Source organism: Chionomys nivalis, chromosome 7 (assembly GCF_950005125.1).
Source record: "Chionomys nivalis chromosome 7, mChiNiv1.1, whole genome shotgun sequence".
In the NCBI taxonomy this organism is placed as follows: Eukaryota; Metazoa; Chordata; class Mammalia; order Rodentia; family Cricetidae; genus Chionomys; species Chionomys nivalis.
Window position 1 is genome coordinate 82,321,974 of NC_080092.1, and position 68,996 is coordinate 82,390,969.

The 68,996-nt window shown below is 50.9% G+C and overlaps 3 protein-coding genes across 11 annotated transcripts; 1 reads left to right on the forward strand and 2 right to left on the reverse strand.

Moving 5' to 3' along the window:
* Positions 1-251: 251 nt before the first annotated feature.
* Slc4a1 (solute carrier family 4 member 1 (Diego blood group)) lies at positions 252-16,440 on the reverse strand. The gene is made up of 20 exons (XM_057774645.1): positions 16,350-16,440; positions 12,885-12,967; positions 12,647-12,767; positions 11,677-11,750; positions 10,098-10,278; positions 9,870-10,005; positions 9,294-9,417; positions 9,096-9,177; positions 8,817-8,998; positions 8,031-8,241; positions 7,645-7,857; positions 7,322-7,470; positions 7,012-7,206; positions 5,574-5,744; positions 5,094-5,183; positions 4,455-4,621; positions 3,786-4,039; positions 2,727-2,896; positions 2,472-2,645; positions 252-1,699 (listed from the first exon to the last, which is right to left on the reverse strand). The coding sequence occupies exons 2-20, from the start codon at positions 12,897-12,899 to the stop codon at positions 1,619-1,621; spliced, it is 2,790 nt and encodes a 929-aa protein (XP_057630628.1). The 5' UTR covers positions 12,900-12,967; positions 16,350-16,440; the 3' UTR covers positions 252-1,618.
* Positions 16,441-51,070: 34,630 nt separating this feature from the next.
* Positions 51,071-60,146, forward strand: Rundc3a (RUN domain containing 3A). Of its 6 annotated transcripts, none has more exons than XM_057774753.1 (11): positions 51,071-51,412; positions 55,436-55,551; positions 55,900-56,048; positions 56,191-56,276; positions 56,988-57,077; positions 57,177-57,257; positions 57,406-57,571; positions 57,678-57,835; positions 58,532-58,669; positions 58,768-58,874; positions 59,886-60,146. In XM_057774753.1, exons 1-11 carry the CDS (start codon positions 51,306-51,308, stop codon positions 60,026-60,028), a joined length of 1,341 nt encoding a protein of 446 aa, XP_057630736.1. In that variant the 5' UTR covers positions 51,071-51,305; the 3' UTR covers positions 60,029-60,146. The 6 variants fall into 6 exon arrangements, with proteins under 6 accessions (XP_057630736.1, XP_057630737.1, XP_057630738.1 ...); XM_057774754.1 differs by having other exon boundaries at positions 55,912-56,048; XM_057774755.1 differs by having other exon boundaries at positions 55,915-56,048.
* A 1,348-nt stretch (positions 60,147-61,494) lies between these two features.
* Slc25a39 (solute carrier family 25 member 39) lies at positions 61,495-65,851 on the reverse strand. Of its 4 annotated transcripts, none has more exons than XM_057774761.1 (11): positions 65,833-65,851; positions 64,602-64,701; positions 64,413-64,472; positions 64,256-64,300; positions 63,912-64,045; positions 63,488-63,555; positions 63,072-63,370; positions 62,478-62,587; positions 62,178-62,259; positions 62,021-62,101; positions 61,495-61,909 (listed from the first exon to the last, which is right to left on the reverse strand). In XM_057774761.1, exons 2-11 carry the CDS (start codon positions 64,684-64,686, stop codon positions 61,794-61,796), a joined length of 1,080 nt encoding a protein of 359 aa, XP_057630744.1. In that variant the 5' UTR covers positions 64,687-64,701; positions 65,833-65,851; the 3' UTR covers positions 61,495-61,793. The 4 variants fall into 4 exon arrangements, with proteins under 4 accessions (XP_057630744.1, XP_057630743.1, XP_057630742.1 ...); XM_057774760.1 differs by lacking the exon at positions 65,833-65,851 and adding an exon at positions 65,438-65,572; XM_057774759.1 differs by lacking the exon at positions 65,833-65,851 and adding an exon at positions 65,302-65,352.
* Between the last annotated feature and the right edge of the window lie 3,145 nt (positions 65,852-68,996).

The window sequence follows — 68,996 nt, forward strand, 5'->3', positions numbered from 1 at the left end:
ATCAGCTCCCCACAAGGCAGGGTCTGTGCTTTCTTTCCTTATACTGTGTCAGTCAATCCTGGCAACTCCCCTACAAAGTAGGTACCATTCTGATCCTTGGTTCTCGGATGAGGAAACAAGCCCAGTGTGGTGATGGGGGCTGGAGGCAGGAACGGTTTCCAGAGACCCCTGAGAATCTTCCATGGGGGCCACTTGCTGCCTGTTCTCTCAGATTTTTCTGTTTCACTTCTCACAACTTCTGGTTCTTTCAATTCTTTCTTTCTTTCTTTCTTTCTTTCTTTCTTTCTTTCTTTTTTTTTTTTTTAATATTTTCGTTTTGTAAAAAAATAGATCTTTATCCATGTCCGGAGCAAGCCACTGTCTCCTACTCCAATAAGTAAAACCTTGGGTTTCCCCCAAAATTCATTTTAGTTGGGGCTGGACACAGCATGTCTCTCACGGTGGCTGGGTACATGGACAAAACCAAAGCACAGAAGAAGCACTTAGAAAATACAGTTAGCCAGGCAGTGGTGGTGCACGCCTTTAATCCCAGCACTCAGGAGGCAGAGGCCAGCAGATCTCTGTGAGTTGGAAGCCAATCCAGTCTACAGAGTGAGTTCCAGGACAGCCAGGGCTGCACAGAGAAAGCCTGTCTCGAAGAAAACAAAGCAAAACAAAAAACAACCCACGTCCCTCCAAAAAAGGAAAAAACAAAAACAAAAAAAAAATACTAATAAAAGAAAATACAGTTAATAAATTATAATCCTCCCGTCCTCCCTCCATGCCCATCCAAGTCCAGAGCAGACTTGTGTATGACCCCACACCAAGGTAGGGGCTTGACCTAGTCCCCTCTGTGCCCTCTAGGTTCAGGGTCCTAAGTAGGTAGCTATGGAATGAATGAACGAATGAATGAATGAATGAATGAATGAATGAATGAATGAGTGTCTGGCGGGTGGGAACAAGCACTTAGGAGTCTGAGCCCCAGTCCCTCACCTGGTCCTTACCCTCACCAGGATGCCTCTCTGGGTGTAGAGGAGAGGGTCTTGGGGTGGGGCTGGGGCAGAGAAGGGAAGGGAGGAAGTTGTCAGGGGTATTTTTGAGCAGGGAAGGAGGATGCGTGGAAGATGGAGGACAGAGCCGTACCCTCCAGGTCAGGAGGCCGTGGCTCAAGTCCCACTGGTAGTCCAGAGGCTGTGTGACCTCAGGCAGGCTCAGAAAACGCGGACAACTGTTGAATGGTCCTTTCACATTTGCTACTGGTCCTCAGATACCATGTGGTTACGTGGGCATTATTAACATTTTATAGAGCAGGAAGCAGAGGCCAGAGAGGTCAAGGGGCTTACATAAGGCCACACAGCTAGCAGGGACTTGAAAACTGCCCTCTGTATCTCCCCTTTGCTATTTATAACTATGCCGTGAAGGGAGGAGGCTCAGACTTAACTTTTCCAGTATGGAACCCATACAGTCTTGAGAGACTGTGACCCCAATTCCCTGATATGGCTTCTGGTCATCTTCAGTCAGAAAGTCCAGTGTGCCTTAGGTAGAGTGTTTCCTAGACAACCCTTCTTCCTTCCCCACCCACAAATGCTCTTCCTGGGAGGGTGGGAAAGTGGAAGGGTTGGGGGCCTGGGCCTGCCCCTCACACAGGCATGGGCACTTCGTCATACTCATCCAGACCTTCCTCCTCGTCAAAGTTCGCTTTGGCATCGTCACCATCCAGCTAGAGAGGTGGGAGGGAGAAGGTGTGAGAGACTGGACAGGATGAGACCTTTCTGGGACTTCAGAGGCATGTCTGGAGTTAGGAACCAGACCGGACAAGTCTGTGCCGTCCCTACAGTGTAGGGTTGGTCTGAAGGAGTGACTTACATAGGACAGGTGGCCACTGCGGGGTCTGGTGAAAAGGACCCGCAGAAAGGTGGGCAGGGGATCCCCTCACCATGGCAGCTCCAGCCCCGCTCTGAACGTCCCTAATGCCTTGAGGGATGGCAGGACTGCGTGCCCACTAGTGCATGTGGAACACACCCTGTGCGCCTCATAATGCTTTGCACCTGTCATTATTCCTCCCTGCGCTCGTGAGGCACAGAGAAATGAGGTCACTCGCTCACATACGAGGACACAGCAGACCAAGACTGAGACAAAGGCTCTGGACACAGACTTTTTTTTTTTTCTCTTTAAGATGGGGTCTTATGTAACTCAGGCTGGCTTTGAACTGTGTGGCCAAGGATGACCCAGAATTTCTGATTCCCTTGTCTCTACCTCCCTAGTGCTGCGATTATAGGCGTGTGCCTTCATATACAGTTTCTGTAGTGCTGGGAATCGAACCCAGGATTCTGAGCATGGGAGGTAAGTCTTCTACCAGCTGAACTACATCTCTATGCCAAAACCCACAGCTCTCTACTGTCTCCCAGTCCAAGACGTGCCCTCCACACTATCGGACTTTCTGCTGTGCCCCTCCATCCCCTGTCCTCCCATCCAGGGCCCCCACGACTCACACACTGGAGTTCCAGCCCACTGAAGATGAGGGGCAGCAGGAAGCGACGCAGAGGCACAGTGAGAATGAGGACAAAGGGCAGGGCCAGCGAGGCAGGGGTGGACTTCACCACCCACAGCGCTGCCAGGCAGATGATCTGGATGACCGTGAAGAGGTGCATGCGCCAGGTCTTCACCTGTGGGGAAGCCGAGGTCAATGGCTGCCCTCTTCTGACACTCCTGCCCCACCCTGGCTGGACGACTTCAAAGCCACGTACCCTCCTGACAAAGGGGACATCGGGGTGGTACTTGGGTGGCTTGAACAGAAGTAAGATGCGGTCAAAGAGCTGGATGCCACTGAGGGATGTGACTCCCATATACAGGAAGATGCCGAACAACACTGCCAGGGGGATGCGGGACAGGATAGGTTCCATTAGGATGGACAGTCCTGTGGAGAGACACTCTCTTAGTTCAGGTCACCCAAGGACCAGCACCAACAGGGTTTAGCTCATATTTGGGACTGACCATGAAACCACAGTGCCATGACCCTTTTCTGCAATAGCTGTTTATAGGCTCAGCGGTGAACAGCTTCTAACACTATGCTTCCAAAGGGTCATACTCCTGCCTCCTGCCTTCCACCCACTCCCTGAGCCTAGTGGGGGCAGTCACACTGGTCAGAGGAACCTGTCTTTCTCCTCAGTACAGAGTGCCTCTATCATCCTCTACAGAAAAGAGAAGGGGAAGGAATCTTTGGATGTCCCCATCAGTGACTATAGCGCTGCTCACCCTACTGGGCTCGGCTGCTCTAGAACCCTCTGGAGCCCAGAGACTCTCTGCTTTCCCTTGGACTGAGCCATGAGGTCAGTCCTAGAGCAACTGATCTGTGCAGATAGGAAAACTGAGGCCCAAGAGGCCAGGGAAGTTACCCAGCCAACAGCAGGGCAGGGGAAAACCCCACAGTCTATTACATTTCTATTGGTTACCCTTGTGGAGGCAGGGGTGGAGGCAGGCTCTGATCTGGAAAGCCCAGCAGTGCAGTCCTGCCCTACACAAACACCCATCACAGTGTCCCAGGGCCCTTGAGCCTCCTCACTTCTGCTAGAGCCCCTCCTGTGAGTAATGGGGGCTGGGGAGGCATGAGCAACTGGTGTGTAGGGACCTGGATGCGGAGTAGATGGGATGGAAGTTCTGTCCCCAGTCCCAAGAGAGGGAGTCAGGATTGGACGGGGAAAGATGGTAGAGGTGGGACCCCTAAGTGGGAGGAGCTCCCCAACCCTAAGACCAGGGGCTAGGAGGGAGTGGAGCAGGGAGGCAGGGGCATGGCCAGTCTCACTTACCCACAAGCACAGAGACCAGGAGCCCACTGATCCGCTGCTCCTTGACCTCTTGGACCTGAGCTGCAGCCCCTGGACCGCTGGCTTTCCCCATGACTGTGAGGGCATTAGCGTGGGTAACGGAACGCACAGTGGTGGCACTGAGCCAGGGCATCCCAAAGAGGGCAGCCACCCCACCCATGCCAACGACCAGCAGCAGGTCCAGGTGAAAGCCGGATCCCTTGATCATCTTGCGCTCTGGTTTGCTGACAATCAGCCTAGGGTGGAAGGAAGTCTGGTCAGCTAGGACCGCCTTAGGCCCCTCTTACTGTCTCCACACTGGTGTTCATCTGAGACTTTTGGATTTCTGTTCCCATTTCCCTTTGATTTCCTGGCTCCCTCCCTCTGGTTATTTGAGAATTCAGACTCTTGAGGGCTAGAAGTCTTCGGAACACCCTTAGGCATTCTTGCCCAAGTTGAGAACCTTGCCTGTTTAGGCTCCTCCCAACATCCAGCAGCTCAACTCATAGCTTACATGGTCTTCAAATGATGCCATCCCAGAGGCCACAAAACTCAGACTTGCCTCTGCTGGTCCATCCCTCTCATCAGCTAGCAGAGGGTTACCAACCAGTTTCCTATTGGCCCCTCCCTGCCTCCAGTCCTCCCTGGCCAAGTCTCTATCTTTGTTCTTACGTGGTGATCTGAGACTCAAGGAATATGAGGATGAAGACGAGCAGGGCAGGCAGGGCAGAAGCAAACATCATCCACAAGGGAAAATGGCCGTACAGACCCAGAGGGTGGATGACCCAGCCCCGGGCAGAGGCATTGGACACTTTGAGACCATCAGGGACCGAGAGTTTCTGTGAGAGGAGACAGTTGGTGAGAATGTGGGGCCATGTAGATAGGGAGAGGTGGGGCTTGGGAAGCCAAGGGCCTGGGGCAGAGTTGGGTTGAAGTGCTCAAGGACTTGCTTATATTGAACATTTACTCTGCTCCGAGCTACTTCTCTAAGCCCTTGTGTGTATCTTTTCATCTCAGTATTACAGATGAGGAAACAAGAGCAGAAAGGTTGTTGTAGCTTGCCCCTAGCTGCACAAAGACCTGCCTGGCCTGAAGGCACTCTATCCTACTGCCCTGGGCAAAGGCATAAGAAGGGCAATGTGGCCTGGGCTCTTGCTTGGGCTAGCGTGGTCCTGAGGGGCTAGTGGAAGAACAAGGATGGGGAAAGAGGTCTACCTGGTTTTAGGTTAGGAAAAGCCATTCTGGCAGGGCATGGGGAGGTAAAGGAAGTGAAGGTTTAGGGCGGCATGGCAGAGGATGAGGAGGAGTCACCTGGGTGTAGGTGTCCTTGATGAAGGAATCCACCACGACCATTATCAGGATGGAAATGGGGACCCCGAAGTCCCCGATGACTCTCCGCAGCTGTGGGCAGAGGAAGCAACCAGTTGTGTCCATATCCAACCCCTACCCATTTTCCTTCCCTTCCCACCTCTACCAGGGATTATACTCAACCCAAGGGGTCCATCAAGAACTAATGACAGTCCTTACTCCAACTATCCCCTGCCTTCACTTTTCCTCTGCCCACTCCCTGCCCTGACCCCACTCTTCATCCCTCTCCCAAGAACTCTCTGTCTCTTGTTCCCTGCTGGCTCTTGGTGCTGAGCAGAGATGGCGTTGCCTGCAACATGAACCCTGATTCAGCAGAGGGTCGCTGAGCCCTGGTATTGGGGATGGAGAGTTGGGGTAGGAAGCGGAGCCAAGGGTACTAGAGAAGCTAGGGGTTGGAGAAGGTGAGGATAGGGGTGCGCTGACCTTGCCAGGGAAGTAGGTGCTGTTCTTGAACTTTCGCAGCATCATGGCAAGTAAGAAGGTACCAGCCATGAGCACAAGGGAGAAGAGAGCTGTGTTGGGCACGGGACCCAGAGGTTTGGGCTTCATCACAACAGGGGCATAAGTCTGTTGTAGCGGGTAGTCCTGGAAAATCTGTAACAGAAAAACAAAGCATTGGGTTCCCTCCCAAGACCTGGCTTGAACTAGATAGTATCAGATAAGTTGACTGGACACAATCATCCGTCTATCTTTACATCCAGACATCCGTCTACCCATCTACTGCCCACAAAACCATCATCCACCCATCATCCATTCACCCATCTGTCCACCTTCTTCCTCATCTGACATATTAACCAGCTTGGTTTTCTTCTTTTTTTTTTTTTTTTTTTTTTTTTTTTCGAGACAGGGTTTCTCTGTGGCTTTGGAGCCTGTCCTGGAACTAGCTCTGTATAGAACAGGCTGGTCTCAAACTCACAGAGATCCGCCTGCCTCTGCCTCCCGAGTGCTGGGATTGAAGGCGTGTGCCACCATCGCCCGGCCGAACCAGCTTGGTTTTCATGGATGAAGAACAAGTTAGCATGTGTGGGAAGGGTAGAAGGAGCAATAAGCATGCGTGTATGGGTACATATGTCCAGCTTTGTTTGGAATGTGAGAAGGCTGAGAGGCAGCAATAAGTCACAAAAAGGGCTTAGGGAGTTGATAACAGCAACAGCATTTGTCTAGCATGCAAGAGGTTTGATCCCCAGCACAACAAACAAGCAAATAAATAGGTCACCTTTTTGTTTGCTTGTTTGTTTTGTTTTTTCGAGACAGGGTAGCTTTGGTTGTCCTGTGCAGCTTTGGTGGTCCTGGAACTCACTCTGTAGACCAGGCTGGCCATGAACTCACAGAGGTCCATCTACCTCTGCCTTTGAGTGCTGGGATTAAAGGCATGCGCCAGCACCAGCACCAGCTGAGGTGACCCTTTTTTCATAGATAGTGCAGATGTGGAGGCAGGTGAAGCTTTTGGAGGAGGGGGCAAACGAAGGAGGCAGAGGCCCTGTGGGGTTATGGAGGTCAAGTGCAAGAGAGGAAAGCCTAGAGCATCCACTGTCTCACTACGCATGATTTCCAAGGCCGTCGCACACATAGTGACCACTGTCACATATGCTGTGTGGTCATGAATATGGACAAGTTTATATACAGGTGTCTTCCCTTATACAATCCCTCTGCCAAATCATAGCATGAACACTGAGTCACTAGCCTTTACAGGGTCATAAGCAACCCAACTGCACAGTCCTAAGTGAACCCAGAAACATACATGTGCCTGTGTTCGTGGTTTTGCATACAGGTGGAAACATGGCTACAGTCATGCTGAACAGACACATACGAGGCAACCCACATGCTGTGTGTGAGTGTGAGCATTCCCCCTGGGCCCCACCTTGATCAGCTTGGAGAAAGTCTCATAGATGAAGATGAGGGAGATGAGGAAGGAGAAGATCTCCTGGGTGTAGCGGGAGATGAATCGGACCAGAAAGCTGCCTTCGAAGGCCACCACCAACAACACCAACAGAATGAGCCAGAATCCGATCCACGCACGGCCCACGATATACTCTAGGTTGTTGTTTTCACAGAACTGCAGGCAGTCAGACAGAGGAATTCTGGTCAGACAGATCTAGGCTTAGCCACCTTGTGAGCATCAGACAGGTGAGCTAGGGTCAGCTACAGGGTTGGGGTCAGTGTGGGGCTACCGTGAAGAAGGCTTCCTCAAACACCAGCAGGGGTCCCGAGAAGCCAAGCACCAGCAGGGGCTGTGCCGCCAGGAGAGCAAAGAGAATGCCTTGTACCGCTGTGGAGATGAGCAGTTCCGAAACCCCCATCAGGTTCCGGGTCTTTTCTCCTGTGGGAAAAAGCCACACAAGGGTCCAGATGGGAGAAATTATTTCCAAGGAGCGAGAGTAAAGTCACGGGGCATGATGTGAGCATACAGAGCATCAGATTGGGTCAGAGGTGGGGAGGCAAAGGTCAGAGGGTTAGAGGTGAATATTAGGGGGGAACCATCATTGTCACTGACCCAGGAGGCCACCAAAGGTGACCGCAGGTGACAGGGCAGCAAAGTAGATGAAGATGACGGCAGCCAGGACCTGGGGGCTGAGCGCATCTGTGATGTCACTCAGATAGTAAGGATAACGGCGCCGGATGTCACGTATCAGGCCTCCAAAGATCCGGCCTGTTCGCTGTAGAGGGTCATCCACACCACCGGGGCCTCCTGGGCCCCCATTCAAGTCTGTTGTAGAGAACAGAAACATGGTCAGAGGGACCAATAGGAATGGCTGGGGTGACAGGGAAACTCGGCCACAGGGACAGATGCTGGGGGTGTCTGATAGGAAAGGGGCACTGCGCTGGGAGTCCAGGGGCTCATGGGGCATCGGGAAGCCCTGTTGAGGACAGAACAGGTACCTAGGGTCTTGTATAAGGCAGGGTCTGGCTTGGTGGCACTGGGCAGGTAACGCCTTCTAAGCAATTCCTTCTGCACGGGTACCAGGTTGAGCAGAGCTTGTTCTGAAGGGGCGTCAGTCGGGGGCAGTACCAGGCTACAGTCCAGGAAACCCTCCAGGGAGCTCACCAGCTCCCCTCGGCTCTGTGCCAGGTAGGCAGTTGTGCGGAACACCTACAGGCAGGAAAAAGGGTCTGGACACTGGGACGGTAGACAAGAGGCCCTAGGGGAGCAGTCAACCAAGTGATGATGCCTGCCTGTGGTCTAAGCACTCAGGAGGGGGAGATAGGAGGCCTGCCTTAAGTTTGAGGCCATCCTGGACAGCATAGCAAGCTCCAGGCTAGCAAGAGCTACATGGTGAGATCTTGTCTCAAAGACTTGAAGGCTGGGCATGTCAGGGACCAGTCACCAAAATCCTGGCTGTCATTGTAGGGTCTGGTTCTTTCTGTTCCCTCAGACCTCTAAGGACCAGCTTTAGGGAGACAGGCACTCTGGGTGGGGAAGGAGAAGCTAAAGTATACCCAGTGGGCTAGGCACACCACACAGCAGGTTGGGCCAACACTGATCACACTGGACCGGAGTAGACTAGCCAGCCCAATGCAAACCAGGATAAGACTGGACCAGCCAGGCCAGGAATAGGTGGAATTCAACCCAATGGCTTCAAATAGTGAATTTAAAGTCAGCTAGGCCAGGTCAAGGGGGAGAGGTGTCGTCTTCTGCCCTCCCGCCAGTTCTCTGGCAAAGCTCACTCTTTCTGTCATCAGGGTGGCTGCAGCCCGGCCCAGCTGGGTGTAGTCGATGTGGGGAGACTCAGGTCCCAGCAGAATGAAAAGGAAGCGCACAGGCTCTGGCAGCTCCAGGTCCTCCAGTTGCACAGCCTCCTTCAGTCTCACGAGACCCAGGACAGACTTCTCCAGAAAGTTAGCACAGCCTGTGGGAGGCACCAGGTGGTAAAGCCAGGCCTCTAGGACTCAGGAGGGGGCTGCCCAGGGCCTGAAGCAGGGTCTGTAGAGGGGAAGGGCTCTTACCCACTAGGACCAGTGTGGTTTCCGAATCTGGGGGAATCTTCAGAATCCCAGATGGTGAGGATCCTTCTGGGTGCCCCTCTGCCTGTGGGAAGAAAGGTATGTAAGGGGGTCCTGAGGTCACAGGGAACCTAGGAGGCCTGAGCATCTGGCCTTTGCCTCTCCCAGCTCCTCTCAGTCCCAACCTCATTCTGGCCTCACCTGTCCACAGTACAGCTTGGTCTCCAGCGATGGCTCCTGGGGAAGAAGGGGCTCAGAAGGGCCCCCAGAGCGGTTCAGGACGGCAGGCTTCACGCCCTCCAGAGCCTTTAGGTCCTCAGCACGGCTGCGGAACACACAGGTGACATGAGCTGAGTGAGCTATGCAGGCTGAATTTCCCATAAAGGGAGACTAGGCTGGGCAGGACAAAGGTGAACACCCAGTGGAATTTCCCAGGGACCACGCTAGAGAGACCCTAGAGAAGGAAAATCAGAGCCTCCTCTTACAGGACAGTGCAGACGGAAGTAGGTGGCCCTGTCTAGGATGTCTAGGTGGGAGCAGGAACGGGCAGAAGGGTCTCAAGACCATGCTCTCTCTGTAAGTATGAACTTGAAGTCATGGTCTCCATTTGGGGGTGTCAGACGGATATAGAAGCTATGGTAGAGGAAGAGTCCCTTCTTTCTGCCTGGGTGGGGTTCATCTGGAGTTGAGGAAGGGTAGGAAGACTTTGGGGTAGAGGGTGTGGAGGAGACCCTGGGATAGGAAGGCCAGGCAGGTCCGGGCAGGCAGGCAGAGCACCTGCGTTTGAGCAGCAGAGCCCGGAGCAGCTCGTCTCGGTCCTGAGGCCGGATCTGGTCATCAAAGATGAAGCTGTCTAGAAGCTTATTGGCCACCCCGGCCAGGGATGTCTCTGCCAGGTCCAGGAGGACGGTGCCTACAGGCAGCAGAGGGTGAGCTGAGTGACTGCGCAGTATGGCCCCAGCAAGCCTCCTGTGCAGCAGCAGCAGAGGGCCCGGCAGGACTTACCTTTGGAGAAGACTTTCTGCAGTTCGAGAAGGCTCCAGAAGGTGAGGTAAGACAGATGTGGGCGGCCCCACACACCATCCTCTCGTAGGTTTTCCTCCAGCCCTATCCAGTGTGCTGCCTCCACCCACTGTAGCTCCTGGTTCCTCTGGTCCATCATCAGTTCCTGCAGCTCCACATAGACCTGAGGCCCAAGGCCTGAGTTAGTCCATCAAGCCCCCAGGCAAGTCCATGGGGAAACTGGAAGCTTGGATCCTAAGGGCACTTAGCTCTAAGCTAGGCTTAGAAAAGGCACTGGGCCCTGAAAGGATCAGGACAGATCTGCTCGGGGCATAGGGAAATGTGCAGGGGGCTTGGGGGTCTGGCCCACCCCGCTGGATCCATGTCTCATCCTCCTCAGTAAGCCATTACCACAGTTCAGAAGAGGCATGAACCTCTGGACCAAGAGATGCCTCAAGCAGCCACTTGGTCGGAAAACTGTGGCCTGGTGACTGAGGCAGAAGGGGCTTGGGAAGTCATTGGGATCAGTCTCCTGACTCGACCATCCTGAGTCAGACACAGTTTAGGGACCCAATTTCTTTCTTTCTTTCTTTCTTTCTTTCTTTCTTTCTTTCTTTCTTTCTTTCTTTCTTTCTTTCCTTCCTTCCTTCCTTCCTTCCTTCCTTCCTTCTCTTTCTTTCTTTCTTTCTTTCTTTCTTTCTTTCTTTCTTTCTTTCTTTCTTTCTTTCTTTCTTTCTTTCTTTCTTTCTTTCTTTTTTCCAAGACAGGGTTTCTCTGTGTTGCTTTGGAGCCTGTCCTGGAACTAGCTCTTGCAGGCCAGGCTGGCTTTGAACTGACAGAGATCTGCCTGCCTCTGCCTCCCGAGTGCTGGGTTGGGATCCAATTTCTTTTTTTTTTTTTTAAATTATTTATTTATTACGTATACAGTGTTTTGCCTGGGTGTATACTTGTAACCAGAAGAGGTTGTGAGCCACCATGTGGTTGCTGGGAATTGAACTCAGGACCTCTGGAAGAATAGTCAGTGTTCTTAACCTCTGAGCCATTTCTCCAGGCACCTTTTTTTTTTTTTTAAAGATTTATTTATTTATACAGTATCCTGCCTGTAGGCCAGAAGAGGACACCAGATCTCATTATAGGTGGTTGTGAACCACCATGTGGTTGCTGGGAATTGAACTCAGGACCTCTGGAAGAGCAGTCAGTACTCTTAACCACTGAGCCATCTCTCCAGCTCGGGATCCAATTTCTTAACCAGCTAGGCCGTCTGGTACTCAGTGGGGACTTGGATGCTGGGGCAGAGGAGAATGTGCCCTTGATTCTATAAATCCCCGGTGAGTATCTAGCCCCACTAGGCCTTGAAGCCCTGCTTAGTCCTCAGCAGTAAGCAGTCTGTCCAGGGAATTCAGAAAAGCCATTTCCCCCGTTAGCGAGCATGCCCCTTTCCCATCCGCTGATGTCCAAGGATGATCCCTCCATCCTGCTTGTTGGGGGAGGGTCTCCTCCAGCCCGTTCTCCTCCTATCCCTTTTCATGGGATGTAACAGATCTCAAGGCAACTTGAGAAAGGCTGGAGTTTGGGTCCTCACCTGACTGGAGCTTCGGCGTGATGTGGAGGTGGTGGTTGGGATGTAGTCTGTGGCTGCCGGCTCTGTGGGAAGAGCTAAAAAACCCAGGGTTAGTTAGCGCTGCCTGTGGCACGGCCTCTCACTCAGGCCCTGCTGTACTACTTCCAGGGAGCCAAAGGAACCCAGACACATCCTTCCACTGCCCTGGGCTAGGATCCCTGCCCAACCCCACATCTACGCCTGTTCTGGGCCAGCTTGGATCTGCCACTCTCCATCTGAGCCTTCCTGAGGAACCCTGAGTTCATTGTCCGAGCCCCTAGCCTGACCCCTCCTCAGTGAGGATCAGGAGAGTCCCAAGTCACAATATTCAAAACCATCCTAGTATCCCCGCCAACCCCACATCTGGGACCAGATTTCCTTGCCTGTGCCCACCCGCTCAGCTAACCTGCCAGCTGGTAGCCATTTACCCCACAGCACCCAGATGCCGTGAGCCCCTTATATTGTCCTCATTTCCCAAGGGGGCCTCTTAACTTCAAATCTAATCACTTGCACTTAAACCCTGTTGACAGTAAACAGGTCCCCGCCTCAGGCTCCCCACCTAAGACCTTGGTTAGGCCAAGGAAGGTGGTATGAACTCCTGGGGTCTCTGCTCATGGGATCCCCACAGTTCTCTCCCATTTCTCAGGGTCTCTAGCTATCTAGACAGAATGAAGCTTCAGTAACAGACATGCGGCTCGGCCTCCATGCTGATGTGGGACAGACAGGGTAGCCACTGGGTTTGTGCCCTTGTCCCAGACATACCTGGCTGCCCTGTCACATGTGAAGGGAGCCCAACCACCCCAGTCACCTCCTGTGATCATTTCAAACAAAACATTGTTTATCCTTCAATCAGCCAGGATTGTGGGGAGAACTGGTACCAGGGTTGGGGCTGTGGAGCCGGGAAGGACTGGGTCCCTACTGTACCTAGAGGAAGGCAAGGGACGGCTCTCACCTTCTGGCTCCTGCATCTGGGCCACAGGGATGTCGAGGTCTCTGTATGCTATCTGTTCTATGACCTCCTCCAATTCATCTTCGCTGTCCTGATCTGGGATCTCCAGTACTTCCTCATGGTCCTGTGGGAAAGGGCCATCAAGATTGGGTTAAGTGGCTACCCAAGTCCCCTGAGGAACAGCTCAGGTTGGCTTCCGGAGCTGAAGGAAGGAACCCTGCACGGATCAACAGACACTTACCTGTACGTCCCCCATGATGCTGTCCTCAGTGTCCAGTCGTCCTCGGCTATCTGAGCCCCCAGCATAACCCGCACCTCAGGTCCCTGAAAGAGGGGTGCAAGCTAAATGACACAGTCATGTCACCCTCAATTGGCCCTTGCTGCTTCTGGGTCCCCCTAAGGGAGCTGACTTTTAGTATTAGGAGAGCCCTGGGGATATGAGATGGATCAGATGGAGGCAGAGGACACTGAGGAAGACACTGAGTTTGTAGGTGTATGGGTATGTGGGCTGAAAGACAGGCGGCATCAGCAAGGCTGCCTTCTTCTTTGTGCATTTGAGGCAAGTCAAGTGGCGTGATGTCTAGCTCCAACCCGTGTCTGCCAGGCCTTACCGAACTTCTCTTTCTGAGTCCCAAGGACTCAGCTAACTCCCAGGGCATGGCCTGTTTCTTCCTCAGGGGGCTTGTCTCCCCTGAGAGTCTCCACAATATAGTCTCTTCTAGAATTGACTGCTTCTGCCTGTACAACAGGTTGCAGTGTTCTTGGGAGGGACCCACAGATCCTGAAGGACATGAGCCTACTTTCTCCTCTCCATTTGGGCCTGGAAAGATGGCTCAGATGTTAGGAGCACTGACTGTTCTTCCAGAGGTTCTGAGTTCAATTCCTAGCAACCACATGGTGCCGCCTCTCCATTTAAATTCTACCTCCCTGGCTTGTTTAATTACCTGTCTATTGTTTACACATTCATCACCCACTCTGAGACACACTTTTGGTCTTTCTCTTATCTCAGTTCCAGTATCACCCTTTCCCAGGCCTTCCTTCACCACCCTGCCAGTCCCTGACCCAGTCGGGCATGGTTTCTTCATTGATTTGTGTACAATTAATTTTCTGACATGTCCTTTGGAAAGGAGGACACTTGCAGGTAAAGTCCCTGCACGTCTCAGTCCTCAAGGAGTCCGACACCTAACTGGCATCCTATGTCACAGACCAAGCCACAGAACCTTGGCCTCCATTTTCTCAAGACAAAGGTGTATCCACACAGGATGTGGGGATGGTCATCTAATGTGTCAATTTGTGTGTGGAGGGACTTTTGTTCTCCTCTCACTCACTGTCACCTAGAACATTGGGGTGACCAGCATTTGGGTGGGGTCATCAGGTGTTGCCGCTCGGCTGAGCACAAGAGGCTCAGTTAAGCATGTCCTTGCTCTTAAGATGACTTAAGTGGTTTCTACATGGATGGAGCTTAAGAAGCCCCTTGTGCTGGGCGCTGCAGAGAGTGTTATAGGAGGAAGAGGAGGACTCAGGAGCAGGGCACGGGGACCTCAGGAAGGGTCCCAAGAGCTGGACAAAGATGGTCAGTCTGGGCGTGAGGAGTAGGCTAGGACAGAGAGATGGGGTGGGGGTGGGGACAGAGTGGGGTAGAGTGCAGCAAGCAGAGGTGCGGCAAGTGGAGGGCAGGGGACAGGGCACAGGAAACAGAAGACGGAAGGGCAGAGGATGGGATCCAAGGGTCAGAGGCAGAGGGGTGAAGCGGGGAGAGCAGGAGGGTGGAAGTAGAGCCATGCAGTCATGCAAGGGGCCATGCAAAGGTCTAGGGCAGGGCATACATTTAGAAAGAATCATACAGAGAACTTTCTGGGTCTTGTACAGTCCTGAGGTTCTGAGGGGGAGAGGCACTGTCAAGTCCTTGGGAGTGGCAAGTGACAGGCACGAAAGAGTTCTCAAGTCCAAGAATGGGACATCCTCTGCTAGGACTTTGTCCTTGGCAGCCCTAGCTATCCACCGTTCCCCTTTCTCCTCGCTGTCTTTTCCATCTTTTCCAAAGTCCCCTACCCTGTTCCTCTATTCTGTCTTCATTTTTCTCTTTTCCTTCTCTGGACCCACCCACACTGCATTCTGGTTGGGCCTCAGATCCTGAGGTACCAAAAATCCCACTATGGGGCTGGCACTGAGGCCTTGCTTCTCCTGAGGGACAAGATGGCATAGCCAGGGATCCAGAGTTCCAGGCTGCCTCCCTGACCGTGACCGAACCAAACGCCTTGGGCAGCTCTCAGGTGTCTGTGGTCACCCATCTGTTAGATGCCAACTTCTGGGAAATCAGTCAGAGAGAAGAGAAGGATCAGGAGGGGCCTGGAGCTCAGCTGAGCCTTGAAAGGTGCCCCAGGACCCGGGTTGTCGCCTGTTGTCCCTGCCCTGTTAGCGCTGCCCCATTCTGCCTGCAACTGATAAGAGCCTGGCCCCCAGCCAGCAGTGTCTAGGTCTGGAAGCACCCCAAACACCTGGAGGGCCAGCCATCAGCTGGGTCAGATAAGGGAAGAGTGGGGACATCTGGAGCCCAGGAGGTAGAGCCCACCAGCTGAGAAGGCACAGGCGGGAGGGGGACGGATGACAGAGACAGTTCCCTGGTGGCACAAAACTACACCTCTCAAGCAGCTGTGATGCCCCCTCTCTCCCAGACCCCAGAACACTCTGCTAAGCTGAACCCAGTAACGGCAGGCAGCGGCAGCGTTTGACAAAGCCAAGGTTCAGAGGAGTTCGTCTACTTCAGTGGCACGGGACGTTGGTATCAGAGGCAGGATGAAACCTGGCCTGCAGCTCCACGAATTTCTCCCTCTGAGAACCTCTGAGCTGCCTCCCAGAGTTAGAACTTAAGACACAGACTCTGTAGTCAGACCGCCTGTGTTCATTGTTTAATCTCAGCCATGCAATTTACTAACTCTGTGGGCTCAGGAAGGTAACTGAGCCTCAGGCTTCTGTTTTTGTTTTTTCATCTGTAAAATAAAACTGGTAAGAGTGATTCCTATGTGATGGGCCCTCTGTGCAGACTAAGTCCATGCAGAGAATGCATGGCCTGTGCCTGACACACAGCCTGCCATTACACCTGCCACAGCCATCCGGGTCAGGCTGGTGATCGTCACCCTCCCTGACTGCCTCCAGCTCCTATAGAATTAGCTTGAGCTAAGAGGCTGCCAACCCTCAGAGGAGAGGGGCTTTTCCTTTCCCTTTCAATACTCTCTGAGATGGGGGCAGTGCCAAGCTCCCAAGTAGACCCCTAGAAGTGTCCCATACGGAAATCAATGTTGGCTGGTATATGGTCTCCCAGGTGAGAGATGGGGTGGCCTGAGAATGCCCCACATTTGAAGGAAAGAAGGGCCTGGGAGGAGTGAGTCCTTGGGCCTGAGTCCATGGGGGCTTGTGGGGCTGGGAGATAGAAAGCAGGTAGAACCTATGGCGGAATGTCTCAGCTCTGCTCCCAACATGCTCTCCGACCACACACACCTCTCTGTATGGAAACTGCCCCTTCATCCTGCCACTGGTTCACTGAGGGACTACATGCACATGGTCGCATTGCCATCCCACCCACCTGCACCCCCTTGGAGGTTAAGGGTCATACCCCTTGGACACAGATTTAAGCTGACCACCTGCACAAACCCTCAGGACAGATGCCTAAGGACCACCCAGCCACTCCCTGCCCTGCCCTGCCCACCTGCTCAGGAGCCTTGGGGGTCCTTCGTGAGGTCCTGCTGCCGCTGGTGCCCTGTGCGACTGGCTGAGCTCCCAACCGCTCTAACAGCACCGGCAGGTGCCCTGGGGGAGGCTCCCAAACCCCTGACTCATGCCCTTGCCTCCTAATCTGCCCGCCCCACAGCCGGGAGCCCCTTCCCACCCCACCCCCTTGCCCCGCTCCAACTGGGTGCCCCATAAACAGAGTTATCTCTCACCCACATCTGGGCAGCTGTGCATCAGGCCTACCCCACCCAGCCTGGCCAGCTCCTAAGGCCTTTGGACCCTTCTGGCCCCTGGGGATCCCTCTGCATCTGCCTTCATGGACTGAGGCTTGAGAGCTGAGTTCTCAGGACTTCCGGGGCTCTGGCTGGTAGTCACTGGCCCCTGGACGCATGTCTGCCCAGCCTCTGTCCACTCTTCACTCTGGCCAGGTGTTCTCTGGCCCCAAGTCTCAGGGCATCTCTTCTACCCATGTCTTCCCTCAAGACTGGCTTTTCCTTGGCAGCCTCCCAAGGCACCTGTCATGGGACCCCATTGACTCTCTTCTGGTCTCTAACTAGAGTACCTTAGCTAGGTACTTCCTCAGACCCCACTGGCTCCTGAGAGCTGGCCTCTAGGAGTCATGGCCCTAACCGTCAACCTGAAACAATGTCCGGTCGAGAAAACAACTGTCCCCACACGAGCCTTAGCTCACAAAGCTTCAATGTCTGGGCACACTGGCTCCTCTGTGGCAGCCCAGCCCAGGCCCCTAGGCAGAGCAACTGCATTCTTGGCCCCCGCGCTCTCCTCCCATCCCATCGCCAACAGGGCTGTTCTCTCCCTCGTTGGGGCACCTATCTCTGACTGACAGGTGGGTCCCCCTGGGGGTGGGGGAATGAAGAGGTCTAGAGCAGACCAAGTCAGCTACTGTGGACCTGGGGGACGGGAATGCTCTGCCCGGCTCCTTCACTGACTGGCTTCCTGGTCTCTTGGAGCCTTGGTTTCCTCTTCTTCTACTAAGAGACATTCCCAGGAGCCGGGCTGGAGCTCAGTTGGTAGAGTGCTTGTGTAGTCTGCAGCAAACCCTGCTTTAGATCTCAACAATGCATAGAACTGGGTGGGGCGGGCTCGCTGTACTCCCAACACTCAGGAGGTGTTCTCCCAGAACTCTGTGGCGGAGGCAGGTGGATCAGAAGTTCAAGGTCATCTTCAGCTACAACTTACAAGTTCAAAACCAGCCTGGGACACTTGAGGAGAGAAAGAGCCTGTGAATGAGAGTGAGCACTCAAGTCTCCCCTGCCCCCCCCGCCACACACAGACCAAGTTCAGGCTCCAACAATAGAAAATTTTAGAGCCCGCCAAATTTAGCTTATCAACTTGTCTCGATCACAAACTTGTGCTGGCGGAATCCCTGCAGACCTAAAGGGACAGAGTCCTCTAGAGAAGAAGGCCTCTGTTATAGGGGCTGTGCTGGGGGTTTAGCTGGAGTCATGCTCAGTTTTCTCAAGTGCCCTGTGCCGAGGAAGTACCTAAATTGACAGAGAGGGGATGTGACTTCCTGTAAGCAAAATGACCAGGGGACAGTACTTCTCCTCCATGCTGGGCACCAAGTCTCTTTGAGCTCATGAAGCCCTCAGGGTGAGGAGCTTTTTATGCAGCTTTTATTTATTTGCTCTCTCTCTCTCTCTCTCTCTCTCTCTCTCTCTCTCTCTCTCCTTTATTCTTATTTTTTTTCCTGGGTGTGGTGGCACATGCCTTTAAACCCAGCACCTAAGAAGCAGAGGCAGGTGGATTTCTGTGAGTTCTGTGGCCTGGTCTACGTACTGTTTCAGGAGAGCCAGAGATTTGTAGAGAGACCCAGTCTCAAATTTTTTTGTTTGATTTTTAAATACAGGACTTCCCATAGTTCAGGCTTGTTTACACTTGCTACGAAGCTGAGGATAACCTTGAACTTCTGCTTCTCAGTTCTGAACTACGGATCTGCAGTACCGTGCCCGTGCCCACTTTATTCCGTGCTGGGGATCAACTCAAGGCTTTGTGTGTGTTGGGCAACACTACCAACTACGCCACATTCCTCAGCCCACTGTTAGCCTTTCACAGGAAGCCTCCCAGCTCAGACCTCGCTGTCTGCCTCGCCAGGCAGGAGAGGGGCTTCTTGGCATTAGGTGACCTGTACTTGTAGAGGGGTGAAGAGGAGGAGTAGGGTATTTGCCTGGGGCTGTGATTATTGAGGATGGTGTCCCTTAATAACCTCATGGCCCCTCTTCCACACCCTGCTGTCTCAGGAAGGCCACTGATTTTCTGTGGAAGAAATTACTTCCCCATAGACAAGGGACCCAGACCCATTATCCCTCCATTCAAGGGGAGTCTCCTACAGTCCAGCTTTTAGAAACTGTTGGGACAGGAAGTTCTGCCACTTTGCTGTGCGGCTGCATCCTTTCTCTGGTCATTCCTTTCTTCTATGGACTGTTGGGACCAAATGGGAGTGACGGGTGGCTGGGAGTTTGATAGTACAGTCCCCTTTGGATGCAGGGTGGGGCTGAGTTGAGGAGGAGGGTTACTGAGCCTGGACCATGTCTCCTGGGTAGGTGGTTGCTTGAGCTGGGTCCTCAGAACATCTATCCTTGGGAACTCGCATCTAGTGGGGTAGATGATAGCAACCCACAATAACCACAAAGTCTGAAGGCGAGAGTGTGGTAAAGAGCAGGGGAACCAGCGCGCCTTTAATCCCAGCACTCAGGATACAGAGGCAGGCCAGTGTGAGGCCAGCCTGGTCTACAAAACAAGTTCCAGTACAGCCAGAGCTGTTACACAGAGAAATCTTGTTAAAAAAAAAAAAAAAAAAAAGTAAGTAAGCCGGGTGGTGGTGGCGCACGCCTTTAATCCCAGCACTCGGGAGGCAGAGGCAGGCGGATCTCTGTGAGTTCGAGGCCAGCCTGGTCTACAAGAGCTAGTTCCAGAACAGGAACCAAAAGCTACGGAGAAACCCTGTCTCGAAAAAAAAAAAAAAAAAAAAAGTGGGGACTGAGGGGGTTGGAGAGATGCTCGGTGGGCGAGAGCAGTGACTGATTTTCCAGACGACCCTGGTCCAGTTCAGTTCCCAGCACTCACATGGCAGCTCACAACTGTCTGTGATTCCAGTTCCAGAGAACCAGACACCCATGGCAAAACACCAATGCTCATAAAATAAAAATAAATAAATTCAATTTAAAAAAGAGTGGGGACCGAGGAGACAACACCTGGGAAGTCCTAGTTGTCCCCAGTGAGTAATCTGAGCTGAACCTTGACGTTTTTTAGGGGAACAGAGCTAGGAATGGCTTGGGGTGGGGCAGAGGAGAAGAAGGGCAGTCACGGGGAGCACACAGAGGAAGATGGAGGATTCACATACAGTCCTGGCTCCAACACTCCTGAGGGAGCATGGTAAGGAGTGGGATGTGGCACAGGGACTAGAAAGGCCCTCTGGGTGCCCTCATCCGCCTGGCCAGCACCCTTAGCTGGGCCTTGGGACTGAGGGGAGAGGACTCTCCTACGTGGGGTAGCAGGGCCAGGTCTGTGAGGACAGCTGGCGCTAGGCCTCCTTTTAGAATACACACACGTGGGGTTGCTCTTCAGGTCCAGAGAGGTGGGGCGTGATGCTACTGCTTACCCCAGGTGACAGGTAAGGGCTTGGCTGGCTCGGGAAGGGCTCTCCCAAAACACAGGATCTGCTTGAAGAGCCCTCGGATGTTGGGCTCTTCATCAGATATGTGCTCTCCTGAGAATATTCTCTGCTCTCTTGACTTCTGGGCCTTTCATGTCCCTTTCTTTACTTGTCCTGAGACACCCTTCATCCCCAGTCCCAAACCCACTGAGCTGAAACTGTGACCTTCAAGGATCAATGCTTATACTCCTGACTCTGTCCTGAGATTGGGGTGGGGGGAGGGGATCAGCTCAGAGGTACTAGGTGTCCTCATACCTCACCACTCCCTGCTGTGGCCGGTCTTCCTGCCTGATTCCTCTCAGAAGACCCAAGGACAGAAACCACTGCTCTCGGGATCTTCACTGTGTCCCAAAGCGGCATGGTTTATTTTTTAATGATTTATTTTTATTTTATGTGCATTGGTATTTTGCCTACATGTATGTCTGTGTGTGAGCGTCAGATGTTGGAATTACAGACAGTTGTGAGCTGCCATGTGAGTGCTGGGAATTGAACCCAGGTCCTCTAGAAGAGCAGTCAGTGCCCTTAACCACTGAGCCATCTCTCCAACCCCTGTTATTGTTTTTTGAGACAAGGTCTCCACAGCTTCGTGCTCTTGGTCCTCCTGCTTCGGCCTCCTAGGCACTGGGACCCCAGATGTACACCTGGCTTCATAGTCCGTGTGTTTGTGGATTTGAATGGGATCTGGGCAAAGCTGGGTCTCTAATCACACCGCCAAAGCGTAGTAGAGACATCAGTGCTTGGGAAAGGTCATAGGAATGACATAGTGACAGTCTTTTTATTTCTAATCATTTCTTTTGGTTTGTTGGTTGGTTAGTTTATTTGTTTTTCAAGACAGGGTTTCTCTGTGTAGCCCTGGCTGTCCTGGAACTCCCTATAGACCAGGCTGGCCTTGGTCTACAGAGAGATCTGCCTGCCTCTGACTCAGTTCTGAGACAGTCAAGGCTACACAGAGACATCCTGCTTTGTACAAATAAAGAGGAAGAAAAAAAGAAAAAGAAGAAAAAGAAAAACAACATGTCAATCATGTACTACTCCTGTGTGTCCCATTCACCACTCGGGCCTTAGTTCCCTGTCAGCCTCCTTTAGCCTCTCAACTGGATGCAATCCCACCTCTGTAGCCATGACAAGGAAAAGAAAGATGGATTGTATATGAGCAAAACCCCAAACTCTTTGTGGCTTAAACAAGACAGAAGTTTATCTCTCTCTGCTGACACAGAAGCCTGGAAGTAGGAGGTCCCAGGATGCAATGGAGCTCCTCAGGTCTTTCTGTCCATCATCCATCATCTTTAGCAAGTAGCTTTTCCCTTTTGGTCCAGCATGGCTGCTTGAGCTTCAGCTGTCCCCTCTGCGTGCAGTGAAATCTCTTCTGAAGACATGTCCGGAGACCAAGACTTAGTTACATGGCTGCAGTCAGCTGGAAGGCAGTCTGGGTAGTGTAGTCTCCGTTCTTGGAAGTATTGTGTCCAGGGTTCTGCCACACAGGAAGAAGGGGGGAATAGACTTGAGAGGGTATCAAGTCACTCAGCCTGAGTCCTGTCACCATCACCCTCTACCCCTGCTAACACATCTTACCCAGGGGATCCTCTCTTGTTGAATAGCTTGTTTAAGATTATCTTTGCCAAGCCGGGCGATGGTGGCGCATGCCTTTAATCCCAGCACTCGGGAGGCAGAGGCAGGAGGATCTCTGTGAGTTCGAGACCAGCCTGGTCTACAAGAGCTAGTTCCAGGACAGGCTCCAAAACCACAGAGAAACCTTGTCTCGAAAAACCAAAAAAAAAAAAAAAAAAAAAAAAGATTATCTTTGCCAGTAAAACAGAAGCCAGGCTTGGGGAGTTGGCTCAGGCACTAAGGTGCCTTCTGTGTACACATGAGGACCCGAGTTCAGGTCCTCAGCAGGAAGAGACAGGGAAACCCCTGAACTTGCTGGCCCGCAAGTCTAGCCAACTGGCAAGTACTGGTTCAATGTCTCGGCAAACCTAAGGTGGAGGTGCTGGCAAGATGGCCCAATGGGTAATCCCAGCATTTGGGAAGCAGAATTGGGGGAACTTTTGAGTTCAAGGTCAGCCTAGTCCACGTAGCAAGTTCTGGACCCACAGAGCTACTTAGTGACCCTGTGTCAAAAAACAAACTTAAAAATCAATAAGCCGGGTGGTGGTGGTGTGTACCTTTAATCCCAGCACTCGGGAGGCAGAGGCAGGTGGATCTTTGTGAGTCTGAGGCCAGCCTGGTCTATAAGAGCTAGTTCCAGGACTGCTAGGGCTGTTACACAGAGAAAATCCTGTCTTGAAAAAACAAAAATAGGGTTTTTGATCCTACTGCACGTACTGGCTTTGTGGGAGCCTAGGCAGTTTGGATGCCCACCTTACTAGACCGGGATGGAGGTGGGTGGTCCTTGGACTTCCCACAGGGCAGGGAACCCGGATTGCTCTTCGGGCTGACGAGGGAGGGGGACTTGATTGGGGGAGGGAAACGGGAGGTGGTGGTGGGAAGGAGGCAGGAATCTTTAATAAATAAATAAATTTAAAATAAAAGAAACTTGTTCACCAATTAAAAAAAGAGAAAAAGCAAAAATAAATAAATAGATGAATAGATAAATAAATACATGAATAAATAAATAAGGTGGAGAACAATTGCGAAGACACATATCATTGTCTGGCCTATGCACACTACATATACACGCTGCACACACCTACACACTCAGCACATGCACTCACTACTACATACTACACATATACACAGAAAACAAATAATAAGCCCCGTGAGTGCAGGGCTTTTGGAGACTTCTCTCTATCATTGGGTCTCGAGTGTCAGCAAAAGCTAGTCCCAGCTATTTGCGAGGCCTGGGTAGGAGCGTGATCAGCAGTCTAGGGTACACAGTGAGACTCTCTCAAAAAAGAAAAGTCCCGAATTTTTATCGAATAATGATTGACTGCCGGAAATTATGACCTAGAGAAGTGGTTCTCAACCTTCCTAATGTTGTGACCCTTTAATACAGTTCCTCATGGTGTGCAGGCCCCCAAGCATAAATTTATTTTCATTGCTACTTCATAACTATGCTATGGTTATGAATCGTAATGTAAATGTCTGTGTTTTCTAATGGTCTTTGGTGACCATGTGAAAAGGTCATTTGACCCCAAGGGGGTCAGGACCCACAGGCTGAGGACCTCTGGTCTAGAGCCGTTCTAATTCCTACACAGCTAATGGGGACAGGGGATTCAGAGGCTAATTTGTAACCTCGGTCACCAGAGGAACTTGCCGAAGGCCATACAGTTGGCAATGGGAGTCTAAATTCAAAGGGTCCCTTGAGCGTCTCCACTTCACAGGCGGGCTCTGCTCTCCCAGCTCTACCCAGGGAAAGTTCAAGCCAGGGAAAGATTGCCAGCGAGCCTGTTGGTGCCATGGCTGGGAAATTCCATTAAGTTCCCATTTCTGCCAAGCCTCTAACAGGATCAACATGAGCCCTGGTTGTTCTGGAACAATTCGGTAGCCTTCAGACAGACAGATCAGTGGGTGAGAGAGGTCAGAAGGAATCCACCCATGAACTACATCCTTCCTGGATTTAAGCCTTGGGCAAGGTGTGACCTTCAGATTGTGTTTTCCCTTCCGGACAAAGAGAACTGTCTAACTCGTCAGGTTTCCCTCATTACCTTGGCTTCTAGGAAACCTAGTTTGAAGGAAATACAGGCGGCTCCAGCCTCAGATTAGAGCTATTCCCAGGGCTTTGAGCAGATCAGGGGCAGGTCAAGAAGCAGTTTCTGTCCTTTAATTTAACCGTTAGGCAGCACCTACTGTGTGCAGGGCCTTGTGGAAACACGGGGCGAGTTAGTCGCTGTTGTTCATTCCCAATGCTAGAAGAACCCTGGGCGCAGAAAGGCGCAGTAACTTCCTCAGGTCCAGTGATTTACCTACCGTGTACATTGGTCCACAGGAAGCAGAGGGCTAAAGCTTGGGCTGTGGACCTGGAAAGTCCTCCAGGAAGTCGCTCTTACTTGGCGGGGCACACAAGGGGATGGGCGCCTGAGACAGGCTGCAGCGGGGCTGCAGCGGGGCTGCAGCGGAGCAGAAACCGCTGCGGACTGCACTGAATGTGGCCTGGAACACCGGCGGGGCGGGGCGCGGCGGGGCGGGGCAGGAACGGTGTCTGGGCTGCTGGCACCTGCTCCGAGTGCTTGAAAGAGTTCCGCTAGACCCTACCTCTTTTGCCCACTTCTTCACAGGGTCTGGGCACAAGAACTGCCGTAAGGTAGCCCACGTCTGCTAGAACCCGCAGGTCGGGACGCCTACGAGGGCGGGGCGAGGATGAAGTGGGTGAAATGCTGTAACCTGGTCACCAGCTGGTGAGCATCGCTGCCGGGAAGCCGGTCCCCGTCCTTCCCCGTCCGAGGTCCACTGACTCTCCACTCCCCACCTCTCCGCCCTGCCAGCAACTCCCTTCAGCCTCCACCTCAGCATTAACTTCAGTTCCTCCTCCCAGTCTAGCCTCCTAACTCTGAACTTGCCCCTGACCTAGCCCTGTCCTAAGTATTCTCCTTCCTCTGGCTTCGCTTTCAGCTAAGCTCTCTTCTGCAACCTTGCGACTTGGTGCCAGTGTTCTTCATCCTTTTCTAGATCCTCAGGCCTGTTGGTGTCCACCTCTCCTCCCAGGACGCAGTGGGAGTGACACGGGGTGTGGCAGGAGCCGTTGCTGATTTCCCCCGGCCCCTGCTCCCTGGAAATCCTGGCTGCCCACTCTTCATTAGAGAGGTTGCTGTCAGGGGAGGGAGGGCTATCAAAGGGGTCATTCTGGCCTCCAGACAATCCTTCCTGTGTGACGGGGTGCTCATGGTGAAGAGGGGTCTCATTACTGCCTGCTGAGCTGTTTATTTAAAACCAAAAAGCTGGCTAGAGGGAACTGAAGAGATGGCTCCGAGAAACACCCCTGCTGCCAAGCCTATGACCTGAGTTTCATCACGGAAAGCTGGGACTCACATGGTAGAAGGAGGAACCCCTCTCCACGGGTGTTCCTTTGGCCTCCTCATGGGAGCATACACACATAGAGTAAAATAATATATATATATTTGTAAAAGGGTTGCTGGAGGTGTAGCTCAGTGCTTGTAAACATGTATGGTAACCTGGGATTCACGCCCTGGGATCCACCCCCTGCACAGCATAAACTTGGTGCAGTGGCCCCCACAGGAGGATCAGAACTTTATCTTCTTTCTTGGCTGTGTAGAGAATTGGAAGCCAACCTACAATACAAAAGAATTTGTCTTGGGGCTGGAGAGATGGCTCAGCGGTTAAGAGCATTGATTGCTCTTCCAGGGGACCCGGGTTCAATTCCCAGCACCCACATGGCAGCTCACAACTGTCTGAAAGGGATCTGACACCAATGCACATAAAATAAAGTTAAATAAACCATAAGAAATAAAAAAAAAAGAATTTGTCTTGAAAAACAAACAAACAAACAGAAAACCTGGTATGGTAGTGCTCACTTTTCATCCCAGCACTCAGTGGGCAGAGGCAGGCAGATCTCTGAGAGTTTGAGGCCAGCCTTCTCTACAAAGCAAGTTCCAGAACAGTTAGGTCTACATAGTAAGACCCTGTCTCAAAGCAACAAAACTTAAACTCCCTTGCTGTTGAAAGTTAGTCGTACACACAGAAAGACAATTATCCCATGTACTCACTCATATGTGGTTTTTAAACATAAAGCAAAGAAAACCAGGCTACAAACCACAATCCCAGAGAACTTAGACAACAATGAGGACACTGAGAGAGACTTACATAGATCTAATCTACATGGGAAGTAGAAAGTAGAAAAAGACAAGATCTCCTGAGTAAATTGGGAGCATGGGGATTTGGGGGGAGGATTGAAGGGGCAGGGGAGAGGCAGGGAGGGGAGCAGAGAAAAATGTAGAGCTCAATAAATATCAATAAAAAGTCAACAAAAAAAGAAAGTTAGTCTTACACACACTGACTATATATATATATATATATATATATATGAGAAAAAGAAAAAATTTAAACCAAAATAGCAGTTGGTATTGACATCACTGTGATGCCAGCAAAAGGGTATGTATCTGATACATCCCACTTCCTAGTGAACATCCCTGGAAGAGACAGCCGCTGGACACCTGAGGGCAGAGGGAAGGCTTGTGTGACCGGCCTCCTCTATCTGCTCCCTGCCCTTCCTGGGATCCCCTAGGTTCCCTGTCTGTGACTGATCCCACCTCTGTCTGTCCTGGTCTCCTCCTCCCACCCCACAGGGACCCCTTCCTTGCTGAGAAAATTCTCTCCCTGCCTCTGTTGGTGAGGAAAACAGAGTTTCTCCTAGAAAAGGGCCACACCCTGACACAAGGGGCAGTCCCTCCCTTCAGACCAGCTGCAGCCTCTTGGTCCCTCCTATCTGCTGAGCCAGATGTTTGGGGCCCTCCATCTGACAGCTGATGGCAGAGTCTGTCACAGGACCCAGGCCTATGGGTGTGTCCCATGCCATGCGTATGTCTAGGGGAATGTGGCTTTGATCCACCTTGTCTTCCCCCTAGTTGTGTGGCCTTAACTGAGTTTCCAGAGGTCTCGAAGGTTCAAGTTCAGGAGGTAGAAGGACAAAGCCTAGGAGGCCCTTGGCACGTAGGAGCTTGGTGGAAGGCAGGAGCGTCATTTCAGGAGAAAACCTCCTGTTGGCCCTGAGACCAGTGGCCCTGGCTGCCTTCATGACAGTCGCACCACAGGGAGGTGAAGACATCCTCAGGCCTGGTTGGTGGGGCGGGAAGTGGGGGATGGGGGTTCAGCTCCTCCTTTGTGGAGTGTCTCAAACAGGAGCCTTGAGCTGTGCCCATCTCAATCGGACTGCTGGGTCCAAGTTCTCACAGAGGAAACCTCAGAACCTTCTTCCTTCATGAACAAGAGACCAAGCCAACTGGGCTTAGTGACTCAGCTGTCCCTCGAAGGGCGGAAAGAAAAGGAGGCCTCCAGGTCCAAACTCCCCTCCTTTCAAGCTCTTGGTTTGTTTTTGAACAGACCATAGGGCAGACAATCAGAACTGAGAATTTAGGCTTCTGAATTCCCTGGTTGACTGCAGCTGCTGGTTCCGGACCAGGCATTGGGGGAAGCGTGGGAGGTTGCGGGGCGGGGGCGCTCCTCTTTAAGACCCCAGGCTCTCAGCGACCAGACTTGAGGTGTTGTTTCAGGCTGATAACAGCCTGACAGAAGTGGGGGAAAGGCATCCCGTCTGGCCTCAGGTTATGCTCTGGAAATAGGCTTGCCTAGCTCCCGCTCTGTGAAGCCGGGGAGTCTTTATTCGCCCAGGTGTCAGTTTGCAGACACTGACTCCACTCCTGCTGGTCTGAGCTAGGAGTGGCAAAAAACTAAGACAAAAGCACAAATCCCAAGCTAGGGTCCGGAATCTTGGGGGTTAGGAGAGCAGGAAAAACACACAGAAAGCCCTGAGCCCCTGGGAAACTCCTAGACCCAGAGCCCTGCAACGCTTTGATGATAATCCCCAAGGGTGAACGGGATTCCCCCTTGTGATTCGGCAGAGAAGTAAACACCTAGCGAAGCACCACAGCGCACGCGCCACTGAGGACGGCTGAAAAGCCGGGTGACTCCACAGTGCCTTTGCCATCGCAGATGGGAGGGCTCAGAGAACAGCTGTGGAGAAGGACTACCAGCACCTGGCATGGACAGACACCTTCACCTTCCTCCTCCTCTGCCCAGCAGAGCCTGGCCTTTGCAGGACCCACATGGATGCCCACCCACTCAAGGCTCTTCTCTGCTGGAGGTCATGGACCCCCAACAACTATGGCAGCACCCAGAGATGTTCTCCAACCTGTTCCCACCCAGAGGAAATGAAAGTGCCAGGAGTTAGTGCATTCGCTAACCCCAGACAGGAAGACAGAGTCAGGAGGGGACTCATTATCTGGTTAATCCCAGAAGTAAGAAAACTATCTCTGGGTGTGATGGCGCACACCTTTAATCCCAGCATTTGGGAGGCAGAGGCAGGTGGATATCTGTGAGTTTCAGGCCAGCCTGGTCGTTGTAGTGAATTTCAGGACAGTTAGGGCCACATAAAGAGACCTTGTTTCCAAAAAAAAACACAATGTTTTTTTTTAATTCGTAAGGTTAATAAACTGGAGATGAGAAATCAAGTTCAAGGATGTCAAATTGAAAGGCTCTCTCAATATTGTATTCCAGGGATACTGGTGTAATAAATTCTTTCCCCTCCCCCAACCTAGAAAACTCCTCTGTAATTACATCACCTGACCTCCAGGGGGCTCAGGCTGTTTACTGCCCCTCTTTTCCCATCTTCCATAGAGAATGTCCAATCTATCCCAGGCAAACAAAGGTCTGCCCTCCAATCGACACCGCTCAGCACCTCAGAGAGGAACGGTGAGCTTGCTCACTCGGGTCGCTGGCCGGTCTTCTGATGAAGCCACCGGCTCCACTCCTTTCTCCTCACACCATGAAGGTTATAGATAATCTGTTTACCACCGGCTCCTGCACACACACTCTCCAGCTCCCCGTTCCTTGTAGTATTTGACGCCGGCGGCACTCGCGTCTTGGGAAAGTCTGCTCTGCGCTCTCCGTGTTTTCCTCTCCATCTTCTTAGCTGTCTCCTCTTCCTCTTATCACCTCCTGTTACAATTTAAAAACGGCGGGAGAGAGAGTCATGCCATGTAACAGAGCTCACGTGGAGGAGTTTTTATTGGGGGAAAGGGAATGGTAAAATGGAGTGGGGGAGGGGGAGACTGGCCCTGGGGACAGGAGTGGCAGAAGGGAGGTGGGGGGGCGCATCCTGCCAGGATCCTAAGGGCTGGCCAGTACAGATGCCTGACCACTTACACGTCCCCCATGACCCTCCCCCAAGTTCATCTTTGCTGAGTTATCTTCTACCTTCACTCTGCGTGTTCATAACCTGACCTTCTGCCGTGTCCTTTCTCAGATGACTGGTCCACCCAAGTGGCTCAAGCTAGCACCGGCAGGTGTATGACTGCCATCCTCTCTGGCTGATCACTGCCAACACCCATTGACTTCCATGCACCCGGAGGACCTGGCCAGAACTTGCGCTTGTCACTTCCTGTCGATGTGCATAGGTCAATGTTTACCCCCCCCACACACTCTCTAACGTGGTTTGACTCTTCTTCATTGTTCCCTCCTTCCTTTATTAAGTTCCTGTGATTGGCACAGGCCACCACACAAGGGAGTGCTCAATTAGTGTTTGTAGAATGTGCAGCAAAGTAAAGGTGACACAGAATAATGGCTCAGTTGGTAATGCGTTTGTCTTGCAAGCACGAAGCCATGAGTTCAAGTCCCGGAACCCATGTTTTAACAAAAGCTGGGAATGGTGGTGTGTGTCTGTAATCCTATTGCAGTGAGACAGAGACAGGCAGATGGATTCCTGGGGCTAGCTGACCAGTCAACTTCTTAGCAAGTTCGAGGTCAATGAAACTGCCCCCCCAAGGTGATGGTGCATGAAGAACCAAACTCAGGGTTGTCCTCTAGAAGACAGGGAAATAGACACCGGCAGTTCTCAGTGGCTGAGATGAGGGCAATCTGAGCATCAAAACTGAAGATGAAATTACAATAATATAATAGATCGATCTCAATTGAATGGTCGCAACTGGCGTTATTTTCTATTCCAGCATCAAGCAACACCTCATCCCATAAAAGAGAATCAATCATGTGGCAGGCAGCACAAAGGAAGTCGGTTTTATAGATGAGGGACTGAAGAAAGTTGAAGCAAAAGGGCAGGAAAGCGCTTTGGCTATTTGAATGTGGTTTTCTTTGTACAGTGGGGACATATAACCCAGGACTGAATGAGAATGGCCCCCATAGGCTCCTGTGTTTGAGTACTTGATCCCCAGGTGGCGGCATCTTTGGGGAGAATTAGGGGTGAGGTCTTGATGGAGGGTATCACTGCGGTAAGCTGTGAGGCTTCAGAAGACTGGTGCCATTCCCAATCTCTCTCTCTAAATTGTGGTTGTGCTTCTTCATCTGTGAGTGCTCAGCCGTTCCTGCGCTCCTGCTCCATGCCTTTCTTCTGTCATCATGGACTCTGACCTCTGAAACTGTGAGCCCAGTTAAATGCTTTCTTTTGTAAGTTGCCTCTGTCATGGCCTTTGTCACAGCAATAGAAAAGTTACCAATACATGTCTCAAAACAATCTGCTGGGTGGTGGTGGCACATGCCTTTAATCCCAGTGCTCAGGAGGCAGAGGCAGGCAGATCTCTGAGTGTGAGGCCAGCCTGGTCTACAGGGTGATGATGGAGGTGGTTCTTGTATTTTATCTGTTGCTTTCATTGGTTAACTAATAAAGAAAACTGCCTTGGCCCATTTATAGGCCAGCCCTTAGGTGGGTGGAGTAAACAGAACAGAATGCTGGGAGAAGGAGGCCGAGTCAAGGAGTCGCCGTGATTCGCCCACCAGACACAGGCGCAGGTTGGGATCTTTCTTGGTGGGCCAGCTCGTGGTACTACACGGAGTGTTGAAAATGGGTTGGATCAATGTGTAGGAGCTAGCCAATGGGAGGATGGAGCTAGTGGGCCAGGCGGTGATTGGAGGAGTGCAGTTTCCGTGTAATTATTTTGGGGCATGAGCCATGCGGGCGGCCGGGTGCCTGGGGACGCAGCCCCGCCGCTCATGTTGCAACAGGGTGAGTTCAGGACAGCCAGAAAAACCTCCCTTGAAAAACCAGAAAACAAGCAAGGAAACGAACAAAACCAAACAAGCAAATTATACAAAAACCGTGCATGATAGTCGTGCTGATTTGAAAGAAAATGATGCCCATAGGCTCATAGGGGTGGCACTATTAGGAGGTGTGGCCTTGGTGGAAGAAGTGTGTCACGGGGGCAGGTTTTGAGGTCTCAGATGCTCAAGCTAGGCCAGTTGCTCGGGGTCTCTTCCTACTGCCTGCCAATCCTGATGTAGAACTCTCAACTCCTTCTCCAGCACCATGTCTGCCTGTACGCCAACATGCTTTCTGCCACGGAGAAAATGCACTAAACCTCTGCAGCTGTAAGCCACCCCAATTAAATATTTTCCTTTGTAAGAGTTGCTGTGGTCATGGTGTCTTCACAGCAATAGAAACTCTAACTAAGAGAATGGTGCGCGTCTTTAATCTCAGCACTTGGGAGGCAGAGGTGGATGGATCTCCAGCCAAGGCTATATAGTGAGAATCACACCACACCCCCCACTCCCCACCCCACCCCACACCCATTGTCCCCCCAAAAATGAACACAAACATTTTAACCAAAAGTACACAATAAATATCCATAAGTCCATATCGATATATTTAAATGATTGAGTAAATAATAAGCAGAGAGAAGAGACCATCTTCCTTGCAGAAAATTTTCAGATAATACATAGTGTCCCTCCAGGGTGGAGATCTTTAGGGACCCACTGTGTATAAAGGGGAGGCTGGAAAGCTAGGAACATTGCTATAGTGGAACAAGCCTGAGCGAGCAAACTCACTCACCTTCAACAACCATAGACTGACTGGTCTGATTTCAGAGACTCACAACCAATCCGAGCACCAAGAATAAATGATGGTTGGATGCCCAGTTATATGTGGAGCATCTACATCATTCTCTCCAAAGCTCAGGGACCATCAAAGGCAGAAAGAATGTAAAAACCGGAGGTGGGTGGTTGACCGAGGTTTCTGTCCTGCCCGGTCCTTCATCCGTTTAGTCCCAAATAAACACACAGGCCTACATTCATTATAAACTGATTGGCCTAGTATCTCAGGCTTTTTATTAACTCTTACAACTTATATTAGCCCATAATTCTTGTCTGTGTTAGCCACGTGGCTTGGAACCTTTTCTGGCGAGGCGATCACATCTCGCTTGCTCTGTGTCTGGGTGACAACTGCGGACTGAAACCTCCCTCTTCCCAGAATTCTCACTGCCACCCTCTACTTCCTGTCTGGTCGTCCCGCCTATACTTCTTGCCTGGTTACTGGCCAATCAGCTTTTATTTAAAATACAAGTGACAGGATACAGACCATTGTCCCACAGCAGTGGGTGGGCAGTGTGGAGGCTGACTCCCAGGCGTGGCATGACGGTTACACTGATTTACAGCATCTGGGATGACCTGCACAAGCTCTGTCATGACTGAGGCTGCCAGCCTCCTGTCAGCGAGTGACTCCTGGGGCCCTGTACTCCTTGAGGGTTTATATACAAATGTGTACGCAGTCAGGTTGGTGGGGGAGGGAGAGACATATTTTCAGTGCTGTATCCACTGATAAGGTATCTAAACTCCTGTACTTAATACCCATGCCTCTGAAAGCAACCTTCGTGAAGCTCCTTGGCTTGTACGCTCTCTCTCTCTTTTTCTCTCTTCATGAAGCTCCTCGGCTTGTGCTCTCTCTCTCTTACACACACACACACACACACACACACACACACACAAACTGAAAGTTGATATAGATATGAATAATTTGCATTGGTATGGATTTTGCTTTATTGATATAAATTTAAGGTCAATCTTGTTATATGTATATTTATGCTCTTGATTAAGTATTGTGATTGTGTAGTTCCTTTTGAAATGTAATGTGTAAGCCGGGCGGTGGTGGCGCACGCCTTTAATCCCAGCACTTGGGAGGCAGAGGCAGGCGGATCTCTGTGAGTTCGAGACCAGCCTGGTCTACAAGAGCTAGTTCCAGGACAGGCTCCAAAACCACAGAGAAACCCTGTCTCGAAAAACCAAAAAAAAAAAAAAAAAAAAATTTAATGTGTAATTAGGAAATATAGGTTGTTAATCGATAATAGTCAAGCTTGTAGTCATGTTAGTTAGATAGATTTTCTAGATATATAGAGATATATTTCAGTTAGATAGGCATTCTTCATATCTTTCAAAAACTACAGAATATGGCATTTAAAATGTTTTAATAACTTAGGGCTTTTCATGACAATGAGACACATCTGCTCCTGGTAGCACCAAGCTACTTCAAGAGGAAGATGGGCATCGAAGAGGCTCCTCATGGAGTTTGCTAGCCATTTGGGCAAGAAACTGCTCTTGCCTGGACTGCTTCACTGGACATGCAGGACCCACGAAGAGATGACTGCTGAACTTGCCTAAAGGTGAGATGGTTCTTCGGGGTTCCTGCTTCATGAAAGAGTCTGCGAGATATTCTACAGGACACAGAAGAAAATGACTGAACTGTCTTTAAAATTTCCTGCTTCATGGAAATGTCTGCTGATTACTATGGGCCTGTAGGCTGAAGATGGATGCCCCAACAGTACAGAAAAACTTTGGGTGACTGTTCAGGAAGCAAGATGTCTCTGTCATTTCTAGAGTTTTGGAAGTTGCTTTCTTCTCGTTTACTTAGGTAATATTATATCCTTCTGGAGCCTTTGATGGAGTTGAAGAATTGATAGATAGTTATAGTTTTCCATTGTTATGATAAAAGATAAATTAGGCAGGTGGATCTCTGTGAGTTCGAGACCAGCCTGGTCTACAAGAGCTAGTTCCAGGATAGGCTACAAAACCACAGAGAAACCCTGTCTCAAAAAAAACAAAAAAAAAAAAAAAAAAAAAGATAAATTAGATCTAAGTATTATAACTATAATTCTTGCTTGATACTTGTTATATGTAATTTTACTATGTTAAAGTCTTTTTTGTTTAAACAGAAAAGGGAAAATGGTGTAGGAGGTCCTTCTGTATTTGTGTTGCTTTCATTGGTTAATAAAGAAACTGCTTTGGGCCTGGTGATAGGGCAGACTTAGGTAGGCGGGAAGACAGAACTGAATGCTGGGAAGAAGGGCAGACAGAGAGCTGCCATGGAGATGCCAGGTCAGACATGCTAAATCTTTCCAGGTAAACCACAACCTCATGGTGAAAACAGATTAATAGAAATAGGTTAAATCAAAGTGTGAGAGTTAGCCAATAGGAGGCTAGAGCTAATAGCCAAGCAGTGTTTTAATTAATACAGTTTTGTGTGATTATCTTGGGGGTTAAGCTAGCCAGGTGGCTGGGAAGAACAAGCAGCCCACTCCTCCTGTTACAGAAAGTAGTAGGGGCACCAGTGGAAAGAGGAAGGGGATCAGTCGGAGGGGGAGGGGTGCTAGGAGAAAACCAGTGGGAGAATATAATAGAAAGATATTTTGTGATCTGCTGGAGACAGGCTTAGGGTTCAGGTCCCAAAGAGGACGTGTGGAGTGGGGGTGGGGTACTGACATGACCTGAGGTGAATCCAGACGGCTGGCCGAGTGCTCATCGGAAAAAGAATACACGTTTTATACTCTATAGTTGTATATAGGATTAAATGAGAGAAAGGGCACAAGGGAGCTGGAGTGTGGTTTAAGATCAGGGGTTGAGGGATCTAGCATTGACCTTGACAAGTTAGTAGGTGTCAATTACGTGTCAATGAAGAGCCACAAGAGACTGGTTTTAGCAAGCAGGAACTTTCTTCAATCCTGTGAAGGAATGGGGACTTAGGAGTTTCCTGGGGGCACCAGAGACTTTACTATAGAATATAGCAGCTTTTTATATGACTTAGTTTATCTAATTAGCTAAAGCTTATGTGCGCACAGACAAAGCTAGACAAATATTATTGTGAACCTGAGTAGACCTTAGGAATTTATAAATCTTGATTATCAAATATACCTTGAATTTCAAGTGTATGTTGCTTATCTAAAATTTCTGGCAGCTTGATGTTAACTTGTATCTTGTATGGGAGTAGGCAGGGTTATTACACTATATGGTTCCACGATGGTGGGGACTTTTTTCCAAATAATTTTGTTTAGAGAGGTTGCCCTTTTGTTGTTGTTGTTGTTGTTGTTTGTTTGTTTTTGTTTTTAGAGACAGGGTTTTTCTGTGTAACAGTCCTGGCTGTCCTGGAATTTGCTCCTGTAGACCAGGTTGACCTCAAACTCACAGAGATCCGCCTGCCTCTGCCTCCCAAGAGCCAGGATTAAAGGCGTGCGCCACCACTGCCTGGCTCATGAGAGACTGCCATTTTATACATTTTCATTCTTCAAAGTCCAAACAAATTTAACAAAGGAAAAAGCTTTTGGGAACTCACATGACACATAGAGAGAACATTCAAAATGAAAGGGAAAAGGTGCTGAGGAATTGTGAACCGCCACGGCGAAATGCTGAAACATTGACAAACAGCAATAGTCCCCAGGCCATCCACACCAGTAGTCCATGGCCACACCACCCTGAATGCGCGGTGATGACCTCAGATGCTAAGCAGGCTTGGGTCTGGCCAATACTTGGATGGAAAATACATTAAGTGCGAAAATATCATGCTAAACCCCATTATTATCGTTAGTCTATGCTAATAAAACATTTAATGATTACATTGGTAGTATTTTATTAATACAGTCTCATGACAGGAGGGCTCTGGACTGCTTTCCACAGCACCAACCTCAGTCTACTCCTGAGAGAAGCTGTTAATTCCACCAATTGAGAATAAGATCACTAGCACAGTTTAAAGCCAAATTTGAAGCTAATTAATACTAGCCAGGTGGATGGGCTCTGGCCAGGTCCATACCCAGGTTCCCAGGAAATGGCCCAGAACTACAGCTTGCAGTGGTGTAAGAAGAAAAACCCATAATTCATTGCATTTCTCATCAGGTCCAATCAGGGGCAAGCTACATCCTGCCGTACCTCCAGCCTATATCCAATCATGGGCAAGCGTACATCCTGCTGTACCTCCAGCCTACATCCTGACATATTTTCTGCCACATGTGACCAAGTACATTTGGTGCAGATGGGTCAAACAAACTTGTTTAGGGGAGTGAAAAACACGTGTCTTTTTTCTCCCATAAGAAATAAATAGTCGGGCTGGAGAGATGGCTCAGAGGTTAAGAGCACTGGCTGCTCTTCCAGAGGTCCTGAGTTCAATTCCCAGCAACCACATGGTGGCTCACAACCATCTGTACTGAGATCTGGTGCCCTCCTCTGGCGTGTGGGCAAACATCGAGGCAGAATGTTGTATACATAATAAATAAATAAAAATCTTTAAAAAAAAAAAAAAGAAATAAATAGTCTCCAGCATTTTAGAAACTGTCTGTCCTTGAGTAAGGGGCTCGCCGATCAGAGACATGTTTGTTTCATGAATCTCTAAAGCATAGTAATTAAACTTAAAATGTAATTTCAGCCCTCACATTAAGCATCAGGCCGGTCCCACCCGAGTGCTGTCATCAGTTTGATGTGTCTGGAACCCAGTTACTCAGCCCAACACCACTCCAAGCATTGCTGGGAAGGTACCTTGACACATATGTGGTTAGCATCGACAGCCAGCTCACTTGAAGTAAAGAGAGCTAGCCCCAAAGCTCTGGATGTTCCTCGCCCATCAGTGAAAAGGCTTCCCTTGGAGAAGAAGAAATTCTGCCATGGACTGTGACATCAGCTCCTGCCCCAGAGAGCCCAGCTTGCCTGCTGTGCTTTGGATTTTGTGCATATTTAACGAGCTACCAGATTGAGTGAGGTGATTCATTACCCATGAATTAGTCAATCCTGGTAGACAGATGATATATATATATATATATATATATATATATATATATATATATATGATGAATAGATAGATACATAGACAGACAGACAGACAGACAGATAGACAGCAGCTCAGCGGTTAAGAGTACTGGCTGCTCTTCCAGAGAACCCAGAATCCATTTACATCACCTACTTGGTGGCTCACAACTGCCTGTAACTCCAGCTCCAGGAGATCTGATGACTTTTTCTGGCCTCTGTGGGCGCCAGACAGTGAGTTTGAGGCCAGCATGGCCTACAGAACTAGTTCCAGGACAGCCAGGGCTACACAGAGAAACCTTGTCTCAAAACAACAACAAAATAAAGTGAGATATTACTTCACAATTCCTAAAGTGACTATATGTATATGTGTATGTCTATGTGAACTTGGACATGAACGTGAGTGTGTGTTTGTGTGTGTGTGTGTGTGCGCGTGAGTGTGTGGTGAGGTGACTCAGCAGGAAGAGGTGTTTGTGAGTAAGCCTGATGCCTAAATTTGATTCCTGGATCCCACAAGGCAGCAGGAAAGAGCTGACTCACAACACAAGAGCTCCTCTGATCTTCACCCCTGCATCATGACAGTGTTTGTCTGTACTCGTGCCTTCACACAAATAAAACAAAGCAAATAAACAATGTTTAAAAAGAGCTGAGTGTGGTATATGTTTGTAAACCCAGCACTCGAGTATTGCGGAATATTTGTACACTGTGTGAAGATGTATTGGTTTAATAAAAAGCCGAGCAGCCAATAGCTAGACGGGAATGGCAAGGTGGGACTTCCGGGAGAGAGAGGAACTCAGGGGAAAGAATCTAGGCATAAAAGTGAGACACTAAGGAAGTTGGATGCACGCAAAAAGTCATGTGGCCAAACACAGATTGATAGAGACAGGTTAATTTAAGTTTTAAGAGCTAGTTGGGAACAAGCTTAGGCTAAGGCCAAGCTTTCGTAATTAATAAGAAGTCTCTGTGTCATTATTGGGGATCTTGCGAGACAAAAAAAAAAAAAAAAAAACAAGAAAGCTGACTACACTCAGGTCAGGAGTTCATAGTCATTTTCAGCTACACAGCAAGTTTGAGGCCAGTCTGGACTGCATCAAAAAACAAAGCAAGGAAGCCGGGCGATGGTGGCGCACGCCTTTAATCCCAGCACTCGGGAGGCAGAGGCAGGCGGATCTCTGTGAGTTCGAGACCAGCCTGGTCTACAGAGCTAGTTCCAGGACAGGCTCCAAAACCACAGAGAAACCCTGTCTCGAAAAAAACAAAAAAAAAAACAAAACAAAAAACAAACAAACAAAAAAAACAAAGCAAGGCCATGTGTCATGGTCACATCTCCTTTCTGATCGTGAGTCAGTTCAACATGACGCTATCCCAGCTACCTCAGGAAGAGCAGACTCTGACAGATATGACACTGACTGATTGAGCTCTCTTGTCCCTGTGGTTGCTCAATGTCCCTTAACGCTGTGAAATATGTGTGAAAATGTGATACTCTCATTGTTAATAAAAAGTTGATTGGCCGGTAACTAGGCAGGATTTTTGGAGCAGAGAGAGTGCTGGGAAGAAGGGCGGAGTGTGAGAAGTCTCAAGCCAGATGTGGAAGAAGCAACATGGAAGCTGAGCTAAATGAGCCTTGGGACAGCACATAGATTAATAGAAATGGCTTAATTTAACTTGTAGATCTGACTAGAAACAAACCTAAGCTATCTGACGAGCATTTATAATTAATATTAAGTCTCTTGTGGTTATTTGGGAGTGACTGCCAGGACTCGGAAAAGCTCTGCCTATTCTGTGTAGACTTCGATGTCTGACACACAGATCTTCAGACCCTGCGCTGATGCTAATCCACCCAACCATTTGCTTGCTCTCCCCACACCAAGTCCCATCTCCAGTCTCCTGTTCGTTACTCCCCAGGAGACCAGCCACTGGTTCCGCTTGTAGTCTGTGATCTGTCTGTCCTTGACTCACTGTGTCCTTCTGCTCTGTGCTGGTGACCAGGTACAATTGCTTGGAGTCCAGTTCCCCAGGGGATTTCTCCTCATCACTGCCTTTAGGGCAACCCTTGACTGAGATTGTAATGTGACTGGGGTCCTTTGTGGTCCACACCAAGTCTTCAAGCCTTTCTTTTTTTCTTTTTTCTTTTTTTTTGAGACAGGGTTTCTTTGTAGCTTCTTGTCCTTAACTCCCTCTGTAGACCAATACGGCCTGGAACTCACAGAGATTGGCCTGTCTCTGCCTCCCATGTGCGTGATTAAAGGTGTGTGCCACCACCACCTAGCATAGATTTAGTAATACATCAGGTATTTTCCTCTCTCCCTCCCTCCCTTCCTCCTTCCCTCTCTCCCTCCCTCCCTCTCTCCTTCCCTCCCTCCCTTCCTTCTTTTCTTTCTTTTGTTTGAAACAGGGTCTTGCTATGCAGCTCAGACTAGCCTAACTCGCGATGCTCCTGCCTTACCTCCCACCAACCCCTCCCCCACAGTGATGGACTTATAGACATGGCCAATCACATTTTATCCACACCAGATTTTTTTAAGTACTCTCCCACTGCTCCAGAGCCTTTAGGGATTGCCAGAAACTCCCCAAAGCATGGGTATGAGTCAAAGCTGGGTAGCATCTGCTGGGTTGTAAGGACTCATGAGGCAAGGAAATTATATCGTGGCTTAGAGCTGAAAATCCCTCTTATTTGGGGCTCCAGTGCAAACCAGCAGACTTGTGAGTCATCCAGTGACTAGCAGGACCTGTGTTGTCAAGTACAGCCCGTCCTAGCTCTGAGATCCGAAAGAGACGGCTAAACTTCCTTGGTGGTAGGAAGCCCATGGTGGTGCCAGGCCTTTGGAACCCTACAACTCGCAAAGATCCACGATTCTTTGCAGCAATACCTTCCCCTCTAGGGAGCAGAGTCCTTGTGAGAGCATCCAGAATGTCTCCTGCCAGCCAGGTTTAATTTATGCATCACTGTTGGGTCCTGGGGGGGGGGTGTGCAAAGATGGGGACAGGCCACCAAAGTCTAATAAACCAGAAGCAAACTTTATTCCAGAAACCAGATTCCAGGAAAAAATAAAAAAATAAAATAAAAAAATCTCCATGGGGCACAAAATGCTTATCAGCTAGCTGAGACCACAGCCAAGGATGGTCTTGTAAGGCTGTGGCAAAGGCCAGTTTTTTAACTCCTCCTTTTACAGCAAGCATTAGACAATAGCAAAAGAATTTTTACAATCTCAAGGTAAAACTCAGATACAAATTGTCCTTTTTTGCAATTTCCATTAACAGAGTTTTTCAGTTAAACCGGTGTTTGTTCTTATTCTGTTGTTTTCCCCTGGCATTCCTCAGTGTTTACCAAGACTCTGCACCTCCCCTGGCACTGCCAATTTCTCATAGCAGGGAAGGGTATGGGACACTATAAAACCAAAACGTCAAAAGTCACGTACATCCCATCATTTAGAAGTTAACTCAGCTCACATCAGTTTCTAGTCATGAGTGGCCCCGGGGTTGGGGGGGTGGTATCTAAAAGCTGACCCTCAGTTTGCAGAGCTGACCCTCAGTTTGCAGAGGACTGCTTCACTCTCGTAAACAGAGCAGCCAGTTGTAAAGCCCAGTGGTCCCTGTTAATAGTTCATCCTTAAGCCTCTGAGAAAGCTGCCGACAGCCTGCTCTCATTCTCCTGGGCTTACAACTTTGTATTTCTTTATTTCTACATTCTTATTTCTGGAATCTACATTTCTGTATTCTTCCTCTTGGACCCTTCAATCATCAATACAGTGGATGAGGAAGATGACCCACGGACGACCAGAGTGATCCGGATCCTCTTGGACTTTCTTGGGGCAGAAAGCAGGAAAGCCCCGCCTTGTCGTCCCCCCCCCCAAGTGACTGTGAAGTCCTCCTGGTGTCTGTCCCCAGGGAAAGAGAACTGCTCCTAATCTTCCATCACCAGAATAACAGCCCATTGCTAGTGAATCTGACTCAGTGGTTCAGCTGGTGCTTCTGAGGGGCTTGTGTTCACCTCATCTGCAGCCATTTATTTGGTTTTTTTAAAACCAAAAATGATGGATCAGTTCAACAGAGACCTTGTAGGCACCACCACTGCCGCGTCCCCAACAGCACAACAGCAACAGTCACTGCCGCGTCCCCAACAGCACAACAGCAACAGCCACTGCCGTGACCCTAACAGCAACAGCCACTGCCGTGACCCCAACAGCGACAGCCACTGCCCTCCACGGGATATGCGGGAGTTATTTCTGATGTACTGTTTTAGCAGGAGGGGCTGGTCTCAAGGTAACCTCTCCTACTATTTTTTTTTCCGTGATGGGGTTTCTCTGTGTAGTCCTGACTGTCCTGGAACTTTCTCTGTAGACCAATCTGACCTCAAACTCACAGAGATCCGCCTGCCTCTGCTATCTGAGCACTGGGATTAAAGGCATACACCACCACTGTCCAGCTTACTCTTTTCTTTTAATTTAAAATTATATTTATTGGTGTATGCGGGAGGGGGGAGGCATGAACATATCATCATATGTATGTGGAGGTTGGAAGATAATTTACACCATGTGGGTTCTTGGAATTGAACTCAGGTTGTCTCGTTTGGCAGCAAGCCCATTGAAGTATGTTGCTAGCCCCTTTTATACTCTTTTTTTTTTTTTTATTTTCGAAACAGGGTTTCTCTGTAGCTTTTGGTTCCTGTCCTGGACCAGGCTGGCCTCGAACTCACAGAGATCCGCCTGCCTCTGCCTCCCGAGTGCTGGGATTAAAGGCGTGCACCACCACTGCCCAGCCCCTTTTATACTCTTATTTCAAGAAGCAAATGAGAAGCGATTGGTAACTACTAAGTACATCAATTCCCATTATGTTCAAGAACCAAAGAGACACCCGTCAGGTGAGTTCCTTATCAGGTCCCCTCTGGTCACCTCCCTCTACAGTATATCTCCCTCCGCCAAGTGTCTGTGAAGGCATGCTGGTCCCTGTACCTCGGGTTCCATACTTGAAACCTTGTAAGATCTGGATATTACCCTTGCCCATTGTACAGCTGTTCAGATAATTGTGCCTTAGGAGAAGACTGGGGTGTGAGGAACTTAATATAGTGTTAGGAAAATTTTCCAGACGGGAACTAGCTTCCCCTTTAATCTAGGGCTATGCGTCTAGAACATGGTTTGGATCTGGCAACCATGTCGATTGTGGCTTCTTTGTGAGTGCCACCCTTTTGCTCTCTCCTGCTTGCCTACTTTGGATCATGTCAGGGAAAGGACCTCTTCCTTGGCTGTCCGTCTGTCCAAGAATGCCAGGTCCTCGTGGTCATTCTGGCAGATTCCTATGAATGACCACACGTGTGTTTGTGATGACCACAGGCAGTCATCTGGTCTCTGTTCTGAGTTTTCCTGTTGTATCCTCTAACTCTGGGAAGTTAGGTGTATATGGAAGTTTCTGTCCCACCTGGTCCCGCAGCCGTTCAGTCCCAAAGAAGCACACAGAGGCTTATATTAATTATAAACTGTTTGGACTATAAGCTCAGGCTTATTATTAACTAGCTCTTACAATTTAAATTAACCCATAATTCTTGTCTATGTTTAACCATGTGGCTTGGTATTCTCAGGAAGTCATTCTCAACTCGCTTCCTCTGTGTCTGGATGGTGACTGACTCTCTGACTTTCTTCTTCCCAGAATTCTCTTACTCTGGTCATCCCGCCTATACTTCCTGCCTGGCTACTGGCCAGTCAGCGCTTTATTAAAGCAATATGAGTGACAAGTCTTTACAGTGTACAAGAGCACTATCAGCCGTCAGGTCCCCAGAACTCCCACAGCCACCAACTGTGACTGCAGCGGACACAGCCACCACTGAGCCAAGGATGCCATTGCTGTGATGTCTCATGACTTTATTGAAGGGAGTATTTCTGGGCCCTTGTGAGGATCACAGTAGTGTCTCTGATCTTATGTGACACCATTTCTACGCTGCATGCCCACCTCTCTGTGTGTTCCCCTCCCCTGCAGAAGTTTCAATATTCCCAACTCATTAACTACCACTTTTTTTTTAATTGATTTTTACTGAGCTCTACATTTTTCTCTGCTCTCCTCCCTGCCTCTCCCCTCCCCCTTCAACCATCCCCCAAGGTTCCCATGCTCCCAATTTACTCAGGAGATCTTGTCTTTTTTTACTTCCCATGTAGATTAGATCTATGTAAGTCTCTCTTGGGGTCCTCATTGTTGTCTAAGTTCTCTGGGATTGTGATTTGTAGGCTGGTTTTCTTTGCTTTATGTTTAAAAACCACCTATGAGTGAGTTCATGTGATAATTGTCTTTCTGTGTCTGGGTTACTTCCCTCAGCTACCACTTTTTCCTCCCTAAACTTTGACCATGCTGCCTAGTAACATTCAGCAACTGGCTTCAGGTGTCCTTGCCAGACCTTTAAACATTATATCTAGACTTGGGTGTGGTCATGTGTTTCCACATCAACCACATCTCTCTTATTCAGCCTTGTGTTCCAGCCACCTCCTGACAGCAGTCCAGCACTTCCAAGGTTCTAACCGAGCATGCTCCCCTGATGTCTGCTGGGCTACTAGTCAGCTCCAGCAGCCCTTTCGAAGAATGATTTCTGAGTTCCCACATCTGGGAAAGTTCTTCCACACCTGGTCCATGATAAGATTTGACCATAGTAATTGGTCTAGCACCATGAAGCCAGGGTCAGACCTTAAAAAGGGCAAGTATCATCTTGTGAGGCTTCTTCTGCCGAGGAGGAGGGGTCACTCTTTGACTTCAAGGACTAGGAATAAGCTTTCCCAAGTACCAGAACATATAGTCCCATACCAGGTCTCAGAATAGAGTCCTCCTCCCCCTCCTCCTCCTCTTTCTCCTCCTCCTCCTCCTTCTTTGGTTTTTCAAAACAGGATTTCTCAGTAGCTAGGGAGCCAGTCCTGGAACTCACTCTGTAAATCAGGTTGGCTTCGAACTCACAGAGATTCTCCTGCCTCTGCCTCCCAAATTCTGGATTAAAGGTATGTGCCACCACCACCCAGCTGAGTCCTGCTCCTTCTATTAGTTGCTCTGAGTTACTGGGGTCTCATACTTTCAAAATTAGATTACAGGATTGACTTTCAGCACAGCCTACTTCCATAGGTATTGTTTCTGGTTGTTTTATTTATTCTTTACTCTTTTGGGGGCCCGCCACCCAGCTCCCATATAAATTCACACAGAGACTTATTACTTATAAACTCCCGGCCTTAGCTCAGCTTGTTTCCTGCCAGCTTTTCTTAAATTATCCCCGACTACCTTTTGCCTCTGGGCTTTTTCCTTTTCTTACTTCTGTATATCTTAATTTCACTCTTACTCCATGGGTAGCAGGCTGGGTGGCTGACCCTCAACGTCCTTCTTGTTCTTTGTTCTAGCTTGCTCCTCGGTTTTTTTTTTTTTTTTTTTTTTTGGTTTTTCGAAACAGGGTTTTGAGCCTGTCCTGGAACTAGCTCTGTAAACCAGGCTGGTCTCGAACTCACAGAGATCCGCCTGCCTCTGCCTCCCGAGTGCTGGGATTAAAGGCGGCGTGCGCCACCACCGCCCGGCTAAAAGTAACACACTTTATTTTTTTTATTTTTTTATTTTTTTGGTTTTTCGAGACAGGGTTTCTCTGTGGCTTTGGAACCTGTCCTGGAACTAGCTCTGTAGACCAGGCTGGTCTCGAACTCACAGAGATCCGCCTGCCTCTGCCTCCCGAGTGCTGGGATTAAAGGCGTGCGCCACCACGCCCGGCAGTAACACACTTTAAAATAATATTCTACAACACATAGGTTGCAGGAGGTGTTTTTCCTTCAATTTTTGCCATAGAGAATTCTAGCTTTTAGCTCTACCCCAAGTTTAAAATTACTTGGTGGGAAATCCGTCTTTTTCCCTTTTACATTTTGATGACATCTAGCACAACCAACTAATTCCATGATCTTTTTCCCCCTTCATTTTATTATTTATCTATTTATTTATTTTGGATTTTTCAAGATAGGGTTTCTCTGTGTAGCCCTGGGTGTCCTGGAACTTGCTTAATCGAGCAGGCTGGCCTTGAACTCAGAGAGATCTGCCTGCCTTTGCCTCCCAACTGCTGGTATTAAAGACTTACAACGACAGCACCTGGCCTCCATGATCTGTTTAAAAGACAAGTTCTCCCTATGCAATCCAAGATCCTTTTGTTTGCTGAGTGCTGGGGTTGCAGAAATGGACTACCATACTGTGCCTTGTTTTCTACATTTTTTATAACCACTGGTTACCCCTTATACTCCAATATTAGAGCAATTGCACAGGTGTTGCCTCTCTGTATCCAGTCCAGTCCACCAGAGGTTTCATTACTGACAGGTTACACACTCCAGTGACATCAGTATCCCACTTATCCCAGCAATGGAATCCAGCTGCTGTATGGATGATGTGTGATACACTCTATTAGTTTGTTCTGGGGTCTTCTCCCTAGGACAACTTTGGATATCAAATGCTACTGTTTGGATTTCCTCCTAAAAGCAGTATCTGAGCTAAGGAGTCAAAGGCAAGTATTTATTTGCAAAGTGATGTTGGAGCACCTAGGAATGTGTCATGGAAAGAAGAAATGGGTCCGAAAGTGTGTTATCAGAAAAGTTAAGAATGTGAGGCATCACGTAATAACTAGATCCTGTTACCAAAGACACCACCCTGTTTGGTGGCATGATGTAGAGAAATCAGTCTGGGCCAGGCAATGGTGATGCAAACCTTTCTTTAATCCCAGCAATCAGGAAGCAGAGGCAGGCAGATGTCTGAATTTGAGACCAGCCTGGTCTACAGGGTGAATTCTAGGACAGACAGGGCTACAAAAAAAAAACCTTGTCTCAAAAACAAAACAAAACGAAAAAACAAAGAACGCCAGAAACCAATCTGGAATGGGCGTGGAAATTTCATCACTGCTGGCTAGCTTTAAGAGAGATGGAAAGTGTTATTTAAGACACGGGGGAGAAAAGACCTCAGTGATCTTACCTGTGCTGGCTATCATATAACCTGTTAGGCAAGAACCAATCAGTGTCTGCTTAGATCTGAGGCCTGCCCACAGGAGGGAACGCACATGACTGGTACTGTAAACCCATCTCACTGGCCATGAGAACTCAAATTCTGCAAGTATAAAGAGCTAGTTACCCAAATTGATAAATAAATAAATGTGTTGGCTAAGAGTGTAACAAAAATAGGTAATACAGTAGAGGAAATGTATAAATAAATATGCCATAAAAATAAGGATTGCTGGGCACAGTGACCCATGCCTGTAATCCCAGCATTTGGGAGGTTGAAACAGGAGGATTGTAATTTGAGGCCAGTCTGGACTACATAAAACTCTATCTCTGGGAAGTAAACTGAGAAGACATAAAAGAAACAAGGACCGCAGAAGCCATGGGAATGCTTGTCTTTTTGTGTGTGGTACATGGGAGGAGTGTGGAGATCAGGAGTGTCTTTCTCAATCTTTTTCTCTTCTTCTTTTTCTTTTCTTTTCTTTCTTTTTTTTTTTTTTTTTTTGGGTTTTCGAGACAGGGTTTCTCTGTGGTTTTGGAGCCTATCCTGGAACTAGCTCTGTAGACCAGGCTGGTCTCGAACTCACAGAGATCCGCCTGCCTCTGCCTCCCAAGTGCTGGGATTAAAGGCGTGCGCCACCACCGCCCGGCTTCTTTTCTTTTTTTAAAAATTTATTTATTTATTATTTATACAGTGTTCTGTCTGCATGCCAGAAGAGGGAACCAGATCAAATTACAGATGGTTGTGAGGCACCATATGGTTGCTGGGAATTGAACTCAGCACCTCTGGAAGAGCAGCCAGTGCTTGCTTATTTATTTATTTATTTATTTATTTATTTATTTATTTATTTACAGCCAGTGCTCTTAACCTCTGAGCCATCTCTCCAGCCCTTTTTTTTTTTTTTTTAAAGAGGATCTCTCACTGAACCTGGAACTTTCCAGGAGTCATCCTGCCTCCATCTCCCCTACCTTCACCAGCCCTGAGATTATCGGCGCACTCACCAGTCGTCTTTTTACCGAGTGCTGCAGATCTGAGCATAAGTCCTCTTGTTTACAATAAGCCCTGTATGGACTGAGCCACCTCCCCAGTCCTGTGTGGGTTTTTTCTTGATAGTTTTGTGTTCCACATTCTCTCTAAATATTAATTTTCCTCTCCCACTTGAAACAAGGTATTGGTGTTGGTATTTACCTTTGCATTGTAATCATTGGGTTACAGGATCCTCTGAAGAAATTTGGGCTGGTCCTGGAGCATCATCAGCCTCACGGGGAGATGGCTGCTTTCACTGCTGGGGTTTGTATACCCACTGTCAGCCAAAGCACCTGAACACCTCAACATCCCCACATCACAAAGGACAGTGGTATCTTATCAGGCAGAGTCCTGAAATTGTTCTTGTTCCAACAGATACAGAAAGCTGCCTGGAGGCTGAGTGAGGAAAGTGCAAAACTTGCCTTGGTGGCTTTCCCATCTTCTTTCCAGATCTCTCTGATATATGACCTCATGACTGCGTTATGACTCTGCTACCTAATATCCCAGAATCCATCACTCTCTTTCTCTCAGATTCTGCTAAAGAGAGACACAAAAGAAGACCAGAAGGCAAGGGGAGAGGAGGATTAGTTGAGTTATTTAGCTACCATTTGCTCCGTTTTCATAGTTACTTTGCCACTGGACGTAGTGTCCAGCCCTGAGCTTCCTTCTGTGCTCTGGGAACCACCAGAGAGGGTCTGAGAAGGAATGAACAGTCTCCTGTGGTAGCTTCTCCTGAGCCTGTTTCTCAACTCCGTGGGGCTCCAACGGTATAGTTCTGGGTGTCGCCAGATGTTTAATTGCACTGTGAGACCCCGAGACTGTGGTGTAGGGCCCCGGGGTCTACCCCTGCTCCTGGGGTTCATCTTGAGGACAGTTTCTGGTCAGCCAGCTAAAACATTCTGTTTGTTCCTGTGCTCCCTCTGCCCTGCCAGGTGATTAGCTGTAGGGCATTGTTTACTCCATCTTGGGTGTGGCAATTTCCCACCTGCCTGGAGGGAATCCCTTGTGCAGCACCTAGGTATTTACGGGTGTTCCCAAGGTTGAATCTGCTGACCCAGGTCTCTCAATCTTTTAATCTCCAGGCCCTTGCTGGGCAATGGTGGCGCACGCCTTTAATCCCAGCACTAGGGAGGCAGAGACAGGCAGATCTCTGTGAGTTCGAGGCCAGCCTGGTCTACAAGAGCTAGTTCCAGGACAGGAACCAAAAGCTACGGAGAAACCCTGTCTCGAAAAAAAAAAAAAAATCTCCAGGCCCTTTCCCGGTTTGCATGAGGTACGGTGGCATGTGAACTGTACTGAGAGGGTAACACAGATGCAGTTGTTACATGTGTTAATAAAATTAAACTTGGATGGGGGTGGAACCAGCAACTAGTTGACAAGAATTAGCTATAGAGAGTATGGAGGACCTGGAAGATGGAAAGGCACACAGGAAGGAGTAGGGAGGTATACCAGGCTTTTTATTTTAGGCTACCAACCAGCTCCCAAATCATGACACAGACTTATTATTGATTAATGCTTGGCCTTATCTTATGCTTGTCCCCCAGCTCTTATAACTTAACCTGTTTGTCTTCATCTACATTTGCCTCAGGAATTTTTACCTTTCTTTCTTTCTGTATGTTTATTTTCGCTGCTTCTTATGGTTTGGCTGGCTGGTGACTGCCCAACTTCTGGCCCCAGGTGTATCCCTTTTTCTTTCTTATTCAACCCCCCTCCTCTCCTTTGCCTAATTTTCTCCTCCTACTTATTCTCCCTGCCAGCACTGCCTATTCCTATCCTGCCTAGCTATTGGTCATTCAGCTTTTTATTAGACCAATCAGGTGCCTTAGGCAGGCAAGTTGAAACAAATGCAACATATCTTTACACGGTTAAACAAAGGCAGCAGAAACAAACGTAGCCGATCTTTATGTCATCAACAAAGGCAGCAGAAACAAAAGTAACACATCTTTACAGCATTAACAAAGTCAGCATAATTAATGTAACACATCTTTGCCCTGAACACTCCCTAATGGAGAGGAACTTAGAGATTCTTGGGCCTTTTTGGTTGGGGAAAGGAGAGATGCCCCTTTGCTAGGTCTCAGGCCAAAAAGGAAGGCCAACTGGTTGTTTCTTAGCAGGTTTTCACCTCGATATCTGACTCCCCAGTATTATTGGTAAATAGAACAATTTAGATAAAAAACGCCACCTCTGCTCTTTCTCAGTCCTGGCTGCCATCTGTCACTACTACTTCTGTGTTGTCTCGACATTCTCTTCTCCTTGCTCTTTCAGTGTGCCGGCCCCTGAGGAATCAGTTTCCTGTTCTTACAACCCCTCTACTGAGACACACAATGTACTCTCTGCTTTCCTGACCAGACCTGGTCTTAAACACAAGATTACCTTCATGGTAGAATAGATACACATGCCATAGACTCACACTGGAATAACATATAAGAAAAACGAGTCTTCTAGAAAGAAAGAAAGAAAGAAAGAAAGAAAGAGAGAGAGAGAGAGAGAGAGAGAGAGAGAGAGAGAGAAAAGAAAGGAAGAAAGGGCCGGGCGGTAGTGGTGCATGCCTTTAATCCCAGCACTCAGGTGGCAGAGGCAGGTGGATCTCTGTAAGTTCGAGGCCAACCTGGTCTACAAGAGCTAGTTCCAGGACAGGCTCCAAAGCTACAGAGAAACCCTGTCTCGAAAAACTTTAAAAAAAGAAAAGAAAAGAAAAGAAAAGAAAGAAAGAAAGAAAGAAAGAAAGAAAGAAAGAAAGAAAGAAGAGTCTCCTAACTAATGTTGAAAGAAACAATCACTGACTGGGTGTGGTCACACACCTTTAACCCCAGCACTCAGGAGGCAGAGGCAGGCGGGCCCACGTAGTGAGGAGGAAGAAGAGGAGAAAAATGGGGAGGAGGGGAGGAAGTAGTCCCATCTTCATGCAGACCTGACTTCAGCTCTATAAAGTTTCAACACTGGAATGTTATAGTGCTTTATTGTTGCACACATAGGTGATAACAGTATAATAAAAAGGAAGGAAACAGTTATCATAAGTCAGGATAGGATAAAGAACAAACAGGTCCAAACAATACCGAGCTGGGAGGTAGCCAGTGGTAGAGTATTCTCCTAGATGTGCGAGGCCCTGAGTTTAAATCACACCACAAGGAAAAACACCTTACCAGACATCTTCATTTATCAAGATGTGCGAGCAAATACATAAAGGCAGACATAGACCAATGGGCAAAACAGAGACCTTAGCTATAGACTCTTGGATATATGGCCAAATCATTCTGTGTGTGCATGACAAGACCAGTCAATGGGGGAGAGACAGTACCTGACATTACTTCCAAAATCCACTTAAAGTGGAGGGGCAGGGTGGCGCACACCTTTAATGACAGCACTCAGGAGGCAGAGGCGGTTGGAGAAATTTGGTCTGCAAATGGACTTCCAGGCCAGTCAGAGCTATATAGTGAGACACTGTCTCAAAACAAAACCAAAACCCAAAACAATAAAACAAAACACAAAAACATACAAAGGCAATGATTTCTAGGATTTGACACCAAAGACGCAGCCAACAAATGAAAAAAAAAAAAGCGCCAGGTTGGACTTCATGGAAATTTAAGTTTTTTGAATTAAATGACAGTATCGATAATTTTAAAAGACAGCCTACAGAATGGGAGAAAATGGCGCAAATCAGATCTGATAAGGTATTGCTTTCCATAATGTATAGAGAAGTCTTATGCTCCCGGTTAACCGGAGCAAACCAATTGATCACGAGCTTGTTCAAATCCTGGAGCTGGTTTATTCGGAACGAAGCAGGCGATCAGGAATATGAAGAACAGCATGGAAGACAACGGTAGCAGAGAAGCCAGAGACCTTCAGTCCGGCCCAATTTAAAAGCTAACCATTTTTGACCGGGCCCGCCTGAGGGCTGCAGCAACGTAGGCAGTCAAAGGGTTAACCCTTAAATCTGCTGGTCGTTGGGGTGGCTGCTACTGAGAACCCCCATGGAGTCCAGGGCACCTAACTGCCAGTAACCCCAAATCCCTATCCTGAGTGGTTCCAGGTTCCGGACTCAGATGGTTTCGCTGGGTTCCCATCCTCCACCCGCGGAGACACTGGCTTGCTGGCTACCGCAAACGAACACAACACCCCCACCCCGCTTTAGTATCTGGGTTACCACCTTAAGGCCACCTACAGTCTCTGAAAGTGGCCCAGGTCTGGCTGAGATGCCTGGGCTGACTGGGTGGGGGGCAGGGCGGAAAAGGGTGCAGGCGGTGAGGGTCTCCATTCTTCAGGCTACGATTCGAGATCAGAAATAGACACCACAGACTGCAGGTTAGAAACAAGGGGAAAAAAGCGTCAAAACTGAGACGCCAAGCGAGGATCCCCAGCGTGTGGGGGTTGGAGAATAGGGTCCTTTCCTACACAATCACTGTTTCTCCCGGGGACCCCCTCCGCTCCTTCAGGGACCTCAGTCCTTCCCCTCCCCCGCAAATCCTGCGCCCTTTGCGGATTGGTCCCGGGCTGCTGGGGGGCGGGGCCATATGGCCCTGACGTCACCGACTGGAGGGGTGAGCAGGCGACTGGGGGAGGGGGTGACGAGCCCCGGCTCAGCACCTCGGAGAGCTCCCTCCCCGGCCTTGTTTTGCTCCGGAATCGCTGCCGGGGGAGGGAGCGAAGGGGCCGGGCACTAGGAGTCGAGGCCGAGGGATGGCAGTGAAGAGGCCGAAGGGCCCCGGGGGGCAGAGGGCCCAGCCGTGATCCTGCGAGGGGCCCGGGGCTCCGGGTGGGGTGGGGGGCAGCGGGTGGCGGCAGCAGTGGCCTCACATCTGAATGGAAGCGAGCTTTGTCCAGACCACCATGGCTCTGGGGCTGCCCTCCAAGAAAGCATCTTCCCGCAACGTGATCGTGGAGCGCAGGAACCTGATCACCGTGTGCAGGTGGGCGCCCCTGGCGATCCGGGTGAGGTGGTTAGAGAGAGGGTTTGGGGAGGGCTGAGAAATCTAAGGGTTGAACATGCTCACGGGGATGCTCTACAACCGCTGAAAAAGGCAGAACAGCCAGACTTAGAAGGAACGCGCTCGCTATCCTTCCCAGGCCCGGAGCCTGGAGGCAGACTGAAATGCCGGTCCTTATTCCTCTTGACTAAGCCAGGCCTATGCCCGGCCTGTGGTTTTGGGGGGGATGAAGATAGTTTAATTGGCACTGCAGCTTCCTGTGAGAACCAGGAAGTGACATTGTGTGTGAGAGGAGGAGGGGGAGGATGGCTGGCTCTCTTCCTGGCAGTGGGGGCAGGGTGGGCAGAGGGGACTCAATGGGGTTGGGGGTGGATGTCCTCCAAGTCCCCTCTTGCCACCCCTGTCATCTTGGCCTCTTGGGGTGGAGCTTTCTGAAGAGACTTTTCTAAGCTCAACCCTTCTTCATGAAGCAAGGATGGTGTTTGGGAGCAGTTGCAGCCTGTGGCAGGTTCAACTGGGCACACAGCAAAGCCCCTGAATCCATCAGTGAAGGTCGAGGCACTACCCTGCTATAGGAAGCATCCAGGGCCTCGCTGCAGAAGCCTGGGCCCTTGATTGCGAGTGGAGACAGGGAGCCCAGATCCCCAAATCTCGGAGGGTGGGGCTGTTGCAGGGCTGGGAAATTCTCAGCTTTCCTGGACACCAGGAAGTAGCCCTTCCCACTTCAGCCCTGCAGTGACTCACCCTCCTTGCCCTGCTCTGAGGCCAGAAAGCTGCCAGCTGTGCAGGCTCTCTCCCAAGCCCCCACCTGTCCTTGCCTCTTCCTCTGGGATCTCCATGCCCCCTGCCTTCCCCACCTGCAGCCTCCACGCCCGCCATGGCCACCAAATGCTTGGATTATATTGCTCCTGGGTGAAGGGTTGACTGTCCTTCCTTGCCAGTCCCACCTGCCTGCACATAAGCCTCAGCATAACTCCTCTGCCCACCCGATGCCCAGCCTCCCAGCACCCAGAGCTCCAGGGCGCCTGCCCGGCCATGTTGCCTCTGTCTCAGAACCTCTCCTTCCCAGTGTCTCGAAAGTCCTGTGTGCACCGGCCCTGTGTGATTGATGGTGGCTGGGCTGTGTGGACGAAAGGAGTATATCGGTGACCTAACCCAGAGCACAGACACTGTCTCTGCCCTCCTTCCCCAAATCCTGTCAGGGTGGTGTCAGGAGATTTCTGCCCTTGGATCCACATGGGCCTAGGATCGAGCTTTTGCTTCAGTCCTTAGCTGTGCAACCTTGTGGAGGTTTCCTAACCACTCTGAGCCTTTGGTGCTTTATTTTAGATCTTAGATTTTTACATCTTAGATGTAAAAGCTGTACCACAGAATGGGTCGTGTTGTGCCAGTTCCTGGCACACAGAAACAGTTATCTCAGTGACGCTCTTCTTGTCCCTCCTGGCTCTTGGCCATCTAGGTGCATATTTTTCTTACCTGCCAGAATAGCTGGGGCTCTGAGTGTGTTTGGGGGTGATGGGGTGGGTGGGAGGGAGCCACTTGGCCTAAGATGGAGAGACAGAGGTTCGGGCGACTTGGGGGCAGCTCAGAGTGGGGAACAAGGGTTAGGGACACAACAAATTCTCCAAAACCCCAGGGACCCCTGCTGCCTCCTCACTGTCACGTGGGTCTCCTCCAGCAGCTCCCTATAGCAGGCTGTAAGGCTCCCCTGGGCCCTGGCCTCCCTGTCTCCATGGTAACCCTCAGCTGCTATGCTCCTTCTAACCAAGCCAACACCATGGGGTTCCTAGAGGCCCTGACCAGCTTTCTGCTCCCCCAAGAACAGATGGCTGATGGCTGCCATGCTGACCAAGCCCCAGGCCTCTACTGAAGTCTGACCCAGATGACCACAAATTGATGGTGCGCATAACAAGGCCCAGATAATGGCCTCCTGGTGGGGCAGTCTTGACTCCTCACCTGGCCTGTGCCCAGAAATCCATACACTTTCACCTTCTGCCATCCTTGCCTGGGATCTGAACCAATGTTGAAGGAGGCAAGTGCTGGTATTTCCGTTAGCACCCAGGGAAAAAGGCTTTGCAGTGAGCAGCCTGCTTCCCTCTAACACAGTCCAGCACTTACCAGTCTGGCCTCAGGCTCTACCCCTGGGGAAGCCCAAAGGAAGGTGGTGGAGAGAGGCCCTGTGGGTTGTGCTTGAGGGTCTTCCTGGCCAGTGTTCCAGTGAGATTTCTAGAGCAGACGACAGAGAGCAGGGGCTTCTCGGAGCCTCAGTACTTGCTTGTATGTTTGATTTTTATTTATTTGTTTTTATTTATTTATCATTTATTTTTAGGCAGCATCTCTCTGTGTAGTTCTTAGCTGCCCTGGAACTCACAGAGATGCTCCTAGTCTGCCTGCTGAGTACTGAGACCAAAGTCATATGCCACCACTCCTGGCTAATCCTCTTTAAAAAAATGACATTTATGTGTTTGTTTACTTATTTTGTATGTGCATGTGCCACCGTGTGAGTGTGGAGGTCAGAGGACATCGGATGGGGGTAGGGGCTCTCCTTCCACCACGGTGGTCCTGGGGTTGAACTCGGGTCACTGGGCTTAGTGGCGTGCGCCTTTGTCCATTGGACTAGCTTACTGGCCAATTCTCAGTGATTATAATAGCCACTGGGAAGTCGCAAGACAGTAGAACGAGTCAAGGATGGAGAATAGGGCGAACACTTGCCTCCTCCCAAGTTACATGTTTCTGATCAGTTCATCCTGGAGCCTTTAGTCCCTGTACCTATTATATGCAGAAGGTGGTCATGAGAGGATCTACCTCCAGAACGGTGACAAGGGCAGGTGGGTTGATACTTATGACATATAGTTCTGGACACAGTGATCGGCTTGGTAAACATGTGTAGAATAAAAGGACAGAGTCAGCCGGGCGATGGTGGCGCACGCCTTTAATCCCAGCACTCGGGAGGCAGAGGCAGGCGGATCTCTGTGAGTTCGAGACCAGCCTGGTCTACAGAGCGAGTTCCAGGACAGGCTCCAAAAAAAAAAAAAAAAAAAGGACAGAGTCAAGTACCTCCCTACGCCTGGACCACTGTTCCTGCTGTCTCCAGAGACAGCAGTAGTAAGATGCTAGGAGCTGCACGTCCTGTCCTTGTCCCACTCACTGCAAAGATGGCAAGAGACTACAGAGGGGAGATGGCGGAGGATGCAGGAGGCTTGAGCAAGGCTGGGGAAAGTGGTGGGGGCGGCTTGACTCCAACCCCTTGGCCTCACTTGCCTTCTTTGGCCTTCTCCCTGAGAAACCAGGGTCTGGGCCCCCACATCCCTTCCAGGGACCTACTGCCAGAGCTCCCTCCCACCGGATGTATGTCAGACCCATACCCTGCGTTCTCCCCCCACGCCCCAAGCTCTACACTGCCTAGCTCTGGGCAGCTGGTGTGTGGGTGGGCTAGCTGAGAAGGGGGAGGATGGATGTCCCGGAGCTGAGTATCCACCTGACTGTGCATGCATGCCTGCGTTCCATGTGCACAGCTCATGTGCTCTGGCACAGGTGACCCCCAGCCCCAGAGGGATGGGAGCTCGTTCCAGCAATGTTGAAGACTGTCTGGGGTACGGGTGCAAACTGGCTTCTGACTCCTGGCTGATCCTCAATCCACACATACAGAAAATGTCACTCTGAAGGGTGATGGGGACAAAGGGTCTGGGGATGCTCCCCGAGCTCTTGCTGTCTTGTTTTTCTACATATGGCTTCATCCTCCCTCATACCTTATCCCGGAAGCTCCCTTTCTCTGGCTGTCTCTTCTGCACCCACTTTGCCAATCGGTGTCCTTCCTGTCCTCTTCCCTGTACTGTTGCCTTCTTATCCCACCTGGTTGGGAATCTCCTGGGGTCACTCTGGGTTCATCGGCCCCCACATCAATCCATGCCCTTCGTGACCCCTTCTCTGCCTATTCCTTCCTCTCCGACCCCCGCCCTCTACCACCCTGTCTGACCCTCCTCCCGCTCCCCTCCTCTCCCCCAGGTTCTCTGTGAAAACCTTGCTGGAGAAGTACACAGCAGAACCCATTGATGATTCATCTGAGGAGTTTGTTAATTTCGCAGCCATTTTGGAGCAGATCCTCAGTCACCGGTTTAAAGGTAGGCCGTCATCACCCACCCCTGCCAACCGCAGCTTGTGGCTCTAGCCACCACCCTGCTCTGATTGATACCCTCTATGGGTTCCTAAACCCCATCCCTAGTCCGGGGCCTGATTCTGGGCTATACGTAGAAACAAAAGCACAGTCCCAGGAGACTGGGGAGAGGGTCATCTGCCGACAGCTCCATCACTGAGCATGCAGCTCTCTCTGCCAGCAAGCCTGCTGCTTATGGTGGGGGAGGCTGTACATGTATGTGTGGCAGCTCATGCTTATTAAACATGTGAGGGCTTTATGACATAAACCCTTTCCAAACTCCCTGGTCCTGAGTCCCCTCCCTGCCCTGGCTCAGCTTGTGCCCCAGCAGGTCCAGTGAGCTGGTTTAGCTCAGATGGGCAACGGGGCTTCTGGGACTACATCCGACTGGCCTGCAGCAAGGTGCCCAACAACTGTGTGAGCAGCATTGAGAACATGGAGAACATCAGCACAGCTCGAGCCAAGGTGAGGGGCTGCACGCCTGGCCCCTGCTTTAGACATAGGGCCCTGTCCTTACCCCTTGCCTACAGCACTGGGAAAAGAGACCAGACCTGATGTTGGATACATTGTTCCCTCTGGGATAACTAAAGGTAACCATGTTTTCTAGGGCCGGGCATGGATCCGGGTGGCTCTGATGGAGAAGCGTATGTCAGAATACATCACCACAGCTCTTCGGGACAACCGAACCACCAGGTCAGACCTCTTGGACATGCACATTCATTGCCTAAATCCTAGGTCCCACAGCAACCTTCAATACCTGGACTACAAGTTCCAGCATGCACCAGTAGTTGGCCTCTCCCAGAGGTCTTGGTAACGAGACTGCAGAAACCTCAGTCACATACCATTTTACTTGGCTTTGTGCCATGACCTACAACATGCAGCCCTGCCAGCTCTGCAAACAAAGGCAGTCACACTATTCTTCCAAGAACAGAGTTTCAATGTGTGGAGCTTCAGTGCTTGGCCTGGGGGTTTGCCAAGAAGGCGGGTCCGGAGGGTCATAGATCACAAGGCAGAACGTGCCATTGTGGGGTGGGAAACTATTGAAGTTGGGGGGGGTCCTCCAACCTCATTTTTATTTTTACTATGTTCTATCCCCAGTCTGCATATTTCAGAGTTGTTTTTTGAGGATCTACTATATGTATGACGAACACTGAGGACTAAGACATGCTCCCTGATTTCAAGTATTGGGGTGACCCAGTGCTTGACAGAGGCTGTTTAGCTCAGAGAACAGAAGAGTATCTCTTGTCAGGACAGTGCTTATAATAGGTGTGGGGGTGGGGTCAGGTGCAAGTTCCAGTGAGGGGAAACAATGACCACCGCTGGTGAGCTAGAAGGAGTCTTCTTCCTCCAGAGAAGTCCTGGGCACGGGGCCGCTTGGGAGTCTCTGGTTTCCTCTCCCTGCAGACGGTTCTATGACTCCGGAGCCATCATGCTGCGGGAAGAAGCCACTGTCCTTACGGGGATGCTGATTGGGCTCAGCGCCATCGACTTCAGGTGAGGTGTGCATGGCGGTAGCGAAGGGGACTTTCTCCCCCACAACTGTCCAACGCCCCTCATTCCCTCCCCCCCACCCCTGTGGCTCTTCTGCCCCAGCTTCTGTCTAAAGGGCGAAGTTCTGGACGGGAAGACACCGGTGGTCATTGATTACACGCCCTACTTAAAGTTCACCCAGAGGTGAGCAGCCCCGTTATTGCGGTGGGTGAGATGGGCACCAGAAGGGCGCCAAGCGTCACCCTGGTGTCACTGCCCAAGGGGCGGAGTTGGGGTACTAGTGGGGCGAGGCGGGGTGGAGCTGGCCCCACCTACTGCTCCCGCTCCTAAGCTACGACTACCTGACGGATGAGGAGGAGCGACACAGTGCGGAGAGCAGCACCAGTGAGGACAACTCGCCTGAGCACCCCTACCTGCCGTTGGTCACCGACGAGGACAGTTGGTACAGCAAGTGGCACAAGATGGAACAGAAGTTTCGCATTGTCTATGCACAGAAGGTTGAGTAGGGCGAGGAGCGGGAGCTGGGCGTGGAGTGGGCAGGGTCCAGGCTGGAACCCCAGCTGGGACCCCTTTAGAAGTCCGGGCTGAGCTGGCTCCCCACAGGGATACCTGGAGGAGCTGGTGCGTCTGCGCGAGTCGCAGCTGAAGGACCTGGAGGCGGAGAACCGGCGGCTGCAGCTGCAGCTGGAGGAAGCCGCAGCTCAGAATCAGCGTGAGAAGCGGGAACTGGAAGGCGTGATCCTGGAGCTGCAGGAGCAGCTGTGAGCCCATCTCCTGTCCTGCCCTGATCTCTGTGGCCCCCAAACTGACTCCAAGGATGGCATCACTTTCCTGACACCAACATTCAATTTGCATCAGCCCACCCATCCCATCACCTCTCCCCCAAGATCCTGTGGTGGCCAAACATTACCCCAACATTAAGATCTCGCACCTCCATCACCCTCCAGCTAGAGACACCAGGCTCTGGTGCAGGGACCGCATTACTCAGAGGACCTGGCCTTCAGCCTTATTGTACCTTCCCCACTGTTTAGGCCTCTGGTCTGCATCACCCAGGGATCCCACAACCTAGACCATTCTTCCCTAAACAAATCCCACCCCTTCAAGAGTACCCTCCCTCTCCACTTTCCTCATCCCAACTGACTCCTAAACACTCCTTCACTCCAACTCCCAACACAAGCGCACTAATCCCAGCCCCTTCTGCCCCCAGGCTAGCTCATACTCTTCCAACACTGCCTTCCTGGCCTCTTTTAGAAACAGCCCCATTAAGTGGCAGGCCTGAGACTTGTGCTCCTTCTGCCTCGACCTCCTAGCACTGGAACTCCAGATGTGTGCCACCATGCCTGAGCAGCACTTAGCCTCAGCTTTGCTACTCAGGATTCCTTCCTAAGCTCTGCCCCCAACTTTGCTGAGTCTTGCTTCCCCCTCCCAGCCAGGCCTGATCCCCCTCCCCCTCCCAGGACAGGTCTGATCCCCGGTGACCATGCCCCCCTGGCCCAGGGTTCCAAGGAGTTCACTACACCTCTGGTCAACCAGTGGCCCTCCCTGAGCACACTCAATAGGCCTGAGGGTGCCAGCAACTCCAAGCTCTATCGGAGGTAAGCCCCAACCCAATTGCCACCCCCAAACCCCACTCCCAGGAAACAGGGCTTGGAGCTATGGGCCACAGCCCGCATGCTTTTCTGTTCTGCTATAGACACAGCTTCATGAGCACCGAGCCGCTGTCTGCAGAGGCCAGCCTGAGCTCAGACTCCCAGCGTATGGGAGAGGGCAAGCGGGATGAGGAACCCTGGGGCCCCATCGGTGAGCGCAACCCCCATCCACACACACACACCGCGGCACTCAGTATACTTTGGAAACTTGCTGGGGTCCACAGTGAGGCCATGGCTGAACCCCTTCTCTCAGCCCTTCCTGTGCTCACAGCACCAATAAGGAGCCTGGTTTGGGGTTTCTGAGAGAACCAAGTGCAAGCTGAAGCTGCACCCCCTCTACCTGTGAGCTTGATCGGGCCTCACCTCGCTGACCCAGATCCCCATCTCTAAAATAGGGACATTGGTAAAAGGACTCTCTAGTGTCCGTATATGCAGAGGCCTCAAGGACATTTTAGCAAGACATCCTCACCGTGCACACTCCAGGGACTCCTCACCCTAGCCTTCTCTTACCACATACACACTGTGAACTGCTTACCTGACCTGTTTCCCCCTTCTCTTTGGCTACCAGGAAGCTCAGAACCAAATTAGTGACTCCCTCCGAGTGAAGGCCCAGGACTTCAACGCATGCATTTTGTGTTGACCTCACCCCTGGCTCCACCTTGGTTTCTCCCTTCCTAGCTTTCCCCATGCCTGGACTTCCTTTTTTCTTCTTTTTTTAAATATATAGATATATAACTACACTGTATCAGATAACTGGACTTTGAGACATGGCAGGCTTTGGACATGTAACCCACCACACTGTGTTTGTGACTGTGTGTGTGTCTCCCCAATCAGACTGTGAGCTCCGTGAGGGCAGGGATCACGTCTTGTCCATTCTCTGTATTCCCAGAGTGTGAAACAGAGCAAATGCTCACTGTGTGCTTAATAAATGGACAAAGAGGCTGAACCTCAGGGGTAGACAGAGACATCACTGATGATTACAACACAGTGTCCCTCGCCCGTGCAAGGCATGCTTGATCAGGGTTTAATTAAAAGTGGCAGAAGAGGCCAAGAGTCTCCTGGGGTGACCCGAGGATTGTCCTTTTACTGCTCATCCATGAAGTCTCCTGCCCCACATACACACAGCCTGGTTGGCCCAGCCTCACCCGCCCTCTCTCCCCAGGGAAGGACCCCACGCCCTCTATGCTGGGCCTCTGCGGCTCCCTGGCCTCCATTCCCAGCTGCAAGTCCCTGGCGAGCTTCAAATCCAACGAATGTCTGGTGAGCGACAGCCCCGAGGGCAGCCCGGCACTTAGCCCAAGCTGAGGAGCAGCATGGGCAATGCCAGCCCCACCTGCCAAGGACCACAGACAACTGCCACCATGACCCCCAACCCAGGCAACCCTTCAGAATGCTGCCCACCTAGCTGAGGGTCTCTAGGGAAAGACAACCAAACCTCTTTCTCGCTTCTGCTTCCGGCCAAAGAGGCAGGAGCTGCACCGGGAAGTGGTGGGGCCAGGAGGGAGGGGCACCCAGGGCACAGGTAGCCAGGCCCCTGGGGAGGCTGGTGGTCCTGAAGCCTTCCTGGCTCCCTTTGCTCATCTTCCACACCTGCGTCAGGAGCAGGTGGCCCAGCCCTGGCATTCCTGCTGCCCTGCTCTGGTCTGTCCCTGTGTACCCTCTGAAGTCACCCTTCCTTGGTACCTATGTGGGGCGAGAATAGCAAATAAAAACCAGAGGACTGAGGTGGCTTCATCTCTGGGGATGGGGTAGAGCTCATTAACAGGGTCTCTCTCGTTCTTCTTTTAACAAGGTCTCTTAAGGCAATGGTGTCAGACCAGTGTGTGCCCTGTAGGAGCACGTGGGACCGTAACCCAGGGCTTCTGTAGATCTGCAGTGCACTCTGGGTCTGACCCCCTCTCATACTTTCCTAAGCCCTGCAGAGCCCTCTGAGGGTGTGCCTTGATGGGCATCTGCTTGCCACAGGCGCAACTCCATTGTGGCCCAAAGTTGCAGTCCCATCCATTATGCCAGAGCTGGCAAGTAGGCAACTCTGTCCCAGTGATACCACCCTGACATGTACTTAGGGAGATCGCCTCTTGCTTTCACCCCAACACAGTGACCTAGCATGGAAGGGCCTCACCACCACTTCGGCAACCTTCTACCCTCATTCTGACTGGGCACCCCATAAGGTGGGAAGCTTTTAAGACAGGGTCTCTGCCTGGCCAAGGACTCACTGTATAGACTCAGATCCACCTACCTTCAACTGTCTAGTGCTGGGATTAAAGGTGTGCACCATCATGCCAGGAGTGGCAGCCCCCCCCCTTTTTTGGTTTTTCGAGACAGGGTTTCTCTGTGGTTTTGGAGCCTGTCCTGGAACTAGCTCTTGTAGACCAGGCTGGTCTCGAACTCACAGAGATCTACCTGCCTCTGCCTCCCAAGTGTTGGGATTAAAGGTGTACACCACCACTGCCCAGTTTTTTTTTTTTTTTTTTTTTTTGGTTTTTCAAGACAGGGTTTCTCTGTGGTTTTGGAGCCTGTCCTGGAACTAGCTCTGTAGACCAGGCTGGTCTCGAACTCACAGAGATCCGCCTGCCTCTGCCTCCCAAGTGCTGGGATTAAAGGCGTGCGCCACCACCGCCCGGCTCCCAGCTTTTTTTTTTGAGACAGAATCTTGCTATGAAGTTCTGGCTGACCTGGTACTTGAGGCAATCCTGCCTCAGCTTTCCAAGTACTGGAATAACAAGCGTGGGCAACTGACTGGGGACCCCCAAATGAACACACATACCCCAAGACACCGCAGCCACAGCAGTGCACAGAAGGTCATCATCTTTAGACAGGGGATAAACAAGGCTGCCTGGCCTGGAGAGCCTGATTACCCAGGGCCAAGCTACAACAAACATCAAGGAGATACAAGGAAAGGGGCAGCTGTCAGATTTGGTCTTGAACTTGGAGGTGGATGAACGCTGACTGTGGGAAGGGGACAGCAGGAGTCGAAATGTGGGGTAGCCTGGATGACTGGGTTGGGAGGGAAGGCACTTGGCTCAGTCTCCTGTCCCCACCCATGCAAGAGCTGGTTGTTCCTCGCCTTTCAGTGGCCCAGAGGCTGTTCCTGGTTGAGCCTCTGGAAGAAGCTTTTGCCGAACTCGTATGTGCTGATCATGATGGCACAGGAGGGAGCGGCCTTGATGATCCTTGGGAGGAAACCTGTGATGGGAGGTCAGACCTGGGTTAGGGGTCCAGGTCCCTTCCCATTCATTCACACATAAGAACATGGATGTTCACAGAACACGAACACGGGCACAGACAGGCACCCACCTGCAAAGAGTCCCCTGGTGCCCGATTCAGCTCGGATTCTCCGAAGCAAGAGCCAGGTGGAATCAACTCTTGGGGGCTTCACTGCAGATTCAAGGCCCAGGTCAGTAGTACCCTGTTTGGGCCCTGCCTGCCCTCCGCCTTGACTAGCCCCGCTCACCTCTCACGGCCTCCACTGCTCCCAGTGCAATCTGCCGCTGGGTCTTCACCACGTCGAAGGGTAGAGTGAGGGTGGCAGCCACCTGGTGGGATGGCGAGAGGGCTCGGCTCAGCACCCAGGCACCGTTCCGGCCCTTCCATAGCTCCCGGGAGGGACGAAGGCATCTCAAAGATGGCTGAGCAAAGTGAGCAGGCTCCCTGGGAGGCGCTGCTGTGTGGGGACTTTCTGGGTGTCCCTACTAACTCACTCATGGCCCGTAGAACACCCCTGGTGGCCTCACCCCCAACCCAGTCAGCTCACCATTCCTGAGATGCCACCAGCCACAAAGCTGATGCCCACGGATGTCTGGTCCTTTGGTCTTAGCCCGCTCAGCCAGCTCTTCACCAGCTCGTAGTTGAACCAGTACAGAGCTTGGGAAGTAGACACACTCATTACAGGTGGGGGCCATAGTGGGCTCCAGACTTCTCACCTCCCACCCACAGCCAGACCGCCCCCCAGGGGCAGGCTTGCCTGCCCTGTACCTCAGCAAAACCCCTCCCTGCCAAGTCCATATCACAAATAAGGACCCCAAGGCTCTGGGGGCTGGAGAGATGGCTCAGTGGTTAAGAGCATTGCCTGCTCTTCCAAAGGTCCTGAGTTCAATTCCCAGCAACCACATGGTGGCTCACAACCATCTGTAATGAGGTCTAGTGCCCTCTTCTGGCCTGCAGAACACACACAGACAAACTATTGTATACATAATAAGTAAATAAATATTAAAAAAAAAAAAAAAAAGGACCCCAAGGCTCAGAGACAAGTTCATGGCCATTAGTAACAAAGGAGGAACTTGGCTGGAGAGCCCTTGAACATTATCCAAGGGCTCTTTTACCCTATGCCCTGAACCCAGGTGCCTACCTGAGAAGGGCACATCTCGCAGGGCTGTGGGACCCCAGCCCAGCCACAGTGAGCGCCAGCCCCCCTGGGCCACCGAAGCTTGAACACAGGTAGCCAGTTCCCGGTATGACACGTGCTGAGCCTGTAGCTTGGTCCGCACAAGCTCCAAGGGGCTGATCACCGTCACAGTGCCCATGCGGGCAAGGGCACCAGCCACCATGGGTGCGTAGAGATCAGAGGTCAAGGACTGACCACATAGGAAAGCCTTGAGTTGGTCGTAGGCAGTGAAGTAGATGGCAGTAGCTGGCACAGTCATCACCCTGGGAGCATGAAGAGGCAGAAAAGTCACCTGAGGGCTCCCAGTCCTTTCAAGCATTCCCTCCCTCACCCGCCAAGAGGATTCAAGGGAAGGAAACACCCCACACTGGGGTACTCACAGGGTGGCTGGGAGGCCGCTCCACAGGGTCCTAGTGCCCTCATGCTTCACGATCTTCACAAAGGCATCCTGATCAATCCAGCACCGGCCCAGGGGAAAGAAAATGGACGAGCAAGGTCCATCACAGACTTGTGATGGATGGGCTCAGGCCTGGCCCGATGCCCTCAGCCTCTGCCCATAGTCCTGATAAGAGCTAGTTAGCCCCTCAGGCTTCCACAGATGCAACTCCCCATATAATTCTAGGGGGGCTCCTACTCACCCATTAAAACCTTAGTACCAGAGTGCTGGACTAGCACGCATTAGCATATTAAGGTCATGGTTTTGATTCTCAGCATCAGGACCAGAAGTCCTTCTGGGAGAATCCCAGGCAAGCCCTTCCTACACCAACCGGTCAGCCACACCTCAGGTACACGGTGGCTCCTTACCAAGGTGCCAGTGAAGCGGGTCGGATCCTGAAACCAGGTGGCACAGCGAGTGCCATTGGGGCACAGGTACAGGGGCTCCAGGACACCGTTGCAGTAGAGGAGACACTTCCCTGGGGATTGTAGAGTAGAGGGTGCTGGAGAAAGGGGGCGGGCATTAGGGCAGCAGGGCCTAGAACCTAGCTGGGTGGCAGAGCTGGTGGAAGAATCCTGCACAGGCCCGAAGGCGGCTAATGTGACCTAGCAGTGTTAGTACTGGGTACTAGTCTATGACCAAGGGCACCCAAGGGACACTCGGACACGTCTTCCCTGGGCCCTTCCAGGCTCCTGTGACTTGGGGCACTCACATTTGGTGTAAGAGAGACTCCAGAATCTGGAAGGAGGTGTCAATTCTGAAATACAAGTCATCCACGGTGATCAGGAATGTCCCCCACACGGGTATCCCATCCCAGGAAGATCCTTATTTTGTCCACCCTCAGTCTGGCTCCAGGTTCAGGTACTCACCACTGGCTACTGAGGGCCTCTGAGACTGAAGGCGGACCTTCACCACATCCAGGGGTGTCACTGGGGAAGGAAGAAGGTCCGAAGGCTCCTCAGGTACCCCACTCACCCTCTTCATCAGGACCCAAACTACCTCCAACCACCAGCCCACATCAACCCCCAGCAGCCGAGCCCCATCTCCCTAAGGCTTACTGAAGAGGGAGGTGACCACAGCCCCAGCTCCTGAGGCCACCATTTGCTGAAGGGGGCTAATGCCCCCAGGATCCTGATCTTCCATCTTGGAGGTTCAATCCTGAAAAACAAACCATGGTCAAATGGCGTTTACCTCCGGACAAGAACGGCCTGAGGAGAGACAAGCACGAGGGAAGGCACACGGGGACTTCACCACAACGCACTCGGGGCTCATCCAGAGCTTGCCTTTATAACCCTGGAAATCTGTAAACATCTTCACTTTGTCAAAGGGGAAACTAAGGCTCAAGACGTACGGTGACCTTCAAGGTTACGTCACTAGTTTGGAAAGAAGCTACAACAGCCGTTGGCCCTGGCCATTTCCTCAGCCACATGCTTACTATATGCACCTCCGGACTTCAGAAGCCAAAATATCGAAACACTTGGGCCTTGCCCCTCCACCCAACATCTATCGGGGCGGCCACATGAGCGCCCTGGACGAGGAAAGGTGGAGCTGGGCATCAAGAAAAACGTGTAAACAAATCTGGTGATAGAGACGAAGGTCCATATTGCCTCTCGAGATTGCTGGCCCTCCCCCACACTGCCGGCCCAGGCTAGACCGGCCAGCCAGGAGGCCTGGAGGGAGGCCACCCTCTGTCTCCTCTCTCTTTTAAATACAAGCCGCGGGCTCAACCGAGACGGAAGCAGCGACCCGGTAACAAACCCGCTCTCCGAGATTCGGCCGCACTCCATGCCCAGGCCCAAGCAAGGGGCGCCTGCCGAGGCCCACCGCTTCCCCGAGACTCGACTGGGGTTCTCGGGGACCCTCGGAGAACCCACTCCAGTTCCGGCCCGCCCACCTGGCTCTGAGCCGGTGCTTGCGCCGCGCCGCGCCAGGGGCCTGGCGGGCCCATAGCGGCTCCGCGGCCGGTGCAGGGTCCGCGCGCTCCCGCTTCGCACAGCGGCCGCCTAGGAGAGCGGCGGGACTGACCCCGCCCCCAGAGGCGCTAAGCTCCGCCCCGCGGGCCAACTGGCCGCGCGCACGGAGTGCAGCGGGACCCGCCCCCTCCCACCCGAGTCCCGCCCTTGCTCCGCGGCCCCGTGGGCGGGTCCCCGCCGCCCCGCGCTCCCCGCCGCCCCGCGCTCCCCGCAGCAGCCCGTAGGTCAAGGTCGCCGACTGCACAGCGCAAGTACCTGGCTGCCGTAACTCTATCCCGCCCGCACCCCGCAGGAGCGCTGCCGGGGGAGTCCGGACCTGCGATCGCTGGGACTTTGCAGACCGCGTGGGTACTGCTGCTCTCTAAGGCAGTGGCCTCGAGGGTCGGTTCTTCAAGGTCATCAGAGCGTGGAGCAGCAACGGCAAACATTCGCCCACTGAGCCGTGTAGCGGGAGTGGACAATTTATGGCAGGAATTACCATCCTTTTCATTTCTGGATGATGAAACGAGGTTGCAACCCCGGAATGCTTTATACGGGGCAGAGCAGTCTGTTAGCTACCGCCTGGGCCAGGCGTGGGGCCTGGGCTGTTTTACAGGACTGCTTCGGGCTCCGGGGACACCCCACTCCATAAGAGCGTGGGACAGGAAAGAAAAACATTGTTTCGCGACTGGTCTCAAACTCTTACGGCCTTTAAAAGTCAGAACTTTTTTTTCCTTTTTTGAGATGATTTATGTAACCTTGGTTGGTCAGTGTAGGCCAGAATGGTCTCGACCAAAACTTTTTGTAGTAGGTTATTGTTGACATAGACGCCTCCACTTTTCGGACTATAAAACACCCAAAGTTAAAACTTGAGCTTCTGCCTTCCCAGATGCTGGGTGGGCTTGCATCAGCGCTGTTTCCGCACCAGCTCAGCACCCGCATCGCCCGCCTCGCCTTTAAGGCTTTGACACCGGCGTGGTGCTCGTTCTAACAAACGCGACCACGCGGTGTGAGCCTGCACCTTTAAGAAGAATGGGCCGCGGCTTCGACGTCACTACCTTCTCCGCCCCTCGGGTCCCAACTGGTCGCGCACGGCGCTGGAGCCGCCCAGCCAGCCCGGCTAGCACGTGGATTCCGAGGGGCCAACCATAACTTTTCCCTGAGAAAACCCTTGCGGCTTCTCCGCAGCTCGGAATCTCCAGCTTTGGGGGCGGAGTGAGAGCAAGCGGGTGGTTAGGAAAGCAGCCAATGATCAAAAGGCCCCGGTAATCGGTTGGCGGAGAGGCTGAGGCGGGAGGAGTCTCAGGGTAAGGGTCGAGAGTACCCTGGGCGTACGGTAGACCGTTCCTTGTCCTTCGCAGTCTCTTTTCACCCTAACCCTGGTTTCAAAGTGACGCAAAAGTCATTTCACAAACAGTCGGTTTAGTTGGGAACCCAGCCCCCCCAAGGTCCTTTCAACCTCAAAGTTAATGATTTATCAAGTTTCAGAGCAGAGATTATTTTCCTGTACTGTAGAGGAGAAAATAATCTCTCTCTCTCTCTCTCTCTCTCTCTCTCTCTCTCTCTCTCTCTCTCTCTCTCTCATTTATGGGTTTTGTTTTGTTTTCTCTTGGTTTTGAAACAGGGTCTCACGGAGTTCAGGCTAACCCCAATTCCCGTGTTTAGGCTACGATGACCTTGAACTGAACCCCTGCCTTGCAGATGCTGGGATTACAGGCATGAGCAACCGTTGACCAGCTTAGTTAATACTTTCCCTACCCCATGCTCCTGAGTTTACAGATGGAAAAAGAGTCCCCTGAAGTCATTCAAAAGAACCAGCTGTCCTGGAGGTCACTCTGCCCCAGCAACACCGCCCACATACCTCAAGTTACTGGCCTGTAATGTCCGAGGCCGTTTGCAGCCTGGAGAGGTCGTGCGTGGGTGAACAGGCATCAGAGTCGCTCCCATTGGGCTGACATACTGGGACAAGAACCTTTACACAGCTGAGAAACAGCAAAGCCCTCGTCAGACACGCTGGCTAGAACCGCAAGCCTGGAGGCAGAGGAGGCAGTGGCTACTGACCTGCCTGACTGAGTGGGCCACTCTCTGTCTACTGGGGCCCTGGCGGCAGCACGTGGCCACCAAACGGATGAAAAGACCCAAACAATCCCTGCGCACTGAGAGGACTGAGAAACCATGTCAAGTCCTGCCTAGCCAGGAGCCTGGGACATGCGCAGAGACCCCTCCAGACTGCATCCCCAAGGCCTGTGGAGACATTGACAGGCGGAGGCAGTATACTTGGACTCAAGTGTCCAGACTCCACCAGCACCCCTTGTCACCTCTTTGTCTAGTGGAACCTCCCAGAGGTAAAGTGCCAGAGCTTCTGTCCAGCCACTGCATTCTGCCCCATCCTCCAAATTCCAGGCCCAGGGAGGGCTACATGTAACATGTGACCAGTGGGATGGAAGGGAGAGGAGGGGAGGAAGAGCCCTAGAGAATTGGAGAAAAGTGGGCCAGCATTGTGGTGATGTCCTATGACGCGGAGAATGGCAGACTTGACCACCTGTTTGTTTATTTCATTGGTTTTGTTTTAGTTTGTTTTTCTTCTTTTTTTTAAAAAATTCACCTATTTATTTTACATCCTAGCCACAGACCGCCCCCCACCATCCTCCTCTCCCAGTCTTTCCCCGCCATTCCTCATGGTTTGGTTTTTCAAGACAGACTTTCTCTGTGTAGTCCTGGCTGTCTCGGAACACACTTTGTAAGATCAGGCTGGCCTCGAACTCACAGAGATTTGCCTGCTTCTGCCTCCCGAGTGCTGGGATTAAAGGCATGTCCCATGACTGCCAGAATATTTTATCTATTTTGATTTTGAGAGAGGATGGAACTTATTATGTAGACCAGGCTAACCTAAAAGCCACTATGTATGCCAAGCTGGTCTTGAACTTTCAGAGATCCATTTGCCTCTGCCTCCTGAATGCTTGAATTAAAGGTGAACACCACCACGCCCACCCCCAAAGAATGGTTTTGTTTTGAAATTTAAGTTGAATTTAAGACTACAACTCAGTGTTAGCATGTTGACTTAGCACTCACAAGGCCCTGGGTTCAGTCCTCAGCACTATTAAATAAATAAGCAAAAAATGTGACTATCTAGCTTAGCCCTGCTGGCAGCAGCCTCCCTGGCGTTCTCCTCTTCTACTTGGTGGCTTGAGTAGCAGTGATGAATGTGTCTGAATCCCAGCACTTCACTTGAGAGACCCTGAGTGTGGTCTGAAGCCCTACCACACCTCACCTCCGTTCTGGCTTCCGGAGCTCTGGCTGCTAGAGTGGATTTGTGTCTATCGTGTGAAGCTGTTTAGGGATGTACAATAGCTGTCCATAGTCTCACGGCCTAAACCCTGACCTGTTTAGACTTGTTTGCAACAGCTCTAAACGATGACAGAGAATTGCTAGGTGCCTGCCGTCCAATGATCAACTTCGCACATGAAAGGCGACCAGAGATCTGTAGCCTAATGTAAAACA

Coding starts and splice junctions, on each gene's coding strand:
- Slc4a1 (XM_057774645.1), bottom strand. Junction 7,858..8,030: donor TGCCTTATACAAGACCCTAG/GTACCTGTTCTG, acceptor TCTCTACAACAG/ACTTGAATGGGGGCCCAGGA. Junction 2,646..2,726: donor ATGTCCCCTTTGTCAGGAGG/GTACGTGGCTTT, acceptor GCTTCCCCACAG/GTGAAGACCTGGCGCATGCA.
- Rundc3a (XM_057774753.1), top strand. CDS start 51,306: ATGGAAGCGAGCTTTGTCCAGACCACCATGGCTCTGGGGCTGCCCTCC. Junction 51,413..55,435: donor AACCTGATCACCGTGTGCAG/GTGGGCGCCCCT, acceptor CCTCTCCCCCAG/GTTCTCTGTGAAAACCTTGC. Junction 57,572..57,677: donor GCATTGTCTATGCACAGAAG/GTTGAGTAGGGC, acceptor GGCTCCCCACAG/GGATACCTGGAGGAGCTGGT.
- Slc25a39 (XM_057774761.1), bottom strand. CDS start 64,686: ATGGAAGATCAGGATCCTGGGGGCATTAGCCCCCTTCAGCAAATGGTG. Junction 64,473..64,601: donor TGTGGTCACCTCCCTCTTCA/GTAAGCCTTAGG, acceptor TTCCTTCCCCAG/TGACACCCCTGGATGTGGTG. Junction 64,301..64,412: donor GAGGCCCTCAGTAGCCAGTG/GTGAGTACCTGA, acceptor CTTGTATTTCAG/AATTGACACCTCCTTCCAGA.